Source organism: Branchiostoma belcheri, unplaced genomic scaffold (genome assembly GCF_001625305.1).
Source record: "Branchiostoma belcheri isolate BF01 breed outbred unplaced genomic scaffold, Haploidv18h27 scaffold11, whole genome shotgun sequence".
NCBI classification, from domain to species: Eukaryota; Metazoa; Chordata; class Leptocardii; order Amphioxiformes; family Branchiostomatidae; genus Branchiostoma; species Branchiostoma belcheri.
In genome coordinates, this window is record NW_017802491.1 from 5109771 (window position 1) to 5176818 (window position 67048).

The 67048-nt window shown below is 41.3% G+C and overlaps 4 protein-coding genes and 1 pseudogene across 4 annotated transcripts; 2 read left to right on the forward strand and 3 right to left on the reverse strand.

Moving 5' to 3' along the window:
• The first annotated feature begins 8990 nt into the window (after positions 1-8990).
• On the forward strand, positions 8991-22891 carry LOC109482318. The gene is made up of 15 exons (XM_019785004.1): positions 8991-9968; positions 10286-10333; positions 10705-10794; positions 11071-11142; positions 11255-11343; positions 13087-13192; positions 13642-13735; positions 15619-15668; positions 17875-17983; positions 18743-18787; positions 19170-19292; positions 19939-20091; positions 21027-21065; positions 21964-22023; positions 22332-22891. Exons 1-15 carry the CDS (start codon positions 8991-8993, stop codon positions 22703-22705), a joined length of 2430 nt encoding a protein of 809 aa, XP_019640563.1. The 3' UTR covers positions 22706-22891.
• A 452-nt stretch (positions 22892-23343) lies between these two features.
• LOC109482328 lies at positions 23344-32104 on the reverse strand (annotated as a pseudogene).
• Positions 32105-40204: 8100 nt separating this feature from the next.
• LOC109482446 lies at positions 40205-43890 on the forward strand. Its single transcript, XM_019785155.1, has 4 exons — positions 40205-40333; positions 41199-41551; positions 41771-42073; positions 42254-43890. The coding sequence occupies exons 2-4, from the start codon at positions 41200-41202 to the stop codon at positions 43888-43890; spliced, it is 2292 nt and encodes a 763-aa protein (XP_019640714.1). The 5' UTR covers positions 40205-40333; position 41199.
• Positions 43891-50581: 6691 nt separating this feature from the next.
• Positions 50582-55466, reverse strand: LOC109482338. The gene is made up of 2 exons (XM_019785024.1): positions 53948-55466; positions 50582-51390 (listed from the first exon to the last, which is right to left on the reverse strand). Exons 1-2 carry the CDS (start codon positions 55464-55466, stop codon positions 50582-50584), a joined length of 2328 nt encoding a protein of 775 aa, XP_019640583.1.
• A 7267-nt stretch (positions 55467-62733) lies between these two features.
• On the reverse strand, positions 62734-64707 carry LOC109483289. Its single transcript, XM_019786286.1, has 2 exons — positions 64092-64707; positions 62734-62932 (listed from the first exon to the last, which is right to left on the reverse strand). The coding sequence occupies exons 1-2, from the start codon at positions 64523-64525 to the stop codon at positions 62806-62808; spliced, it is 561 nt and encodes a 186-aa protein (XP_019641845.1). The 5' UTR covers positions 64526-64707; the 3' UTR covers positions 62734-62805.
• Positions 64708-67048: the final 2341 nt, after the last annotated feature.

Sequence of the window (67048 nt, forward strand, 5' to 3'; positions counted from 1 at the left end):
TCTTGGATACTAGGGGGGGACCGATTATTTCAGCCGGACCAATTATTTCAGAACGCCTGAAATAAACGGTCCGACCTCCTAAAAATCGCAATGTTGGCCTATAATGTCTTTTGAAACTGCTTGTTCTACTATATCATGGTCGAGGTAAACATGTCTCGTACAATCAACGTCGTTGTTCTTGACACTGAGCCTAAGTCTCTTAGATACTAGGGGCGGACCGTTTATTTCAGCCGGACCAATTATTTCAGAACGCCTGAAATAAACGGTCCGCCCTTCTGAAAATCGCAATGTTGCCATATCATATCTTATGAAACGTCTTCTGCTATATCATGGCCCACGTTTGTATTTTGGAAGTACTGTGTTCTCAACGGAAATTTCGGCGTTTGATTTCATTGCGAAGATGTCAGCATGATTTATTGGACCCCAAAAGCCGACGTTGTAAAACTAGGGGTGTGTGAAAATCTTGCAGACGAGCGAGCAAAAACTCCAGTTGTTAGTTGTGTGGTCCCGACACCACCTGGTCAGACTGCTGTCTCTCTTATGAGCTTGTGGCCAACGTTTCTGTACCTCTGTACCGTTTGTTTCTGAAACCTTCTGAAAGTTTCCGGGACTTGTGTGAGCTCATCTTGTACCTGCGGGCCGCCTATGGTACCCAGGCAGTGCCGTACAAAATGGAGCAAGAGGAATACGAAACCCTCGTCCATTTTCTTGGTACAAGGACATACCCGGCGTCTGTGAAAACAGATTACCAGAAAAGGACTTTCAGGAGAAAAACATCGAACTACAAGCTCAATGGTAAGTGTCAAGTTTTTAACCTACACACAACCATGACAACGAAGCCGGAGATCGATAGTTTAGAGCCATAGGCAAACTTTTGCAACATCATGCCTGTATGCTCTAAACTTTGCATCTCGCAACGATAACTTTGTTTACTCCGCGTTTCCATGAATTGTTACCTTCGCCACAAACCGAACATGTAACGGAAAACTTTGCGTCCGTGATTCAAATCGTTGTGCCGCACAGCCTTGTTTTTTTCCCTCTGAATCTTGGTCTCTTTAGTATCGAAGCCGCGTTCCCTCGTGGCCTCGGCAATTTCTTTGAAAACTTCCTGGATTCGATGCATGTCGTACACGGATCTCCTGATCATGAATTCCCCAAATCGATATGATCTGAGAGTCTCTGCCGTTTCCTCATTCGACCAGTTTAATAGAACTCGAGTTGGGGGGGGATTTTACGATTCAAAAACGCAACGAATAACAACGTCGACTTTACATAATGCCGAAGCTTTTACTTTCCCGCGGTAAAAAATGCCACGCCGCAAATATGACCCCAGATAGATACCCCGGTGTGCGACGACACAAAACTCTCTCGCGGCCAGACTCCCCTGGCGTCTTATCTCTCATTTTGGCCAATTTCTACTCTTGAATTCCAGCCGCCTCCCGAAGCCTGTAGAGGCTAGTGGAAAGGATCTAACCGTCTCCAGACGTTTTTTTCTGGGCCGTGCGACTGAGAGCGCCGTTTAAACGGATGGCACCTAGCCTGTGTATACACAAGCTCTCGGCTGGAGGTTAATGACCCCCACCCCAAGGGGGGCGGCAACCTAGGGCGGCGGCCGCCAGGAGCGCGATTTAGTCAGGCTAGGATGGCACCTGGGCTACACATTTTTTGGAAGGCTTGAAATAAACGGTCCGACGTTCTGAAAATCGCATTGTTGATCTATAAATAACTTCTAAACCCGCTTCTTTTACTATGCAATGCAAAGTTGAACTTGTTCTAATCAAGAGACCATTTTTCATAACTCTACAAGATACAAGATTTCAGGCGGACCAAATTTTTTGGATCAGGCCTGAAATAATCGGTCCGCCCTTCTGAAAATCGCAAAGTTGCCCTATCATATTGTTGTTGTTATTGATGATGTCCTTGTTCTTCTTCTACTTCTAAAAGCCTTTCTTGGGGGGGGGGGGATTTTGTTGAATTTTTGGCCTTTTTATGGTGGATTTACAGTGTATGATTCTGGGTTATCTGTTGCCCTACACCCCTCCTGCCTACCCCTTGGTATCGACCTGAAATATAAGGTCAAAGTGCACCAGTGTTTAGAAACACGGCTGTTTAACTCTAGACTCGCCGATCAGAATTTCCCGAAAAGGCTTGTAGGTACATATTAATGAATTGGCTAACGCATGAAGGTGAGTTTGTGTGACCAAAACTTCAGAAAGATGAGATATGGTGCCCCTTTTTTTGTCAGTTTTTGCATACGAGTCCAACTGTTGGAGCCCAACCGTGGCGTGTCTCCTATACCGTTTGTGCCCTTTTCTCCCTTATAGCTGAATTGGATTTGATAAAATCATGTTTCAATATTATCTACAAGTACATTTTGTTACATGATGACCTAATTTGGGGTATGTGGGTGCATTTTTTTTTGCCTCACAAAAGTGTGATATTAGTGCAGTGTATTATAAATGTAATGAGCTCAGCCAGGCAGTGTGTAGATGATAAAAGCTGCCAGAAATACCTGCAAGAGCTTGAATGACTGCAAAAGTGGTATAGATTCATTGAAAATGATGTACTAAGTAATTTCTTAAGGTTTACACAATAGTATTTTTTACCAATTAAGAACTGTCAATCAAAATGTGCCCATCCCAGTAGCCCCCCAACCCCCCACCCCCCAAGCAGACAGAAATAGTCATTTTCAGACTTCACAGGAACCAAATAAAGAATAGATATTGCTAGATTTGCTCTGAATGTGTGGCTGGACAATGTCAAAGAAAGAGGATTTGGTGTATGGGGGGACATTTTAGCTCTTTATTCTCAGCTGTATTGTGTACATGTTGGGGTTTTCATTGGTAAGGTATGGTGGGGTGCGTGGTAGAAAAGTTGTCGAAAGTAGTAGGGAATTTCCTATTGAAAAGTTGACATTTCACATCAGAGTAGTATAACAGACTATGTTTATTACTGATTGACAGTTGTCGAGAAACAGACCCCTGTTTACATTTGAAAAAGGTCATGTGATATTGGCAGGTATGCTGTACAGGCCTCCAGTTCAGGCCCAAAGTGTGGGGATGAAACGTCCCCTCAATTCCCATGGGGGCTATCAATGAATTTCATATTTGGGGAACATGATCACACACCCCCAGTGTATCAGCCAGAAGGGGTGTTTTTCCACAACTCACTTGTTCATTTCCCTAGAATGAGAAAATTCTATAAATCTGTGGCATTCCATGAGCAGTACAATAGACGGTACATCTTTATTTGCATTCTGCCACCAATGCCCGGGCGCCAACACAACATGAAGACAATGTCAGTTCAAAACAGAATATAACACTATTATGCACATGCATATTGCCGTTCATTTCCTTCCTCCTTCCAAAATGGTCTGTTCCATATCAAAGCTCCCATAGTGCTTTTCAGTGTTAGGTGTTTTGGGGTAAGACTTAAACAATGGGGCTCAACTGACCACAGCTTTATATATAGCATAGTAGATATTAGTTGAGCAAATTTGTTGGTTGTGACATGGAAATGCTTTTAATCATAGGTGAATGTATGAGAATAACAATGTCATAGCTGTAGTTGGGGTCAGAAACACACAGGGCCTTGGCAAAGAAACTGTGTTTCTCAACTTTGTTCTTTTTCTTGTCTTGCTTTCTTTTTATAAACTTTTTGCCTCTACTTCTTTTTAGATCCAGATCTAAATTCACAAAGTGAAACTTCCCTAAGACTTACTTACTACAATAGACTTACCTTATATAAATGAGATTTAATCATTTCAAATTTTTGCAATTTTTGCAAGTGTTTGCAATCAACATACAATCATATTGATAACATCCCGTGTAGCTTCCTTGAAAAAGGAGGGAAAACATTTAACAAAGAGATCCCCTTGAATTACTATGTGAGGCAGTAATAGGATAGGAGATTGAGATGTTGATTGGTCATGCAGGTGACACTCAGGGTAGCCTGTTTATCCTATGGTGACATGGTCCAGGGTCTCAGACTCTCAGAGTATGTATACAATGTACATCGTGTACATTGGTTAATACAGATACAACACAGCAACAAACTGACAAACCAAAAGCACTTTCTTCTCTTTGTAAAAATGATAATTGATAAAGAAACATCACAGAAATTAAAACATTAAATAATAGTGCCATGATCATAGTATTGAATCAGATTTCAAAACTATGCTTACACTTCTACTTCTACTTTGATCCAGGTGACACACTGATGAGGTTGAAGGGGTCTGAAGAGAGTGTGGAGGTTGTCCTGAAGGACAGGGTAGAGGAAATCCTCAAGGAGTTTCATGGCGGGGAGTTAGGAGGCCATACGGGCATCACGAAGACACTATATGCCATCAACTCCCGATTCTTCTGGCCAAACATGGCTAATGACATCAAGTCATGGGTAAGCATCCTGTTATGTTATATATACTAGCTATTCAAGTTAACTGCTATATATATAAGCTGTCTTATATGTCATGTGTGTCAGTCATAACATGTGGTTCATATACCTAATATATAGGTCAACTTCTATTAAAGGTAAAAGGAATACAAGAGTTCAGAAATCTCATAACTCCATGAATATAGGAGCTTCATATTTTGAACAATTTTGTTGTTTTATTTTGTGATGGGCCACATCAATTTGATTATTTGCTTCCCTGTCATGGCATTTTTTGTCTGATTTGCAAAAAAAAGAAAAGATTTCAGGTTCTGGCTCAACTCCAAAACTCTCAATATATATTTTGGCCGCAATGGTTGAGAAGTCCTTGTCTTTTGACTTGTTACAGTTCTTCCATCTATAAATGCAGTGGTTGCTTAAAGTTGCTTAAATCATAAACCAGCCTGGTATGTTGACTTCATGGCTTATTGTAGCATTTGCCTAAGCCTGCTGACCTTGAACACACAGTTTGGTGGGGCAGTGGCTTAAATGGACCTACAAACCTTCAAAGACAAATCTCCTATCTTTCCATCACAAGAGATCAGACCCGAAACTTCCTCCGGTCCATATGAGTTCCATATGAGTGGGACCGTACTGAACGAAGCTCCATGCTTCGAACACATTTTGGGCCTTAAATTCACTCTGGACCTCATGTGGAATTGCTAACAGTCCTCTCCAATCTAATCTAATCTAATCTAATCTAATCTAATCTAATCTAATTTAACCCGTTGCCAAGGAAGCCGGGAAAATGGTGGGTTCTTTGTACCAAAATGCAAGCAAAAAAAGTACCCTCAGCTATCTTATACTTTATGATACAAGAGCCAGATTAGATGAAAATGGAATATTGTTGTCACATCTGGGCTGGAGCTGCCCAGAGCTGACCCTTACCTGCCTCAACCGAGTCCAAAACCGCTTACAAAATCTTGTAGGGAGAGACTTGTTTGCCAACCACTCTCACATAGGCGTAACGTTGCACGCCTGGTGTTATGTTATCGTTATTTCCACGGTATTGCCTCCACTTCAAACATTCTCAGCAAGGACATGTTTTGCCACTTCCACTGAAGCAAATCACCCTTTCTTCCTCTATACACCACCTCTTAGGAGGAAGTTCCACGCTGATAGCTTCTTTCAGAGAATAACATCACTATGGAACAAGCTACCACGTGATTGCTACCCATAATTGGGTATAACCTTAAACTTTTCAAGTCTAAGGTCAACAAACATCTGTCCTCACTGTCTGTACAGTAACCCCAAACATTTGAGTGGCTCCCATGAGCCTTGTTTTGTGGTGAACACGAAGTAAATAGAAAAAAATAGAAAAAATCAAAACAATACCTCCATTTAACATTATCATAAGGCATAAAAAGTAAAAAAAAGAACAGATCGTATGGCATTGAAATTTACTCTTGGACGACTTTGTTCTCAGGTCAAGGGCTGTCCCAGGTGCCAGACCATGGAGAAAATCCCCAAAGGGATGAAGAGACTACACCCTATCAAGGTATTTACAAAGATTTTTGTGGCCTCTACAACACTTTATTAAAAAATTGATAAATGTAAGCTATTCTGCACTCAGTTTGCAGATAGTTATACAGCCATGATGTACATATGCAAAATTGAAGCGAAATAAGGAAAAAAAGAGGTTTAAACTGGGTTGAAGTCTTCCCATGATTCACTTTCATCTTGCCTTCTTGCTAAAATAATTTGCATTTACTGGTGAACTTGATGCCCAATGCCCAAGGATTCGGGCATTGGGTGAACTTGATGAAGATTATAAACTAGATTCCCCTCTGAGAGGGAAACTTGCAAAGGCTTAATACACCTGCTTTGCCCTCCATGTACTTTAAACTTTTTTTTGGTTAATCCAGGTGCATGGATCCCCAATGGAAATGGTGGGGATGGACTTGACATCCCTACCAGAAACACCAAGGGGCAACAAGTACCTGTTTACGGCCACGGATTATTACACAAAGTGGGTGGAGGCCTTCCCCATGAAATCGAAGTCTGCCGAAGAAGTTGCAGCCTGCATACTGAAAATGTTCTATCGGCATGGAGCAGCGGGGGTCATTCTGTCTGACCAGGGCAGAGAATTCAACAATAAGGTAATGATTTAAGAAATTGTTTCAATTTGTAGTTATATATTATTTTTCTAACCTTGTACTCTTTTCCAAATTTAAGAGCATCTTGTCTGTTAATTCCATCAGGTGGGTATTAACTTGGGGAGAAGAATGTTCTAATACATTGAGGTGAACTGCCACACACATGTAACCCAACTACATTATGCACAATAGTGGCACGGATGGGTGTACCCTATTTAGTTCATCCTGGCAAGAATCTGCTCTCAATCCCTCAAAACATTGAGTAATGAGGAAGGCACCCATGCTAGCTAATATCCAAAGCAGCTACTGGGTACATTCCATGGGTTGTTAATCAATTCTGACACATATTATGAGCTGTGAGGAGTTTACCTCCAGAGAAACAGTGCTGTACAGTAAGAGGCACTCACTTTTCCTCTCAGTACTCTAGATCCCAATAGGATTAGTGGACAACTCTTAAGAGCATGTATACATGTACACTGAACTTACAGAAGCCATATCAGTCAATAAAACTGAGAGGGTAATATTTATGTCTCATATGTCTAATGTTCATCAATAAATGTGATCCATGTATCACATTGCAACCAGCATTGCACTCTTGATATTTCAACAGGTGAATGACGTGATATGTGACGCCCTGGGCACGAAGAGGAAAATGACAACTCCCTACCACCCACAGACAAATGGTCTTGATGAGAAAACCAATGCTAACATCAAAAGGCATGTTTATTAATTACAAATAAATTTTGATTGAAAATTCACCATAGAGTTCTAACTTGATTGTGAAATTTGTCCATCTCTAGCACATACATGTATGAGGCAATGACATTATGTGCATGATACCTGTTTCGTCTCAATTATGCCCCATAGCCCGCTCATTCCATTTTATCTGAAGCAAATTCGAGGTATATCAAGTGATGTTGTGAAGGTCACTGAAATAAGAAACAAATTACTTTGTTACATTTTGTAAATTGAGAATAATCTTGTGTGATCTAACAAAGTGACTGCTTTTTTAATGAAAATCAAAAATCAAAAGTTAACATATTCACCATTTGTACAAACCTATCCAATAAACATCAATCTGTACATTTTGGTTCAGTAAATCCACTTGAAACAAAATATTTGATTTGTGGTGAAGCTGCAATGACATGCCGACTTCCTATATATAGGCATCCCAAAATTGATAACTTAAAGGTTTATCATTATCTCTAAATCACACAAGCCTGAACACCATTCCACCCTATGTTAAATATAGTGGGCTCATCAAGACACTCAGCCAGGACAACATTACTGACTGGGACCTCAAGCTGGATGGGGTTTTGTTCTCGCTCAGGACAAAGAAACACTCGACCACAAAGTACAGTCCGTTCTATCTTATGTATGGGAGGGAATGCAGGTATCCTGCACAGATACCTGACTGGCCGGAAGTAATAGAGGTATGTCACCATGACATTACTTTTCTGTACATCAAATTAAATAACATGATAAAAAAGGACCTTTCCTAATTAAACATGTCGAACACTCTTATTGTTCTATTTCGAACACCTCGGTCAAAATTAGCACGGGAAGGGCTGAAGTGTTACCAACCAAAAATGAAAGACTCACTCGGTCTTGGGCCATTTTGAAAGTCTAGTATGAAATGAGGATCTTATTTGCAAAGCTAGAGTTCCACGATCTCATACCTTCGCCAAATGAGGTTACCATTATGACTGATGAATTATAGATTTGAGGTCTAATCAAGACCTACCCACCTACCAAATATAAAGATAATCCATCTTTGCCTTCTCAAGTTATGCTGTTGACAGACAGACAGACAGACAGACACACACACACACACACACGGCCACGAAAACATAACCTTCTTGGCGAAGGTAATTAGGGGGAAAGTCTACAATTTGTCAGTCAAAAGGGTAACCTCATTTGGCGAAGGTATGAGGTCGTGGAACTCTAGTTCAGAATATATCGAGTTTTACCGACCTGTAATTGCATTGTATGCCTTTAAGTTTAACTGTGTTACAAGCAACTTTGAAACTTTACTTGACAAGAAAATAATTAAGTCAAAATAATTCATGACATATCATAGTATCTAGGATCTGTGACCTGTCACAATGATAGAAGTAGAACTGTCAACCTGATACAATATTATTACTAGGTTTTCATCAAAGTCAGAAAGAATTGAGATAATAGAACTATTCTTAATTTCATCTCGTATCGGAGCCTGCATATCAACATTATGTATCATCACATCATCTTTTCATTTTTTAATTTAAGTTGACATTTCAAACTGATTCATTCACAGTTGAGTTCTGAACCAGTTTCACTCATGGGAATAACGTAAAAGTCACTTAAAGTTACTGTGGACATTTTTTGGAACATTTTTGGTTTGATGGTTTGAGTTAAAGTCAGAGAGGCCTCTGAATGGAAAGTGTAGTTTTGAGTTTTTATTTTATGTTATACTTTTAGGAAAACATGCTATCAGTGGAGCCTCCAACTAGCCAGGCAGTCTCAAAAATGCTGCGTGAAAGGGAGGAAACAAAAGAGGAAGTCCTTCTCAACATCAAGAAGGTGCAAAACATATACAAGAGGAAAGCAGAGAAACCCCTTGAAAAAAGGATTTCTTCCTTCAAAGTCAATGACCTGGTCATGGTACAGAATAGAAGGAAGATGGGGAGGAAAGGCGGGCCCCTCGAACCCAAATGGAGAGGACCATATGTATTGGAGGAGATTGACACAGAGAGAAAGACAGCATCAGTGAGGAACAAAACAAGAAAGGAGACAATAAACATTGACTACATCAAACATTATGTACAGCAGACCAAATGTGAGGAGGGGCAGCAAGAGGAGGAGAGCGACAAGGAGACAGCGGAGAATGGAGAGATGGAGAAAGTGGAGGCGTGCGACCTGGAGACAGCAGAGAATGGAGAGATGAAGAAAGTGGCGGCATGCAACCTGGAGACAGCAGAGAATGGAGAGATGAAGAAAATGGAGGAGAGCGACCTGGAGACAGCAGAGATTGGAGAGATGAAGAAAGTGGAGGAGAGCGACCTGGAGACAGCAGAGATTGGAGAGATGAAGAAAGTGGAGGAGAGCGACCTGGAGACAGCAGAGAATGGAGAGATGAAGAAAGTGGAGGAGAGCGACCTGGAGACAGCAGAGATTGGAGAGATGAAGAAAGTGGAGGAGAGCGACCTGGAGACAGCAGAGATTGGAGAGATGAAGAAAGTGGAGGAGAGCGACCTGGAGACAGAGGAGAATGGAGAGATGAAGAAAGTGGAGGAGAGCGACACTGAGCGAAAAGAGGACAGCATTGCAGCGATGCTTGAAAAATTGAAAAAAAAGAAAACACTTGAGACTGAAGGACTTTACATGGGAAAGATAGGACCATACAAAATCATGCTCATGGATGTGTACTGCCTAGTGAAGCCAAGAGCATGGCTGTTGGACCAGGTAAGGACAGTCAGTTGTGTTCTATGGTAGCAATGTTAGCAATGCAGACCTCTTAACTCAAGCTGTTTTTTTATGATCTAATGACTAAAGCTAGAGGCTCTCCTTGCAGACACCATGGGGTAACAGTGTAACAGTTGTATTCAATTTTATAGTTGCATTAATGTACATGTAGCAAATTGTAATATACAGTCACATAATGTAGATGGGACTGGTGAGGTGAGGTGAATGTAGATGTGATCATTCAAACATAATGTTGCTTTTAACATTGTTTCACAAGGACAGAGCACTTACCTACCTTATATATTGCTATGTTGCAGACAGTAAATGCCCTGCTGCATATTGTGGTAGAAAAGGCAAGGTTAGAGGTAAGTTGAAGTAAGACAGTTTGATACATTTAATCATTGCTTTTGACTACTATAACCACTAACACAGATGGACGTCCATCCTAAATGAAGGTTTGTCTGCGGTAGATTTGAACAGCATGTGTTTGGGAGTAACAAATAAATAATTGCTCAGTTACATGGAGGCCCTACATAGTTGTAATAATTCATATCTAGCAACGTGATCATTGCTTAGTAATCCACATCTCAAGAATGAAATTCTCACAATTCAGAGCAACTGTGATATAAATTTAAATTTAGTTCCTCCAGTGGCTGGTGATTGTAAAATGACTTCATTAATGGAAATTAAACAGCATGGGATCCTAGTAAGAATATTATTTCTTTATTTTACACAGACAGGACGCAACATTCTACATATTGACTCTCACACAATGAACAACATCGTGAATCCAAATAGGACCCATTCGAAAGGAACTGTCAACAAGGTATGCAATAATCATGTTCATCATAGCAGTATTTTGATAAATAAAATGCTTTCAATTGTTTTCTGTATAATCATTCAAATAGCACACAACCAAAGAGGATTTCTCAGCATCTCCATGACTTGTTGATGACCTCATGAGCTTTTATAAAGAAACCACCTCTTTTTTCTTAATGGTTTTGGTCCAAGTTCAGCTAAGTTCAGTACTAATATAATACGTTTAGATAATTCATTGCAACCTCCAACTAGCTGCCTTTATCTCCTCTCTTTTTACATATAGATTGGAAATGCAGTGGCACAACATGACATTGTCATCGGTGCAGTACATGAGCCATCTCACTGGACAATTGTTGTAAGTTTACTTAACAACCTTATTGACTTTCCTGTAACAAACAATTGTTATGAAATTTTATACGTTTTTGAAAAAATATTATACTCATCTGATTTATCCATGTCCCTGACAGGCTGTATATCCTGAGCGTGGCGAGGTCATTTACATGAACAGTTTTGGAGAACAAAAGCATGTCATGGCAAGAGTACTGGATGGATGGAGGTAATGAAACATACTCCTTTGCCCTAGATGGCAATTATCTTTTGTTGCTTAAGGTTTTGCAGTTGAGTGTTTTAACAGCATACTTGGATGTCTAGATGTAAAACATGAATAGCACTAAATCGCAAATTTTACTGGTTTCTCTGTCCTCTCTTGTGAGCAAATGTTCTGATGCTTAAGTGAATGTAAGATACTCGGATCCCTGCAGTCATTTGGTCCTGTGTGTTGACAGCCACTCCTTGGAGTAGGCCGAGTCCACTAGGTGTTAAGTCAGTCCTTTTGTTGATGCCACTTTTAGCTAGGATTTTTGTTGGGTGTCCATTTTTTATTGTATGCTATAAGGTACAAGCTTTTAAGGAGGGATTTTTTAATTTTTTTGAAATTCGTAATGCTCTCAAACACTACTTCCTGTAGTTTGAGGTGGAAATTTTAAGGAATACAGCCAGGTTTTTTCCTTCGTTACTTCATTTTTGTATTTATAGTAAGGCTGAAGGTAGACATGAGGGCATGGCAGAGGTTGGGAGTGACAAAAATAGCTAAGGGTGTCTTTAGGGTATCCTACCAAAAAGTAGGGTGTCCAATTATTACTGGTTGACGCTTCTTCTTGGCCTTTCTTTTGGCAGTGGCTACTCTCTCAGCTTCAAAGGTTGAGGCACCGTTGTAGGTCAGCTGTCGCCATGCACTGCGATCATGGCAGAGAACTTGGAAATTTGAAGGGTCAATTTGACCTTTCTTTGAGTAGTAATTGAGTGTATCTTTGCACCGTTTTTCCCCACCCCTTAGACGAGTTCCTTGTAAGTTGTAATTGACCAAAAAAGAACTAGGTATTTAGGAAGCCGATTGTCTGGCTTTCGGACACAGTGGCCAGTCCATCGTAGTTGATTGTGCACAATGAGGGCTTCTATACTACTGTAAGGAACCATCTTTAGCTAGCACGCTGGTGTTGGTGCGGTAGTCTGTCCAGGGAATATTCAGAATACGCTGCAACGAGCATTGGGGAAATGGTTCCAAAGCCTTAAGATGACGTCGATAGGTGACTCAGGCCTCGCAACCTAAAGCTTAAGTAGGGTTGGAAGATCTAGAACTTGACGGCTTTATACACCTGCAGCTTTGTTGCCGTCTTAAGACTTGTATTGTCAAAGTTAGCAAAGGCTGGACAGGCACTTTGTGGTTGAGAGTGCTGCCAAGATAACTGAAATGTTTGACACACTCAAGGCGTACTCCATCCAGGTAGAAACTTACTGCTGGTGGGTGTTGTGGTCCTGTATTACGTCATTGAATATATCCTCTGTCAATGTGCCTTGCACTGGAGGTTATTGCGGACTCTGGATATTCAGGTGCAAATTGCATGTGTCACAACATGGCATAGGCAAATTACATGTATGCCACCTTAGATCTTAATTTCTGAGCAAAACTTTACTTTCCCATTATTGTGATTAAAGGGTACTCTCCAAGCAGAAGTGTGGAGGGAAGATTGTTACCTTTTTAATATGGCTTTTTTTTCTGTCGCTTAAAAAAACGGTGCACATTACAAAGATAACATTCTTCCCCCTATACCTCTGCTTGGAGAAGAATGGAATGGGTAAAACTTGCACACACCATGAGCAGATAAATTACATAATAGGGAAAGGAGGGTAAATGCTGGAGAAAACCATTGACAAACCATTTGACATGAAGAACAAATTTGACATTTGGACTGTAAATTATTAATTATTAATACATTATCACATTTTATAATCTATGTAGGAACTTTATGCAAAATGTGACGGAGAACAAAAAAAAATGGAAAGTCAAGCAACTGCCCCATCCAATGCAGCATGACTCGCACTCCTGTGGACTTTTTGTAGTGAAGGTAAGATAACAATAATGATTCCTAAACTGCCAAGAAGCACAGTTTATTATGTGGCTCAAAAGTCCTGTCCCTTTATCCCATATTGTGAGCCTATATAGAAAATTATCATAAATGTAACCATTTTGATGACATCATTGAGAATGTATGAGTTTAGGACAAAGCAAAGTGAAATCCACATTAGACAAGGTTGCTATATGTATTAGTATTGTTTTTAGGACTAATTAACATACCTGTGATAAAACTATTAAAATTTTGTTGTGCTTCTGTGGAAATGTTAAAGTTGAAGTGCTCTCATCTTATACAACCATACTCTTGTAGCTGAAAAACTGACTGAAAAACACCTGTGAGTGTTCCCCTTTATTTCCTTGTATAACTTTCAATAGGCAGGTAACACTTCTTCCATACCCAGAACCATAATCTTGCAATTGTGATTGTTCTTTCTTCCTCAGTTTGCTGAACATCTTCTCCTGGGCTCAGACATGCACCTGGGGGATGTTGAAAGCACCAGGCTGACTATGGGGAGGGCTCTTCTCGCAAGTTCAGGTAATAGAATCATCAAAAGCTGAATTTCATATAGTGGTCCTCCTGATTTCAAATGTGGACTCAAAATGCTATACAATGTAGTACACAACATCAAACTAAGTAGAGTATCACCCAAACCTGAATACTTACATGACAAATGTTACAATCAAAGCTGAACTTTAGTTTACGGACCCTGTGTAGAGCTTAATTGAATAGAAGATTAATCCCTGCAGTTATTTGGTCTTGTATGGTGTCATTGTCAATGTACCTGTCATGGTTCTTGCAGAATCTGGAAACTACAAATCGCATGAGGCACTGTACACTGAGAATCTTACATAGTTTCGTTGGGTTTTGTTGCGGCACCGCTGTAAGAAAGGTCCACTCAAATTTCAAACATTAGTGATACGACTAGCAGCTTTTTTTCTCAATCTATCAATACTAAAATGGTATTGTGCAATGTATATTACCTTTCTGCACAAGAATCTTAGATGTAAGCCTACCTCAGGAAGTATTATAAACCTACTACAAGATAGTGTTCCCTGGGAACAGCAATAAAGCGACGGTCACAACTCGCATTGCGTGCTTTTTGTCCGTACGTTTTTGTCGTGGCTACGTCTGCTACGTTTTTTCTGCAAACGTAGGGTGGCCGGCCGAGGGAGTACGTCACTCGCACGGTTGCGCAAGGTGTACGTACGTGGTCTGCACGACACGCCTGGCCGTCAGCGGTTGCGTGCATCGTACGTTGCGCAAGTGGTAAGTGAGTTGTACGTGCTTACAACGCACGATCTCTGTGCGATTGCTACGTTGCCGCGTACAGGCCGTACCTACACGTGCGGCGTACGCACGGTTTCCTTACTCACTCGCATGTTGTAAGTGTGTGCACCTCCTGTTAACTTCATTATTACTAGCCGCCCTGGTGTCTTCCGTGGCCCGTTTCTTTGGGTCTTGTCTGGTAGTCTTCTTCTGAGCCTTCCTGGGCATCTTGGAGACGAGTTGGCAGTCGCCGTCTTTATATACTGTAGAAATCAGGTGCGTTGCACGAGCGTTGCACGTGCGGAGCACCTGGTATGGTGCACGTGTGTTCTGCGTGGTCATTGAGCAGGTCAACTGGGAAGTGAGGAGTAAGCACGGATGACGCAAGCACCGTGCGTGGCACGCACGTGCTTCGTGCGCTGTCCGTACAGCAATTGCACGTGAGAATAGTGAAGTTAGACTCACGGAGTCCGTACGTTGCACGCTCATAGGCTGTACGGGGCACGCGCGTCGCACGTACTCGCACGCACGGGTGGTAAATCCGCAGACCGCACGTAGAAAAAGTATTACATGCACTTAAAGTTCTATGGCGTGTCTGCGTGCTCCCAAATCCGTAGGATTCCGTACGGAGGTGGTACTCACCACGCACGGATGCCGTACAATTGCCCGCGTTTTTGCACGTAGACAGCACGCAGAAGCACGTACGGCGAGTTGTGACCGTCGCTTATGGAAGAAGTCAGACTCCACTGTGGCTTCTCCAGCAGCTTGAATAGTGAATTGAGCCCCATAACTACATTAAACTCATAAACATCCCAGACTGTCCAGCCACCAGAAACAGGCAGGGACTGTGTTGCCATTGTACATACATTCTGGACTCGTGACTCCGACTATCTTCTTACAATCATACTTCAATTCTTTATCTGTTGTCAATTCATTCCTAAATGTCTTGGGTACTAGTACTGTCGACTTATTAGCCAGGCCTGTAACCCATGTTACCACGACCACAGTGGTCAGAGCAAAGAGGTTCAATCTTGATTGAACCTCCTTGTTCAGAGGTAGACTGAGGTTTGGTAGTTTACATTAGCAGAATTTCTTGGGTGATTTTATAGTACAAGCATGCTCTTTTTTAAAGCACTTTTAATTTTTTTCAGAGGATATCAGCAGACGCTGTGCCATATGCACGCTGCAGTGTGATGGACGGGTAAGTTCATTTCAAATCATTCTGTGAATTACCCTAATCAAGTTGCTAAGACACCAAGAACCAAAAAAGGTATACATGTATTTTATGGCTGAACTCAGGATCACAGTAGAATAGTTTTCTCTTGTCATGACCTAGAATTGTCTCTTAAACATTCACATGCATTTGGGGTATTATGTTGAATTATGCTGATTGAAAGATAGGTGCTGATTACGCTTTTCCTGAGAGTGCAAGAAAAGCACACCACGATGAAATACTGAACAAAGACTGTCGTTAAATTTAGTCGGTGAAAAAGTGAGAGCAAGATATTTTCTCAAAATACAAGGGACACACGCGGTATTTATTATTATTTATTATCTCCATGAAAAATGGAGATATTGTTTTGGGTCTGTCTGTCTGTCCGTCTGTCTGACAGGTGTGTGTGTCTGTGTGTGTTTCTACCAATTACTGGTGAGCATAACTTAAGAACGCCTTTATGGATGGTGATGACATTTGGTATGTAGGTAGGTCTTAGGAAGACAAAGGTCAAGGCCAAATCTGGCCTTCTGGTGGCTGACCTTGGTACTGCAGCAGAACTTCCGGTTTTTGTATCTTTTGTTTTGAACATGCTATGTCTTGATTTTTCGGTGGCAGATAGCTTTTCCTGTCAGGAATAAGTGGTGTGGGTTTTGTGAGCACGTCGGCAGAACGTACTGCGCCTGCGCGAAACCCGTAATGTATTGTGCATAGAACTTTGGCAGAACGTCTCATATAAGATCGTGTTAGAGCATATAAGGTTGACAGCCTGCGTGTAGTTGTCAGATGTTGTATAGGAAAATATATTGACCAAACATCCAACGAAAAACGTGATCACGAGTTTTGCGCAGGTGCAGTACGTTCTGTCGACGTGCTGGTTTTGTCCCCCTAGCAGCTTGTGCTGCAACTGCAGGGGGGTTTTGGAGAAATCTTTAAGAGCAGATAAGAAAGGCGCAACGTATTATGATAAAAAAATCATGGTTTTCAGTATGTAGGTAGCTTACACAGACATTTACATAATTAGAAGCAAATCATGCAAATGAGGACTTCAATTGCATAATTAATGAGGAAATTCTGTGATTCTTGTGTTTTACATTATGGTTCCAGAGTTCAAATCTGACTAGGGTTTCAAATAGTGCGTCAGTAAGTCGCCGGATCCAGGTGGTTGTCACGCTTAGTTTGGCTCCTCCTTGCTCGGTGATCGTTTTAAATAATCAAATAGTTTTCATATTTACCGAAAAACCCGTGGTTTGTAGTATTTTAGGGCGTGGTAAAGTCGGACGGCCAGCAAAGCGTTTTTGGTATTAGTCCGCAAGCAAGGGTGATGCGGTTTTGTCGCCTGATGACCCAAATAGCTGTGTTCTATTATTATGCATTTTCAAGGGATTTGCGCCACTGGAGATTGCGGAAAACTTATCACAACAACCTATATTTTTTTGTCCGTTTTTCAGAAACAGGAAGTAGTGAGCTTTTTTGTCATATATAAGCCGTTACCCAGGGAAAATTCGTTTTTTCTCAGCAGCTCCACTGAAAAAAGTGTTAAAAAACGGTATGTCTTGGGTCCAAAATTTACATTTCACAACAATTTCTACCCAAAATGAAAAGTCAGTAGACGATCCCCAAATACCTATCGGAAGCCGGCAGGAAACCTCTGTTCACTGGTATAATACGATTTTCCAGCCTACTTTTATTGGCGGAATTGTAGCCCTTCGGCCTGGGGGTGTCCGCCGGAAACAAAAATAATAAAAAACTCCGGTCCGAGACCTTATAGGACTTTCATACATGTAAATGTAAATGTGTACAACATGTATATTAATCTATCACAGGTAGAATATCAACAGATACGAATTACCCAAATATGGACCTCATTTGCACGATTAATTTTGAAAATTCTATTATTCTGTTACAGTAGTGGTAAATGATGGGCATTTCATACTTGTGACATGTGTAAGTTAGTTAAAAGTTTACAACACCATGCATATATTATGTTAATGTACAGGTCATTTGCATGATTTATGATAACGTGTTGAAATGAAACATTGCCAAAGGATTTGACTTTCACCCAAAATATATGTTATTTGTGTTGAGGAAACCATATTTCATGGAGATATGAGGTCTCCAAATTCTTGTTATTATTATTTCCAATTTAATGGCATATATCTTAAAGTTTGTATTAATGTTTATTTCTCCTCAGGTCCAATGCAACTGCCCACTGCCAAGGGCCTTCCATGCGAAATGCCTAGAGAAAGGCATTGGAATCTTCTGCGACCTCTGCAGCATAAGGGGAGATCATCTACTGAGAAGTAATTTTTGTTTCTTCTGATAATTTTCAATTCATGTTCACTCAGTGTTTTTATTCAATGTCATTTGTATAAGGTATCAGTTGCTGTTTTTTATAGCAGCAAATGATTTGAAAAGTAAACAATAGTAAGATAATTGTAAATCACTTGGAAATTTCTAAGTTTTTGTTTTTGTGGAGGACATCAGCGCGCATTAACTAAGTTTGTTGCCCTCTGATGGTGGTCAACATGCCAAAATGGGTGAATACCCAACGAAATGGAGGCACAATTGCTTGCGTTTGATGGGAAGTTTTGGCAGTTTAAGATCCACTGCATATAAATATCCAGTATAGTAGCTGCCCACAACAGTACAACAAGCTCTTTTTTACAATTCTAGTTAATCGAGGTTACACATGTACAAGGACAGGCAATGCTGTTGAATACAGGAAGAAAGGACCTGTTAACGTTGGTTGTGATATCATGTTTTGTTAACCTCAATTTCTTGTTTAACATTAGGTGTATGATCTTGAAATATGAAAATGTGGAATCTTTTTTTTTTGCCCATCTTGTTTTTTGCAAAAAAGCCCAAACACATTAAGTTCGGAGTATGTGGAGGATGTCATCCATAAAATTTACTTGCTGTCGCCTTTGTAAGTAAATTTGTAAAATGGCCTTTGACAGCCAGGCCAGGGACCAATTAAGGATACTGCCAGGAAATGGAAAAATATGAAAAAAACTGCAATGGTATTTAATACATGCAACATATGTTGCCTTACATTTCAGAGAGAAGGTCAGCAGTGTTCGACTTGGACAAGCCATCAGAAACAGGTGTGGTAAATATAGACTTAAGGATTATTAGTTGCTGTAATAGTCATAGCAATCAGTCTTAATTTCACTAGGCAGATTGTTTCTTCTTTGAATAGATTTCTAGCCCTTGATCAAACATTCACTTAAAAAGTATTAAACTTAAGGCAGTAAAAGGCTCCTTTTACAATGTCAAATAAACTGAAAATGGAGGTGCTGTCATATCTTGCAATCATGGAATTCTAAGTTTAAAACCTGAGATATGCCTCAAGTATTGTTAATTTATTATCAAGGGCAATCAGACAATTATTCACAATTGGTATTTTAGTTTTTTGTGAATGATGAAATGGTAAAAAAACAATTACATGCAAATACTACATCTACCATTCCCAATCTTATATTTCAGAGTCAGATGACTTATCATTGCCTGACCTGACACCTTACACAGACGTCTTATCATTGCCTGACCTGACACCTAACACAGATGACTTATCATTGCCTGACCTGACACCTAACACAGATAATGAAGGTAAGCCAATTAAAACCAACAACTTCAAATTTAGGGTTTGGGTGCTATTTTGCATAAGGAATTAAAGGAAGGTGTTGGCAAATAAGCAAATTAGCTTCTTGTATAGCATCAATTGATTTTGTAATGCATTTTAGCCACAAATGGTATTTTTTTGCTGCTATACCCTGCTATGAAAGGCCAGAAATTTAGCAGCTCAGCTAAATCTGGCAGGTTTGAGGGTCAGGTCTTGGGAAGATTCATTTTCCTCTTAGACTTTTTTTGTGTACCCGTGCAAGGGACATAATTTTTTTCTTCGATTTAAATAAAAAACTGTTCTGACTAATGATGGATGTGTATCAAGAGATACCATCATGCACAAAATTAACCTTTGACATTGAAAGTATAAGTGTCCTCATTCAAGTTTACTTACTATATAGTGTTAAACTGTTATGTATAAATTGGATAAAGTCTAACAAAATTTTAAAAAAAGATAATCCTACCTACCGACCCTAATTTTTTCAGGTCAGGAATTTTGAGTAACATTATTATTACACATTATTTGAAAGAAAACGTGGCTCCTTGATAGTAAGCACAAAAGTACAATTTAGGTACTTCAAATGATAAACAAAAACTAAATCAATACATGTTAATTCTGTTTATGTCTTAGAAGCAGACAACCTGATTCCCACGCTAGTGGAGATGGGGTTTAGGCCCAGTGATGCGGCTGAGGCTGCAAAGAAGTCCAAAGAAATCGGGGCCGCTATTGATTTTATAGAGGACAGGTCAAGGAAAAGGACCACATGTATGTCTAACAAAAGAGGTATTTCTTTTTACATTCTGTCAAATATTGAGTCATATTTTGTGGTGCATTGTTAGTTGGTCTATTTGTGTGTGTGTATGCGTTTGTGTGTGTATGTGTGTGTGTGTGTGTGTGTGTGTGTGTGTGCATGTGTTTGTGTGTTGGAGGAGTATGATCATTAGGCCACACAAATTTAATTTGTTGGTTCTCAGATTTGCCTCTTAATTTTGTTTCTGATTTGCAAAAAAAAAAAGGAATTTAGGTTCTGAATCAACTCCATATTTTGGCCATCATGCCATCATTTCAGGCTATCATGGTGTTAATTTTTTCTCCATGTCGCTCCTGACAAATCAGAGAACCAACAAATTCAATTGTGTGGCCTTATGATCGAAAGAATGAATGATTAGATTTTAGTTTTAAGCAATGTCTAGAGTTAGACGTTCAAAGGTTAGGTGTAACAGGTCATTCGGTGTAATGTAGCCAGGTGCTGCCGCGTCACGTGCCTGCAAAGCTGGTGTGTTACGCCGAAGGGTGGTTATACCGGCTATACAGATACAGATACAGATACTGAGACCTCTTAGCTAGATGGGAAACTTTCAGTGTTCGTATTTGGACATTTTTGGCAATGATTTTGAGACACGCTGGAAATTACCCATAAGCATGAACTATACATTTGTACATGAGACATGAAAACAAAACAAAAAAATAAGTCTGTTATGCTTGTCAAGACATCTTTTTTTTTTCAAAGTCAGGAATAAAATGTACAATGTCATGCATCTGCATCAGTCAACATCCTCAGAACCGATGACGATCAAATTAATCTCATCATTCTGAAAAAAGGGTGTTATTGTGTAAGGAAAATTCACAATTTTACGTTAACAAGTAGTCAAATGATACACTCAATGTTACAAGTGACATACAGAGAAATAATAATACTCCTGATACTTTGTCTGCAGCTGCAGCCAACAGAAAAAGAGCAAGATCCTGTTCTTCAGGTATGTTATTTTTTATATCCTACAAAGTATGTATAGCAGGCCATTTGAAAATTTATCACTGCCTGATTTTCTTCTTTTTTTTTACAAAAAACAACTGTTAATACTGTCAATACTATAAAAGTTCAGGCAGGAATTTTATGCAAGTGAACCATGCAGTATCTAGAAGAGGGTTTCAGTCTTGTTGAAAAAATGACTTTAGAAATTGATGTTCCATTTAGTATTTCATCTTAGGCCACACCAATGTAATTTGTTGGTTCTCTGATTTGCCTTTTCATTTTTGTCTGCAAAAAACATTCTGGTTCCGAATCACTAAAAAATGCTCATATTTTGCCCCCAACGATTGAAGAAAGTCCTTCTCTTTCCTTCTCTTTCCTTCTCTTTCCTTCTCTTCCTACTCTCATCTCCAACTCTAGAGTAGTTTTTCCATCTATCGATGCAGTGGTTTTATTAAAAGTTCAAAATCCATTGTTTGAAATCCAGACTTTTGTGTTTACTTCATGGCTACTATTGTAGCGTTTGGGGCTATACATTGTAATAGGATGCCAAGGCCTGTTTTTTTTTCGCCCTGTCACTTCATATTCCCGGAAAAATCAGAGAAGCAACAAATTAAATTGGTGTGGCCTTAGGTTATGTAAACCAATAATTCTGCGTAGGAATCAAAGATGCTGATTTAGAAACATTCCAATTGTTACGTGATAATTCCATGTATTATTTCCAAACGTTTCGTGATTGATACAGCACGGAAGAACATGAATTTAAGAGTCACATAAAGCAGGAAATACAGTAATTACAATTTTTTTATTGTAATTGTTCATCATTCCAAAGAAATTGAAACAGACAGGATTCAGCAATATTTCTAAAGTCTGATCTTATAGATTTTTCTATTTTTCTTTTGCAGATACGTCATCAGTTCAGGAATCCCAGACACATTCAACCCAGACACAACACATGAAGATGGGTAAGTTGATTTCTGAAATGTTCTGAGACTGACATCAGTGATCTTAAGTATTTTTATGCCAAGAGAATAATTGGAAGAAGAGAAGCTCATCACTCCTTCCATTGACCCCAACAGATATATATACACCTGGGTGGAGTAAGGAGAGTTTAAAGCTAAAGTTACTGTAGCACTTTGTCTAGCCTTGAGCCAAACCCATAATTTCTTGATCTTGTGTCTGCAAAGATAGTCCCACCATTTGACAGACTGTCTTTTTACTAATTTTGTTTGGATGCTTTGTAAGACTAGTATATATTATTCTCTCATTACAGAGCCTAAAGATACTAGCCAACCCGAGATGAAGAAGTTGCGGCAAGAGCCTTTTGTACTACAGATAAAACAAAAAAGGGTCAAAGTGTGCAAGGGGTGTAAACAACAGTTTGGGGAACCCAGGGCCCCAGCTAATGTTGTCATTCAGCACAAGGACAACTACCCCTTCTTCGACAAAAAACAGGGGTCATGGAGGGACAGCTGGGCGAATGGGTACTTTCATGCGAATGTGGCATGCATCAAACCACGTTTCTCGGACTTCGATCCACAGGGAGTTGCTGTGCCACCAGAAACATTGAAGGACCTCACTGCAGCCCATGTTAAGTATTGCAGACAACATGGAATACTGTTGCCCTTGGGGGTCCTTCATTGTTGATCGTGGTCCAGTTTCTCCCTTTGGAATGAAATCTGAGAATCATGGTTTGAGCCACATTTTCATGGAAGAAATGTTTGGCTTAGTGTACATGACCCTTTTTTATTTTAATCTTGCAGCACAAACAGATGCATTGTGGGTGTAGTTGCCAATTTACATTTTGCACCACAGAAGTTATACACTACCAAAAATGCCAATTTTGTTTTTCTCAAGAGAAGAATAATTTTCTTCCACTGAGAAAATTATTCTTCACCCAAGAAAAAAATCTTGTCCATGAGACAGCAATTTCAAGAAACTGCATTTAGCATATTTTTCTTGTGGTAAGATTTCTTTTCTTATGTATTTTCTTGCCTCATTCAATAATATTTTTCTTGGAGCAAGCTTTACTTTCTCACAGTTATTGAACTTTCTTCTGAAGATATTTTTTCTTGGGGAAAGATTTTTTCTGTGGATCATGTTCTTTTAGCAAGAAAACTGTTTTCTGTCCCCAAGAATAGATTTCTTCTATGATTTATCTTGTGTTAAGATTAAGATTCTTTGTTCTGTTGTCTTTTAATCACACTTTTACATCTTGCATCATATTCCAATAAAATATCCATGAAATAAAGGATCACACAAATCAAATTTCGGTTGCTCAGTGATCACCGTCTAGTGAAAAGGGGGCCTAAGCATTAGAAGATAAAATCTTCTGTTTTAGAAGACCTTTGGTTCTCAATGCTGACTTAGCCATAATTTACACTGCGAGTTAGGGGAATTAAGTAAGATTTGTCCTCACAATGTGTTTTGTATTGTACTAGATAATGTTGGATAAAAAGACCAACACTTGGCTGCAGGCACTTACTGTTTGTTAAAGCTAGTTTATACATCAGAAGCTGGTTACGTTGTTAGAGATGTATACACCACATGCTCAGTACCTACAATGTAGCTATCTCACTATTGTAGGCTCATTTACACATTACATTATTACAAATGTAGTGCCTACAGAGTATTTTACCAGTGAGATGGATATTGATATGGATCTTGAATTTTTGGTGGCAGATTCCAACTTGACAACATTCCTTGTTAATTCTACCAATCAGTTTTTTCTTGTATCAAGAAACCGTTCTTTCAAACACATGGCACGAAAAATTGATGTGGCTTAACCACTTTAACCAGTGGAGGAATGGACAAGATACAGGTCAATGATTTTGCTATATGGTTGTGGTGCATTTTATTACTAGTATGCAAAATGAAAAGAAAGAAGTGTTTCTTTTACAATCTGACAATGTTATCTTTTCTTCTATAGGCATTATGGTAATGACATAGCCACAGTATTTCCCTTCTAATTAAAGCTTATTTAAAAAGATATTTATGATGTACACTTGCTTTATTACACAACATATAAAAGCAATGCTGTAGCTGTGCTGCTACTTTACATACTGACATTTGGCTTCTGCATTTTTCTTCTTACATGTCACATGTATTGCTTGTTACTACTGAAACAGTATCAGTATAATATATGATGTAATCATGGACATCTCTCAAAATACTAGTCATGCTATAAGATCTGATTTTGGAACTGATCATTGATGAATTAGACTGCACATCCTGATGTACCAACAACAAAAAAAAGATTAAGATTCTTGCCATAGGGAAACCTAGAATTATAGATTTTCCCCCTAATTATGCAAATAAGTTCCTCCTTTGCATGAATTACATCAGTTGATCATATTCTCCTCCCAATGACAGTGTTATCTTAACAAAGAAGGTAATTCTAGCATTTCCTCATAAATTATGCAAATGAGGTGCTGATTTGTATAACTTATGTTGAATGATGTTCACCTCCAGTTAACTTCGAAATCCGCAAGTATGAAATTGCCAACATCAACCACTATGGAATTATAGTATTTTCTCATTAATTATGCAAATAAGGTCTTCATTTACATAATTAATATATGGCGATGTTCCTCTCATTCTTAATTACACATGTCACGAGGTATAATAGTCCTATCATGGAAGGTAGCTGAATTATAGAATTCCCTAATTAAATAATGCAAATTAGATCCTAATAATTGTCATCTAATTATGTCAAGCATCACTTAAGCTACCTACATACCAAATCTCAAGACGATCCGTCGACCGGTTATTGAGTTATCCTACTTTTCCAACATTTTCATACTAATGCTCCTGCAGTTCCAGTGCAAGCCGCTAGGGGGCCCAAACTTATGTCACTTCTTCCCGAGCACAAGAGCTACCTACAATCAAAAAATCCTCACCCTAGCATGTCCAGATCACGAGATATCAAAACCGGAAGTTCCGCTGCAGTACCATAACAAGCCGCCAGATGACCAGAAATTCTAATCGTTTCGAGGTCTCAGCAAGACCTATCCACCTACCAAATATCAATATAATCCATCTAAGCCTTCTCGAGTTATGCTGTTCACACACACACTCACACACACACAAACACACACAAACAGATACACGGCCACGAAAACATAACCTTGGCGAAGGTAAAAACAGTTTCATAAGATATTATAGGGCAACATTGCGATTTTCAGGAGGGCGGACCGTTTATTTCAGGCGTTCTGAAATAATTGGTCCGGCTGAAATAAACGGTCCGCCCCTAGTATCTAAGAGATTAAGGCTCAGTGTCAAGAACAACGACGTTGATTGTACGAGACAAGTTTACCTCGACCATGATATAGTAGAACAAGCAGTTTCATAAGATATTATAGGGCAACATTGCGATTTTCAGGAGGGCGGACCGTTTATTTCAGGCGTTCTGAAATAATTGGTCCGGCTGAAATAAACGGTCCGCCCCTAGTATCTAAGAGATTAGGGGTCAATGTTGAGACCAACGACGTTGGTTACACGTGACAAGTTTACCTCGACCATGATATAGTAGAAAAAACAGTTTCATAAGATATTATAGGGCAACATTGCGGTTTTCAGGAGGGCGGACCGTTTATTTCAGGCGTTCTGAAGAAGTTTTATAAGATAGGGCAACAGAAGGGCGGACCAATTATGTCAGGCTTAATCATTTAATCATTTCTTGTTCTGATTTGTTTTGAAAAGTGGGAACAGTCTGCCACATCTAGAATTGTTTTAGAACTGTTTTAATTTTAGCGGACCAAAGAGCTCGAGGGTCATTGCAGAGACTTACTGTTTTGTAAGCTTAGAAATCAGAGGGGGTTAACATTCTAGTTGCAAAGGAATGGTCTCTTTCATGCTTACGCTACGGTTTTTATAAGTTAAGTTATGTGCGATATTGTACAATCTTACGTTAATGCTTACTTTACAGAACCCTGTTTATCGTTACATGTACTGAACTGCGTTACAATCGCGCGATCGCCTTGATTGAGATATGTGCGTGTGGGCCTTCGTACATTTTAGGCCACGCCCCGGACCGATTATTTCAGCCGGACCATATATTTCAGAACACCGGCAGTAGTTTTCAGACAGATCTGCATCCGGGTATATTGAGGGAGTGGTGCAGTGACGCTGAGGATCATGGGAGTTCCATTTCTGACATGGCCTACCGCTCATCGTAACGTTCTGCTTGCCTCTGTAGTTCAGACCTCGTCCCACGATGCACTCGGGTTCTGCGCACATCGCCTGGTGATGATAATAAAACTGAACAGTCTTTCCAACTATGTTTGTTGACATTGTACAGCTAGACGACCGACACCCGACCAGTTCGAGACGCAGTCCTCCCTTCCGTCCCCATAACAGCGGATACAGCCGTACGTATCGAGTCCCGACTGCGCGAGAGAAGTACACATGGTTTGGGTGTCGCCATCTTTGTTTCCGACAAACACTGTTGGCAACGGTGTCGTTTCGTTCTCCCTGTAAGTCAGCCACTGATTTCCGCGGATACTAAACGATAAAGAGAAGGATTTGACGAAGCCACCAGCCTTACCCCCTCCCTGTGTGATCACCCCGGCTAGGATATGTGAGTCTAGTAGGTCCACCTGTATCCAAGGCTCGTTGTCATTTTCCTCCATCTTCCACGAAGACCTACCGTTGAGCCTGGCATGGTTGGGTGTACGCTGGTGAAGGGAAGAGGAAGCAGTGATTTGATCTGGTACAATAACGCCACTCTCCAAACCTAGCGGGTTGTTGCAGTCATTAAAGTGATTTGTCTCATCAGCTTTCCGTGGCATGGATTGATTTTGTGGCTCAGGATTGCAACAGTAGACATGAAAGGCCGTGTCGTTGGGTGAAATGTTGTCTTTGTATATTACGCCACCTTTACAGTTATGATCTGAAGTGTTGCACTGATTTTGAAGACTAGCCACAGCGTTTGGGTGGACAAACCATGAAAAGTACTTCGTTTCTAACTCCGTCATTATACAAGTCATTAAGTTGAAGACGTGAACATGGCTGCTTTGCTTCCTTGGCGCACACTGTAAAGGCCTCCGGCTGATGAGAAAACTTGTCTTCACTCTGAAAGAAGCTTTCCTCACAGCATAATGCTTTGTATACTTTTGATCGATCGATTTCGAATAAAGGAATCTTATTATTGAGACATCTTTCGCCAACAAGGCATCCGCAGGTGTCGTTAAGTAGTGTGACTTTGTCGGCCATGTTGATCCACGCAATGTCTTCTGGGTAACTGTCACGCCTGATGGAAGCCTCATGGACGGCCGTCAGTTGTGAAGGGAGACAAAGCTGCATGCCCCGGTCACGGCAGCCTTTCTCAGCACTGCTGTGGTTGCGGTGTTTTTGCTCAGTGAGTTTAAACAAAGAGTCGTCACAGCAATAGGCTACATTGCTTACGGCGACTGAAACTCGATATCGATACATGTTCTTGAAACAAAATTCAGAGGTTGAATTTGTACAGTCTTCCTCAAACATGGCTTCCATACTATGATTCCTGATCCAGCCCCAGACAATTGCCTGGACATCTTTGAATGTGTTTAACAGGACCAGCTGCTCTAGAGAACACAGTTGTTTCCCTCGTTCTTCACAATACTGGGCGGCGTAGGTTTGCTGGTAAAACTTGTGCCTTGTTGGGAATACCGGTTCGTCTTCATTCTCGCTGATGGGACATCTTGCGATGGACTGACAGGGCTCAGAAGTCAGGTTCCCTTGTCGAGAATCGGAAGGGCAGACTAGATCTGTGCTAGCTCCATCCGGTGCAAATCGGCAGAAGTTCTCCTCCAGGCAGAAGTCGAAGTGACGGTTTGGGCAGGTCCAGTCTTGGCAGACGGCGTTACCAGCAGACCGAACGGTCCCGCGGTACGTGGTGACATTTGACACACAGTCATTACTGCTGCAGATGATGGAGCTGGGATCTATGGTGATCCTACGCGAGGAATTGGCATGCGTAGCGCTGAGGAGGCAGTCACTCTCTTCACATCCAAGAAATTCAGCACGAAGATTAAAAATCGCTCCGTACGGAGGATAACGCCTGAAACGAGGCAGAATGGCGACGTGTCGGGCTATGACGGGACGCGGCAGATGTTGGAAGTTGTAGCCATTGCCGTCGACATGGCCGCAGAAAAGAACTTCTTCGCCATACTCGTCTACATAACCAACCCAATCACTTGTTGTCATCCTGTACTTTATACGATACGATTGAACTCTTTCTCCTTGAATTATCAACCCTGTCAGAAGAACCGTTCTGCCAAAGTCTACCTCGAAACGGGGATTGTTACCATAATAGGGAAACAGCCACGGCACCTTGGAATTCAAGCGGCCGTACTCGGGAGGGCGGCCGTACACAGATGACGACGCGGTAATTTGGTGGTCGTAAATTTTTCCGCTTTCCATTCCAAGTGGATTGCTGCATCCGGGAACTTTGGTCGTGCATCCCGACTGTACGCACAATTGAGGAGAGCAACAGAACACACCGGCTTTTTCAGGGTTTTCATTCGTTGGGAGTACCCCGCGGTAGCATGTCGATGCGGTGCTGTTTGAACAGTCGTCCTTTAACTTTATCTGGAGGTTTTCCCTCGTCCGAAACCACCCCCAACCGTCCAACACCCAGCCATCTTTGTAGGCTGCAGCCAGCTGACTAGCGGTGCACGGTTGTCCCTGTACTCTGCCAACTAAGTTCGCGCATGCGCGTGAACCCAAAGCCTCCATTTGAGTTTCAAACATTTGATTGGTCAGTTTGATGTAACTGTCAGGACGGCAGCAGAACGTTGAGTTGATTTTATCGGGGATGTCTTCTATGCGCCGCAGAAGAATCCTGCAAATGACAGGTCAGGTATAATTTAAAAAATGTACTTGTCATAAAAGTAAATAGTGCTTCCAGGAGCCCTTACACTGGTTAGACTCTGGCGAGGAGGAGATGTTTTGAAATATTGTCAATAAGAGTATGTGTTAGAAGGAATATGAAGTACTTTTCTAGATTATATTGTAAATTACCCACAACGTTTGTTAGTCCGAAGATTTCCTACATAAGTCTAAAGGTGAATTCCACAATTGCAAACCTGGTTCAACATACAGAAAGTCTCATGATCATTATAAGATCGACAAACAGTTAATGTTTCGTACCTGTCATTATAGCACACGTCACAAGTGTCTTGTTGATCGGCTGCGGTGCATTGACTCGACAACATTGCTGCCCAGCCGTCTCTGTTGTAGTAGCTCCATCCTGACATGATGTCATTATCTTTCGATTGTCTCAGGATCTGAGCCAGGGTGCACAGTTGTTTCGACTTGACCCTATAATGAACGAAAATAACAAATGTAGCGATTGTTATACTGTTATAACGATATATATTGTTAAAGCGAAAGAAAATGTGGCGCCAATTAGGCCGCTGTAGGACGACTCTGACAGCAACAATTCAGTGTGCGAACCGAGCACAGTTTAATCAGGAGCTGACACAACTTGAGAACAAAGATGGCAAACAACATGGCCGCCCCACGAGGCGGGTGACCTCCAGGGGTCATGACCTACACATGTAAGATCAACCTTAATAACATAGTGGTGTGGAATAACTTTGATTGACGTCCAAATATTTGACAACCATGTTTCGAGGAAGGTTTCGCTACTTTTTGAATTGTAAATGACAAACATCTAAACAATAGCAGACATCGTTGAGAAACTGAGAAACTCTGCATGCTTAAGTTTAGTGTTTATTCGAATGTTACTAAGTTGCAAATTAAATTGAGAATCATTTAGTATCTATTTTTTTATATTGTGTAGAAAAGGAAACTTCAACCTTGCTCACGTTTATGAGTTTGACATCGATACCATTGATTTTTTTATCGAAGGTATTTGATCATTGTTTCTGAAATAAACAAGGTGTGGTCCGACAAATGTACTACACACTAGGACTTACCTACACACCGACGAAGCATCGCTGTTTTCGTCGGAGAGATCGGCTACCTCAAAATCCCAAGTACTACCGGGACGGGGGGGAAAGGGGGAAGGCCCAAAACCTCCTGGTAGCCGCAAGTAGTCTCTGACTTCTCGCTCAGTTCTCTCATCCAGTTCAAGTAAAGAGCTATGTCGGGAGCCGCTCAACTTGGATTTTCGCAGCCTGGAATAAAACGTCATAAAGTTCTATCTCATTCCGAAAGTTCATTACAAAATTCCCCTTTCCTTTCAGAGACTCAATAGGGAGTAAATTTGCTGACCTATCCCCATATCCTGATGCAAAGGTGGACACTAGACAAGTAAAGGTTTGACTGTATGTATAAATTGTTTATTTTAACTTAGTTTATTGAGTCCCATTTAGACCCTTTCGTGGCTAATCTTTCAGGGCTCAAAACAGATAGACAATAGTCAGACATAAAAAATACTATGACAAACGTCAAATTACTCACCGGTTGTTGTTGCAGACAGTGACAGAGGGAAAGGTGAGTTTCTTGTTGTCCACCACCTTGATGTCGACGTTAACCGGATACTCAAAGTACGACTTGATCAGGATGGCGGCCTGGTAGACGAACAGGGTGATGCAGGTGATAAGTATGAGTGTCCAGATGATCCTGAAAAGAAAAATAAATCAGAATTGCAGACACTTTTTTGGCACATGTTCCGTGTAAGACATCGCGAATTTAGCGGAGCGCGCATCTAGGCGCGCGGAGTTCTTAGCGCTCACTTTTCGATCGCATTCGCCATGCCTGCCCGGTACCACTGCGCTCAGTGCGTACCAGTGCGCCCCGTGCGTACCAGTTAGTCTCTACCAGACTCCTTTGCAGGCTGAATAAATAGTAGAAATCGGCAAAGGGGGAAATCATTGGCCAGAGGAGTTGGCCGGCCATAGAGGGTCCAGTTTGCCTGTGCGACTACGTACCAGTGGCATCGAATGTGAAATATCGCAAGAACACTCGTCACCCAAATCACGAAATCGCCAGGACACGTAATCAAAGTTTCGGGGCCTTGTGAGCTCACAACCCGATCGTGTGCGATATTCCTGTCTGGTACATGTGTGCCTACTCCGGCAGTGTGATGTCTTACACGTAACATCCGACTACCGCATCACGAAATCGTCTTAGTCAGTTCATGACATTGTACGTAGTAAACCCTTCCCACGAAAAGGCTATCTGGCAGATCAGTGCTCATCCACGGGCCAACGTGGCTGAGTGCTGGGTCACGCAGGCCGAGTCGGCACGGAGATTCCACCGCCGTGGGTGAATAGTGCACATGTATACGGGAGAACCACACCTAAAGCACGTTTACGAATCTACCACTGTCACTAGTCAATGATAGTGTGGGTAAGCCCTAGTGTGAGTGGTTTAAGACAATGCAAAGTGTGCATAACGTTAGTTATTATTTGCACCACTCAACAATTAACTCAAGTGAAAATGAGTGTTCTCTGTCCTGTATTTGTTTCTATGTGTGGGACACGACACCAGCAACAGTTCCCACGTGTTAATGTACTGTTGCAATTTCAATAAAATCAAATTAAACCACTTAGAGACCTAAGTGACCAAAGCTAATTTTGGAAATGTCTGCAGATACAAATCAAAATACCTTGATTTTGTTGTTTGAGCCTCTGCCACTCGGCTAATTCCATGAGCAGTAGTGGTGGTGCAGAACTCCTTTGTCATCGTCTGTTGACATGGGAAATATGAAAAATACAGCCATATGTTGTCAATGCTTTCTGAGGAACCATATTCATAATGAAGTATGATTTAAAAAATAAGGCTGTATTTTGTCTTTTTCCTCTATTCTTCCATGAAAGATACAGCCAAACTTTGCCAATGCTTTCAGAAGAACCGCGTTCAGAATGAAGTACATGAAGATATTGATACCGAACCTTGATGTCTTTTTTCCTCTGTTCCTTTATCTTCTCGTCGCGTTCCTTGAGATGTTTTTCCACTATTTTCTGTGCACGCTCCTCGGCCGTTTCCTCAATGACTTCTAGGAGCCTCGAATCAACTAGTACCATTTCGAGAAGATTCTGGTATTCGCAGTTGGTGGTCGTCATCTTGCCAAGCAGTTGTTAGGGTCCCCTGTATGCAGCAAACTGTCAGTGATTCAACTTCTTATGTGGTATCTTCTGTTTGTAACTGGCCAAAATATCCATTATTCTAAAAGGAAGGTTACTAAGCGCTATGGCCTTTGCTACAGTAGAAACACACCCCATAACCTTAGAACAAGTAGTATTAGTTGACCCATCTATTGTTCTCTACGTAGGATATTTTTGTTGTACCCATGTATGTTTGTTCGTATATCTACATGTCTTAGACCTTACGAAAGTCACTGTACTTTGGTTGTGTCAATAAAGTTCTCTCTATATCAGGTTACGTCACTTGACATCGATAAAAATCCTATCAGAGAGAGGGCCATCAAAATTTGCCTGGAAGTCACTTAATGACAGAGTTAAATTCGTATGCATCTACTCTCTTAATTCATTTAAAAGTATATAGCTAATTGCATCAAACCCTATTATTCATAAAGTCAAGGGACAAGCGTAAGAAGGCTAAATTAGATTACTAGGCATAGATCCAAATTTGTGGGTCTGAAATCCATCATTATCTGTCATACTTGTTTCTGATGAAACGAGGGTACTATTTTAAACAGTACCTTGCCGAACGGGGCCCGAAGTGATTTTAAGTTTGAGTTAAAATCAATTCGGCGACCGCGCGGGGCTAAAAATAGGCCGGCAGCCGTCGGGAAGCCCGCCGGTCTCCGTCCAGGTCCCGTTCGGTAGTGCAAAAAAACAGACCGAACACGCGCCGAGCGGGCCCCTTTCTTGAATTGTGACCTAGGCTTAAGGTCCCCACACCACTTTGCAGGTCATTCCTGGTGTGCATGACATGTCCCCTGTGACACGCACTTTTCTACCGAAACTCTAATGCTTCTGCTAATGATTCCACATTGCGTCTGGTCATCAATATGAATTGTATCCCTATAAGTACAACATTTTCCCTGAAATACGTGTTAGACATGTTCTGCTGTACTTGGCAAAGAACATTATGGTTTTGTGGCGTTCGAAGGGCAAGTTTCAGAGAAGCTGTGGAATAGCAGAACTGTCTTCTTCATTATAATAGTATCGATGTCTGATAAAGTACCAGACCACTAAGGTTGTGGATTTTACCATGTTCCAAGTCCATATCACTGTTAACGTGCCCCAGTTGATAGCACTTGAAACGCATTTTAATACTAAAAAACTACTGGAAACATTAGGATATATTGATTTCGGACTTTACTCCAAAAATTGGCAACTCGAAGGCAAGGCTTTTGATGTTTGCTTGTTCATACGTTTTCTCGCTTGAAAAGTGGATGCGGGTCAAGTACTAACTAAAGCTTCTTATTCTAGATTTTGGTCTGACTTTGTTATTTGGAATCTACGTTGGTCTACGCTCTTTAAAAACATCGTTTTCTACAAAGCCCCCCCCCCTCATACATACACACACACACACACACACACATACACACACACACACACACACAAACCCCGCTTATAAAACGAACTATCATTGCAGCCATGCATCGTCAAACAAATCTGTCAATTAACAAAGTCACTTGGACTCAAGAAGATTATTACCTAGCGATACATACTGGACTTAATATCAAGATATTCGACCATTCCCTGATGAAATTAAGAACATCAGTGTTTTTCTGTTCTAAAAACTCTTGCGAAGAATGCCAAACGACTTAAATACATGTTTGGACTGTGCAAGAAGGTTACACCGAAGAATGCAACAAATACTCGTCATTTAAGCCGCTTCATTTACGTGTAAGCTTAGAATGTTACCGGACAGGTTTTGTCGAGGTTGGGACTCAGAGATCATTTATTTAGATAACGTCTACAAAATCTGTATCTGTATCGGTATAGCCGGTATAACTGACTTTCGGCGTAACACTACAGCTTTGCAGGCGCTAGGCACGCGGCGCAGCTAGCTATATTACACCGAACGACTTGTTACACTCAATCTTTGCACATTTGATTGCAGGAGTTGTTTAAAGTTTCTAGTGATGATGCCCCAAATGCGCTTGGTGGCAACGAGTTCCAGTCGACGATACTTCTAGGGGAATACTATGATCTCTCTTTATTCATTTAAAAGTATATAGCTAATTGCATCAAACCCTATTGTCAAGATTGAGAGGCAAGCGTAAGAGGCCTCAATTAGATTACTAGGAATAGAATCCAAATTTGTTGGCCTGAAATCCATCATTTCCTGTCATACTTGTTTCCGATGAAACGAGAGTACTATTCTAAACAGAAAGAAATGTTCGTAAAAAAGACAGGCCCAAAAATTGACGGTTCTTTTCATTTTTTTGCAGTAGCTAATGATAAGATTTCTATACGTAAGCCACACATCTTTGTTTAAAAACATGTAAGAAATCAACATTTTGATTGCAATATTAGATGAATATCCACGCTGGTCATGATAGAACACACCTAAAGCTGGAGTCACATTTGAAACGGGGCCCGTTCGACATGTTCTCGGTGAAGTTTCGCCGGGCAGCTGTCAGGTCCCTGTCGGGGTCCAGGAGGGATCCTGGCGCGTCCCTGGCGGGATCCCGACGGGCTCCTGTCGTGTTTTTGAGCCGGTATATATATAAGCGCCGCACTGCCTGCCACCGTTCACTTGTTGGCAGGCACTTTCTCCATCACCCTCGAACTTTCTTTTTCCACTACATTTCTCTTATAGCTTAGTGGACTTTCTAGACAGCCGTGCCGGCTGTTTTACTTTGTCCTTCAGCATTTTGACACACAAGTACACGGTGTAACACACATGGAGTTTATATGCTCCCTTTTCCTGACCACCTAATGCACTGATCAGCAGATGTGACGTCATAATCTTAGGCAGGTGCCTATTCGGCCACCCGACGGGTCCCGGGGAGTGAGGTTACGGCGTCGCTTCGGCGTACCTTGCCAAACGGGGCCCGAAGTGATTTTAAGTTTGAGTTAAAATCAATTCGGCGACCGTGCGGGGCCAAAATAGGCCGGCAGCCGTCTAGAAGCCCGCCGGTCTCCGTCCAGGTCCCGTTCGGTAGTGCAAAAAAAAACAGACCGAACACGCGCCGAGCGGGCCCCTTTCTTGAATTGTGACCTAGGCTTAAGGTCCCCACACCACTTTGCAGGTCATTCCTGGTGTGCATGACATGTCCCCTGTGACACGCACTTTTCTACCGAAACCCTAATGCTTCTGCTAATGATTCCACATTGCGTCTGGTCATCAATAAGAATTGTATCCCTATAAGTACAACATTTGCCCTGAAATACGTATTAGACATGTTCTGCTGTACTTCGCAAAGATGGTTATGGTTTTGTGGCGTTCGAAGGGCAAGTTTCAGAGAAGCTGTGGAATAGCAGAACTGTCTTCTTCATTATAATAGTATGGATGTCCGATAAAGTACCAGACCACTAAGGTTGTGAATTTTACCATATTCCAAGTCCATATCACTGTTAACGTGCCCCAGTTGATAGCACTTGAAACGCATTTTAATACTAAAAAACAACTGGAAACATTAGGATATATTGATTTCGGACTTTACTCCAAAAATTGGCAACTCGAAGGCAAGGCTTTTGATGTTTGCTTGTTCATACGTTTTCTCGCTTGAAAAGTGGATGCGGGTCAAGTACTAACTAAAGCTTCTTATTCTAGATTTTCGTCTGACTTTGTTATTCGGAATCTACGTTGGTCTACGCTCTTTAAAAAACATCGTTTTCTACAAAGCCCCCCCTCACACACACACACACACACACACACACACACACACACACACACACATACACACACACAAACCCCGCTTATAAAACGAACTATCACTGCAGCCATGCATCGTCAAACAAATCTGTCAATTAACAAAGTCACTTGGACTCAAGAAGATTATTACCTAGTGATACATACTGGACTTAATATCAAAATATTCGACCATTCCCTGATGAAATTAAGAACATCAGTGTTTTTCTGTTCTAAAAACTCTTGCGAAGAATGCCAAACGACTTAAATACATGTTTGGACTGTGCAAGAAGGTTACACCGAAGAATGCAACAAATACTCGTCATTTAAGCCGCTTCATTTACGTGTAAGCTTAGAATGTTACCGGACAGGTTTTGTCGAGGTTGGGACTCAGAGATCATTTATTTAGATAACGTCTACAAAATCTGTATCTGTATCGGTATAGCCGGTACAACCGCCCTTCGGTGTAACACATCAGCTTCACAGGCACGCGGCGCGGCGACAGCTAGCTATATCACACCGAACGACTTGTTACACTCAATCTTTGCACATTTGATTACAGGAGTTTTTCAAAGTTTCTAGTGATGATGCCCCAACTATGCTTGGTGGCAACGAGTTCCAGTCTACGATAGTTCTGGGGAAATACGAGTTTTTTAATACCTCAATTCTTGGTTGATAACTCTGATATTTGAAGGCATGACTGTTTCTTGTTCATTTCTGGGCTGGTATCAGATACTTAGTGGTTGGTACATCCACAAGTTTATTAGTCATTTTGTACATCATGCACAGTCTGGACATTCTACGTCTGTCTTTCAGCGACCCCCACCGTAGGTTTCTTTTCATTTTCTTTTATTCGCCCGCGCGCACTAGTTTGGAGGAATTCAGAGGATGTCATCCATAAAATTAAGTCGGTGTGGCCTAACAGGGGGATCGCAGTCATCATCATCATATATTTTCGGCCCACTGCTCCAGCCAATCAAGGTCTACCTAAAGTTTACCGCTTAAGTGATAATTGAGGTGTATGTGGGACAAGGACGGAATCTTTAAAGAATTTGTAGAATTCCTTTTGGAAGCGATTTGACTTTTTCTAGTTACGTTGTGATAATGAATAATGTATCCTGGCCACATTGTATCGGGCAGAAAAAAAAACACAGGTTCACACTACAGTCACAAGCATATTGCAATAATCTCAACCAAGTATTTTTTATCAATGTTCAAAGACGCAATGTTGCGAAACATGTTTGCCTAAGCCGATTTGTTGAGGGATAATCAACTTTTGAACTGTTTTGCCTCTACAAGATACATTAAAAGTACCCAACATTTCTGTAACGGTTACGACAGGAATGGTAGAAGCAGTCATTTTTAGTCTTTTGTTGAGTATATATCGTTCTTTTACATAAAAAAACATACCATGAACAAGATTCTTTTGTAGCTCATCACCAATACAAGTGTTGAGTCAAAAGGGAAGGGTTTATATCAAACACTGTGCGTTTAATATGAGACATCAACTCCCTCATAGGAAAGGCTCTGGTTAATTCTTCAGTTGGCTACTTCAAAACGGCCATAACCTTCTCACCTCTCACCTTCTCACCCTGACGCCTTTAGGCCTTAGGCCTGTAAGTTGTCAGCCTCTTGGTCAGTCTTTCCCTCTCTGTTCTATCTTCAGCTATTTCTTTAACCATCTTTTTCTTGGCCAGCCAGCTGGTCTTTTCTTTTTAGGTTTCCAGTTAAAGATTCTCTTCACATCCCTATCTTCCGGCATCCTGTGTAGGTGTTCAAACCATCTCAGTTGGTTTCTTTCCACAATGGAGAGTACTGACTCAACTGAAAGTGCTCCGCGGATGATGTCATTCCTGATTTTGTCTCTTTTTGTGACACCATAGATGAGTCGTAACACTCGCATTTCAGTAGCTTGTATCCTACTCTTTAGTTTTTGAGTTAGAGTCCAGATTTCGCTTCCGTATAACAATACAGGTTTCAATATTGTAGAATAAATACAGGTTTTAACGTCTCTGGGTATGCATTTTTCTTTCAATAGAGGATAAAGGTCACATATTAAGTTCTTAGTGAATTCTTAGTGATATCTCTTTAAATTCTTAGAAAAAACGGTAAAACCATAGCAGGTAATATCGATCCATATTCAGCGTTAGATAGACAAGCTTCCGTTAGAAAGGGTTTGTTTCCTGCCTTACTTCATAAAGGGTTTCCTCTCTGTCTAGCTGTTTTATCAAAATATTATCAAAAAGCAGTAAAATCACAATTTTATATCTACATGTCGCATGGCAATTAACATGCGCAGAAAGATGGTTAAATGGTATATAAAACGCCGGACCTTTCTTACCTTGAAGAAGAAAGTCGTGTGTCCCTCGGTCTCTGGGACCGTTGCTTGTGTGGGCAACCTGTGTGGCTTCTTCATATATACTGTCCTGGGCGGGACAGGCATTGCGTCATCACCGGAAGGACTGTGTCACGTACACCGGAAATGCGTCATGAAATAGACCCCCCTCCCCAAGGTTATAACAATTGTTCATTGCAAATTCATGCCCGAGGTCTAATTGCAGGAACAGAAGAACCATATGGTATATAAACCAGACAATTAGTACACATAGAACTACTGATAACTACTAAGAAACTACTAGTAAAAACTACTGGGTTTGACTTCTTTTTTGAAGACAGAGGAAGACAAAGGATCCCACTTTTTCTGTAATTTGTGGGTTTTCTGATGTTAAGAGTAGGAGAGTAGTTTTCTTTTCATTTGTATATGTATGGAAGTTTGGGTAGAATTTGGAGGCTACATCAAAGAGTTCATTTCAATTTGAGATAAAAATTTGCTATGCGTGGGCAGGGCAACGGAGAATCCAACAGGTAGTGTCTTGTGTGATAATTCGGTTTAGATTGATGATCTGATAGTTCATACTGCCACTTTGTTTCAATGCACATTACAGAATCTATGCTCTGTCAAAATATATGATATTATAGTCTATGCCTATTTGAATGAGTGAATGAATGAGTGAATGAATGAATGAATGAATGAATGAATGAATTCAGAATAAGGATCTCTCTATTGACTGAATTGCAAGTTCCTTACAAATATTTAATTATACGCAATATCTACTTAATTATAGCAAGGACATTATTATACCTAATGTCTACTTATTGTACCTTGGATACATATATTACAAAAGATATAACAATTCCCTAGACATTCGGAAAAAAATCAAAAACACAAAGTGAACCTTACCACAAGTTACAACTTGAGAAACCTTGAGATAGCCTAGCATAATTTTGCCTCCATAATGACAATATTTGATATTCACTACTTGAATAATAAATCTTAAGAACACTTGAAGCATTCATGTATTCGGGAAGTACTAGTTTGATATCAGCTGAGCAGCATTGCCTTGTGGGTATTTTTTGTTGTTGACATTGGCAACAAAATTCTTAGCAGAGGGAAATATTCTATCATACTGCCATATTTTGTAAAATCATTGCGTCTAACATGGCAAAATGACACCAAAGATAGACAAGCAAAAATTACATCAGTCCTCAATAACGACGGGTGGTCATGCGATTAAACAACCACTTACTATCCCTTAAAACTACCGTTATCGCCTCTTATACCACAAAAAGGCCAGTCTGAGTAAAGTGCATAGAAAGAACAAACACGGAAGTTGGACCCGTTCTATATGTGGCATGAATAAAGAGGACTTTGAGCTTATTTGGAGTCATTGTGCTCAACAGCGCTCCTTACTGGTACACATGGAACAGCACCATATTCAGTCTCCAAAGACGTGTCCTAAACCGCAACAAACAACTACAAAGGACATGCATACAACAAACATAGTATATGTAACATTTGCAAAGCAAATGCATGAAGATTACATTTACACGTCTACTGCTATATTTGTTCTTACTCAAACACATACAAATACATGTGTATGGTGACCAGCCTCTCTAACTTACCACATGTACATAATGTAATTCAACAACACAGGGTGTCTGCTACATCACCAGTTACCATGGTGACAGCCGTTAGGCGAAGGTACTTGTAATTGACCTTACTTATTTGTAGAAAAATAGGCAAAGAACCAGGACAAAAATAATACGTTTCCCTTATGCGAAAGTACATGTAAATGTAATAACTACATTGAAACGTATCAATACTACACTTTTCTATATAAAACCATGATGCGTAGGAATAAAAATGAACCTTATTAATTCTTTTATACTCAATACATGTACTTTCAGACTAAATACCCCGTATGAAATATCATTAGTATTTGGAGGATCATAATAACCATATGAGCAGCGTTGAGCGAAAACAAACTGCATCACGCCACCAGTCTAACGGTCAGCAGTGATCAAAGTTCAACAACCAACAGACAGACAGGCATTGTTCCCCAGCCGCCATATTGCCTGACGTCTGATACCACAATCGTCAGATCGCAAACCAGCGACAACTGAGGGAGTCAATTTTGGATATTCTGGCTTTTTAGTTCCGTGTACCATCTTAAGGTGTGAGTGTCCCGGTTGCTTCGAAAAATCATACAGGTGAGTTTTCCAACACGTTTCACTGCTGTTAGAGTTTACACTATAGGTGAGGAATGTTGTAAACGTGGCACAGCCAGACCGCCATTTTTGTTTGCTCAAACTACGTATACTCTTAAAAAATGTCTGCAGCTTCACGGCTTAATATAACTAGAGATAGCACGTTTTATGACAGAGAAATGTTGATAATATTCGACAAGTAAATTTTCTTGATTGGTTAGGATGGTTACGGTTGTAGTACTGCTTTTAAAGTTAGCAAAATAGTAAGAGTAATCTTATGGCCTCTGATGAACATAGAGACTCGCAGAGAACTTTTTGCACGAAAAAACTGAACTGCATAGTTCCTTGATCCTAAACCCTATGTTTATGAATATGTAATAAGCTTTAAAATTACCATCTTTTTACTGATTCCGATCGATATAAATTATTTGTAGAAGGCGTCTCATGATATAACGCCACACCCCCTCGTAGCAGGCACCCATCAGTGTCATGATATAACGCAACACCCCCTCGTAGCAGGCACCCATCAGTGTCATGATATAACGCCACACCCCCTCGTAGCAGGCACCCATCAGTGTTATGATGCAAGGCCACACACACACCCGTAGCAGGCACCTATCAGTGTAATGATCTAACGCCACACCCCCTCGGCTCGTCCGCATGACTTGTTAATCATTGTTGGTTTGAACAAACGGACAGAAGCTGTAGTAGTGTATTGAAAATTGTACGTACCATATTGACCTAAAATATTTCAGAATTTCAAGCTCAGCTTAGTTTTATGTTGCAACAACACTGGTCCAGAAAACGACGTCATGTAAAATGAATAAAATTTCACAAACCATATTGACGTTAAAGTTTTTCGTTTCAGCATGTCAGGTCCAACAGATGAAGACAGAAGCCATTTTGATTTTATGGACGTTTTACTTAAGATATCTAAGGCCCTTACAGACGTGGAGACAAAAGAGGTGAGGTTGTATTGTATGCACCTGATTCCAAATAGAGACCTCCACCAAATGCAAGCAGTTGATGTATTTGTGGAGCTACAAAAGCGGCGAAGAATAGACCGAGAGAACTTAGTCTTTGTTGAAGAGATCTTGGAAAGAATCGGACGACAGGATCTGATCATGGATTTTCTACAACCGTTTCAACGGCCTGACAGAGAGATTCCGGAGACCCCCGAACTTCAACCGGGAACAAGCAGCGACTGTACCGATGAAGAGGGTAAGAAAATGTTTTTATAACACATTGGTACAACATGTATACAGGGGGATCATAGAATATGATCAGTATCTTGTGTCATTTTGAAACTGCCTTTCGTATTATGATTTTAACAATTTCCCAGGTAAAACTTACAGACATTTATCTTGTCTGCAAGTATCTTTATATGTTTGTGTTTTCTTAATTAGTCGTTGGCATAAACATTACTTTTGAAACTTACAGGACGTTCAACCTCAAACGCCTACGTGGTCCTGCACGGCCGGGTACGTTTGGTCCAGGAAAGTCTAGATCGTCTTAGACACGACCTGGCAAGATTAGCTGGCACCAGGAGGTCACAGGTCAAGTTCAGAGGATACAAGAAACACAAAAGCATCCTGGTGCACTTCACCATACCGCGGGAGAGCACAGCGGTGCTAAGGCTCATGGCGAGTTACTCCGACCCAAGACTTGTATTCATGGGCGTCACGTCACTGCAGATCGACGCTGAAGCACCAATCGAAGTCGCACAGGGGGCGGTTGTCAACAGTATGTAAACCTGGACATTTAGTACATATTCACACATTTATTCCACATACTTACAAAAGACAACGACAGACTTTGCTTTCTACAAGTAACAACTATTTAGGCTTCCATTTAGAATACGATCTGGTTTGAGTCCCATGTGAAATAACGATAATAATATACATGTACAATTTTATTTGACAGATATTACAAAACAGCATACAGTTGATGACATCGAGGTTGGCTGCATTCCCCGCACCAAGCGGCAGAGGGCGCCCAGCAACTGGACCCGCCTGTCCGCTCTGAACCTGTTCTCGGATGCCCTGCCCCTCCATCTGCAGGTAGCCGCGAGTCTGGAGTACCAGGGCTTCTCCTATAGTCTGGTCCAGGCTCTGGTGCAGAAGGATCAGATCAGAGAACAAGAGATGAAGAAGAAGGATCAGCTCAGAGAACAAGAGATGGAGAAGAAGGATCAGCTCAGAGAACAAGAGATGAAGAAGAAGGATCAGCTCAGAGAACAAGAGATGGAGAAGAAGGGTCAGCTCAGAGAACAAGAGATGAAGAAGGATCAGCTCAGAGAACAAGAGATGAAGCAGCTCATTCAAAAGGCAGAAGTAGATTCCAACACGTTCATGACCTTGCGCTCCAAACTGACCATTTCACAGAACAGGTTGACGGAAGCCCTTGAGGTGAACGCAGTTCTTGAAAAGAAGCTCCAGCAGGCCTGTGAATTCGCGGAGAAAGCCGCCAAGCAAGTTACCTCTCACGTGACGGAGTACATGGAAGAGAAGCCACCTGGCGGCTGGTCACAGGAGTACAGGGGAGAGAAGCCACCTGGCGGCTGGTCACAGGAGTACAGGGGAGAGAAGCCACCTGGCGGCTGGTCACAGGAGTACAGGGGAGAGAAGCAGCCTGGTGGCTGGCCACAGGTCGAGAAGGCAGATGTAGCTACACAGACACACTCACCGTTAATAGGGACAGAGGGAGGCGCATCTCGTACTACTGGAGACTTCAGCCAGCGTGAGATCACTTACGGCAGGCAGGGATCAGGACCCGGTAAATTTCAGTACCCACGCGGCGTTGTGGTATCGCCTAGCAACGAAATATTTGTTGCTGATAAAAACAATGGGCGAGTTCAAGTCCACACCACAGAGGGGGTTTACCTCCGCCACTTCCCAACAGTCGTACCGGGTACAGAGGACAAGAACATGGAGCCACATGATGTTTCTATGGACAGCAATGGCACACTGTGGGTAGTGGGGGAAGGTGAATCAGCCCATCATGTTGTACAATACAGCACGGACGGGACCGCCATGACACAGTTTCACCTTCAGAGGAGCAGGCTTCGTTATAACCGCGGGATTAATATTGCTGTGGACATGCGCAATAACCACATCCTGGTGACTGATGCAGACCGTGAGGAAGTTGAGGTGTTCCGTCCGGACGGCTCTCTGGTGCGGAGGTTCGGACATCCACAGGGTGAGATGAGAGACCCGCGGTACATCACTGTGGACGGGGAAGGGAACATTCTTGTGTCGGACTGGGACTCTCACTTTGTCTACATGTATGACGAGTCCGGGAGGTTTCTGCTGAAGTTTGCAGGTAAGGGAATAGGTGAGGGTCAGCTACGGTCCCCATGTGGCATCTGTACAGACAGCTCGGGTCACATCATCGTGGCGGACCGTGGGAGAAAGAGGGTACAAGTTTTCACACGTCACGGCGAGTATGTCCGGACCGTTAAAACTGAGTTCCGGGTAGAAGGCGTGGCCGTGGGACCGGAAGGGCAGCTGGTAGTGACTAATAGTGGTCATTCAGTTTCAATTTTTCCTAGTTATCTGTAATTTTAATACTTATCTTTTCGTAGCATGCTACTGAAAAATTTCAACAGAAATGTTTTACCGTCTATAGCTTTTACAAACAATTAGCTATAAGCATGTTTGATGGCATAAACCATGTTACATTTAGTCGATACAGGCAACATTACATTGTTTTTTTCCTCCAGCTTTTTTTCCTTCCTTCACTTTTTAAAAGTAAGTACCAACTCGACGTTAGCTTGCTGATGTATAGATCCCATTATTACTTATTGCTGTTTTATTGGATCAACGACCTTCTAGTATGTACAGTACAATTATTTGTAAAGCAAATACATAATGTTGACCTTAACATGGTCTAAAAAATGCAAAATACTGGCCTGTTTATTCTTACTCAAAACACATACCTATATGTGGTGAAAATGTAGCCCCTGTACATGTACATAATGTAATCCAATGCCATACATTGTCTTTTTAGGTGCCAGTTACCATAGTGACAGACGTCTTGTCTAGGTAACTGACCTTATTTGTTTGGAGAAGAAAGAGAGACTAAGCATGTTTTCCTTCTCCTAGGTAAAACCTAATGACTATAAATCAACACATAAGTAATGAAACTACAAGGCCACAACAATGCCTAATTCTGCTCTTATTGTTCAAAATGATGTAGTGTTTAAAGATCACCAGGCAAACAATAAAGGATGGCTGTTGTTCTATCTTCGTTAGGTTCATCATGGCACTTTACTAGCCAGACCTGTGACAACTGAATTTGTCCTCCACAAGATGTTAGTTCGAATTCAATTTGAAGTAGCATAGGTGATTGAAAGCACAGGGCTGTAGCAGCCTCAATCATCCAAATTCCAATATGTGGAAATTTTTCAACGAATTCTTTTCCCGTCATTAGATATAAAATGATAAAAACAAAAACAAATGTTTATTATATGCCCAGAACATCGCCTACCTAGTTCTGTGGTATTGCTATTTGTGCCTCAATGGGTCATTGCCCGGATCAGGCATGCTTCTGGACGCCCATCGGGTAAGAAAAGGTAGATTTGTCCTACTCTTCAAGCAGCTGCAAAAGTTTGGGTTTAATTTTTGGCGTGTTTTTAGGCTTTTTTGCGGGGTTTCTCTTTTACACTGGAATTTTTTTTTCACCCAACCCAACCGGCCCGAGGTGAGTGCCGGAAGAGGTTGGGTTGGTGAAAAAAAAATTAGGTGCAAAGAGAAGCCCCGATAAAAAAAGCCTAAAAACACGCCAAAAACAAGAATTCCGAGATCTCATACCTCCATGAAATATGGGCTTCATATGTTAATGTAAATTTCCTCTTTAATTATGCAAATTACCTCCGCATTAACATGATATATGCATCGTGATGTGTGTTAACTTTTGATTAACTTACAGATGTCCCAAGTATGACATTCCCATTATTCACCATTAAGAAATCATAGAATTTTTGCATAAATTATGCAAATTAGGTCGTCATTTGCATAATTAGTATCTGTTGATGTTCTGCCTGCCATAGGTTACATACATTACATGTATGAAAGTAGTATAATGTAAAACACTGTAATTATAGAATTTCCTCATTAATTATGCAAATAAAGTCCTCATTTGCATAATTTGCATTTAATCATGTACATCTCTCTCTAAGCTACCTACACACCAAATATCATGAAAATACGTTGTTCCTATATGGACTTATTGGCTTTTAAAGGTTTCGCCAGAAAGTCCCCTGCAGTTCCAGAACAAGCTGCTAGGGGGACCAAACTCACACCACTTATTGCTGACAGGATAAGCTATCTATCACCAAAAAGTCAAGACCATAGCTTGTTCAGGACAAAAGATACAAAAACCGGAAGTTCTGCTGCAGTACCAAGGTCATCCACCAGGAGGCCCATATTTGACCTTGACCTTTGTCTTTCCAAGACTTACCAGCACACCAAATATCATCGCAATCCATAAAAGCGTTCTGAAGTTATGCTGACCACAAAGTTGCGGAAACACACACAGACAGACACACACACAGACACACACACAGACAGACATACAGACAGACACGCCAAAAACAATACCTCCATTTTTCAAGGAGGTAATAACCCCAAACCCAAAACCTCTGCTTGGAAAGTAGATTTGCCCCAGGCACGGTTCTGAATACGCGTAGACCTTGCCTGAGCATGGTTCTAGATAAAGTTCATTTTCTTAAAACAACAATGTCTGCCATTGACACAAAAACATGCATATTTAGTTATAATTGAAAGACTCTACTATCATACATGTACAAACAACCAGCAAGGCGGATGTGACGTCACGCGCAGACGACCTGGGGCGTTTGAAACAAGAAAAACCACTACGTCATGGCAAGGTCGGCAGGGCGCCGACGTTCCGATTACAGGGACTACATAGGCTGGCCGCATCACATGAAACCACAAGATATCCTTCCGTCACCTACTGGCAGTTACAACATACTTTGTGATCACGTGGTTTATGATGACAGGATATTGCGCACATTGATGCCTGACGACACTGTTTCTATCGCCATCTCGAGAGAACCCATAAGGTACAAAATCTTTAATCAATACAGGTTAAAAACACGTGTCAGATTGTAAGTTTAACAGATTGAGAAACACGAATCTAGGTATACAGGCCCATCGATAGTACTAAAAGTGATAGGCTGATAAAATATATGAATCTTTTGTTGCATGTTCATGCCCAGATGGGCTAAATGCACAAGAGGATATGCAGTATGCAAAACATGAGTATCAAGTGTTTAAACATGTCCTGCTTTGACATTTTCTTACATATCTTGTCTAATTTCAAGTTTATATTCAAGTTTATTTTTCAAAGAAACACTGTGAGTGTATATAGAGTCCACTAACGTTAATGTTTGAACGGACTTGAAAGTAGACACGTTTTATGATAGAACGTACATGTACATGTACATGTAGGAAACAGTAACTTTTTATGGGTTATCAAATATTGAGTCATTTAATACATGTAGCCATAAAATATTATTTTCGCCCATTTCTCTCTAGCCATCTCAAGTCGGTCTTCCATTGGTGGCATTTGGAACAAAAATACAACATTATCTCGCGCCCCGGAAGTGACGTCATTTCTAGATTCCTGGACAGCCCCATGTCCTATGAGACGAGATTTTCATCCGACGTCGACAGCCTCCGTCCTTTCATGTACACCCGGAACTTTCAGTCCTACGACTTCGGATTCCCCGTCCATCTGTCAGATCAGGAAAACGTCGTTTAAGAGTTCCTAGAGACCGTCAGGACTCAGTTTGACTTTGTGATGATCGTGGAATATTTTGACGAATCGTTGATTTTACTAAAGCGATTGCTTTGTTGGGATCTTGTGGACATTTTGTATTTAGGACTGAGACGATCCAGATCATATTCGTACAAAAACGCACAGGTTTCAACAGAAACTGTAGGAAAGCACCGTCAATGGAGCAAAGTGGACTACAATATGTACAATATGTACAGAACTCCGTCATTTTCAAATTTTAGTAGAAGAAGTTAAACAGTATTAGTCAATCTTACATGAGGGATACATACAGAGTTTAAAGACCATTCCAAAGAAAATCATTCCAGCGTCTCAATGGAATGAAGTAATACCTTTGAACGAACTTTTCTGTCTGGAATTGAGACTGGGTTGGGATGACTGGGAGTACGTTATAAAGAGCTCACATCTCGGACAGTTGAGACAACACAATTCGTCTGGTTTTGATGTAAGCTTTCTTCAAGTTCCACGACCGACTAACATCATGTCAAGAATATTACGCAAGGTATTTCAAGTTAAGGGTCCGAAGTTTACATGTATCAACCGCTCTTTCCCATTTTCCCGTCATCTATTGGTCAATGTACAAGTCAGTGTTCGAAGCGTATTTTATAACCTTGTTTTCATCATCATCGTCCTTTCCAACCTTGTTCTGTTAATTGAATAACTATATGTATATAATGTGCATTTAAATACGGTTAATCTATAGATAGCCAAACATAGGACAATACTTGTCAGTTGCATTTGACGTTACCCAAATATAAGTGCAAATTTAGTATCTAACGCTAAGAACACTAATATAAGTAAAACATCCCCATAACCTCCTTGGTTTAATGGTTTCACCCACAGGTCAACCTAAAACTGAGTGAGTGACCATACCTACGATGATTACACTTCTGGCATTTCACATTTGTGTCTGTGTGTGAGGTTTTTCTTCTGTGTGTGTCTTATATGTTGAGACAAGTTAGACTTTTGAGCTGTCCTGTATCCGCACTCTCCACACATGCAGGGTTTCTCATCACCAGAGTGTTTTGATTGCTAGATGTTTGTCCAGGGTAGATTTCTGTACAGTAGAAAAGTCACACTGGTCACATTTGTGAGGTTTTTCTCCTGTGTGCGTTTTAATATGTCGGGACAAGTGAGACCTTTGAGTTGCCCTGTATCTCCACACATGTAGGGTTTCTCACCAGTATGTTTTGCTAGATGTCTGTCCAAGGTACATTTCTGTGCATTTGTGTGTTTTAATATGTCGGGACAAGGTAGATTTATCAGTTGCCCTGTATCAGCACTCTCCACACATGTGGGGTTTGTCACCAGTGTGTTTCGCCAGATGCTTGACCAAGGTACAGCGGAATAGCCACACTGGTAGATAAGAGGCACTTTTGGGTTGCTCTGTATCTACACACCTCACACATGTAGGGTTTCTCACCAGCGTGTTTCGCTAGATGTTTATCCAAATCCGATTTCCGTGCAGCAGAATAGTCACACTGGTCACACTTGTAGGGTTTTTCTACTGTATGAGTTTTCATATGTCGATATACGTGGCACTTATGAGTTGCTCTATATCCACGCTCCTCACACATGTAGGGTTTCTAACCAGCGTGTTTTGCTAGATGTTGATCCAAGTTACTTTTTTGTGCAGCAGAATAGTCACACTGGTCACACTTGTAGGGTTTTTCTCCTGTATGGATTCTCATATGTACGGATAAGTGAGACTTGCAAGTTGTTCTGTATCCACATTTCCCACACATGTAAGGCTTCATGTCAGCTTGTGCTGCCATCTGGTCTTCAGTATTGCCTATTTTGCTGTCATAGGCTACCTGGGAAACTCCGGTTGGAGACTCATCAAAACCGTTCTTAACTACTCCGGTGGGAGACCTGTGTCCTGTTGTTGCCATGTTTAGCTTGCAGGAAAAAGAAAAATAAGGTGGTCTACAAACAAACTACTCCGTTTATTCTTAGTCAACCACATCCATATATGATGACCGGCCTCTTAACTCTGTCCTACTTCGTAATGTAACCCAACACCACTAATCTACCACAACACCAGTTACTGTGGTGACAGACTTCCAGTCCAGGTTATTGACCTTATTTTTTTTTAGTTAAAGAAGCGCAAAAAAGCAATTATGATCAATAATGTGAAGATTTCAAAAGCGTTATTGGCAAATTTTTCGAATATCAGGAACCGTGGACAATCCAGAATTGCGCAATTATCTGAAAAACTAGAGCGGAATGATTTTTGATTACGCTAGGGAAAAGATAACGTGTCGTAGCCCCCAGGTTTTATTCACATTCCACATCAGATTATTTTTGCGTTGGTAGAAGTTAAAGAAAATTTTCAGGTTCTTTTGTGTTGGTAGAAGTCATGACTATGTTAAACACTCTGGGGATGCTGGAGACACTACTAGCTGCTGCACAGAGCACAAGCTCCAGCTAACAAATCACACATTTTGAAAGTTCATCTGTGTTGGTAGAAGCCAAGATAAAGCAAGTTTGCGCTGTAATTTCCAACATAAAAATATAAAAATCGGGGATCTGGGGGTAATATACGTAACCAGGTTTGAACGATGTTTGCCTAAAAACGTGATATGACTTGTGCTCGGAAACCCGAAAATAATCGTCTTTCTGAGCGAAATTTAAAAAATCATTGATTTAACATAAAAAGCTAACATTTAAAGGATGTTAAGACGATAATTTCATTTTAATTTGACGAAATTTACCCCTAAATATTATTTGTGTATTTTCAAATATTTTACGGGTAGTCCAAAACAGGCCAAAATAGCGTCTTGTAACCCGATACCTTTTCGAACGCGCATAGCAATGGGAAAGAATGCCGTAGTGACAGACCGCCGTGTGATTACTGTGGCATGTTTTGTCTACAAACCAATTTTCGCCGATAATTATTGATGTTTGATATTTTTTCCCGGCCCTTTGGATTTAGTCCCAAGGCACGGGGTCCATTTTGATGACGTCATTTGGTCACGTGATTACACCAAGAAAGCTACTCACACAGACTTGCTATCTTACATCAAAATAAACTTTGGTAATTGCAGATTCAAAAAATCTATGGTAGCACTGGTCCGTCTTGGTGGTACAAAAAACGGTCTCGGCCCATGGACTACTACCTTTTGTTAATTTCACACTTTTTGGCGCATCTTATTAGCTGGATGTCTAACCTTCACTGACGTATTTAGGTGCAGGTCTGGACCTGACCATCTGCAGTACCATTTTGTGCACTAAAATTCGTAAATTTCATCTCAAAGACAACAATTTTGACAATGTACGCGTTACAATGAATGAGGCTTCCCGCGCCCAGCCCGTGTGGGCTTAAGTTATACGACACCATTTGATAATAAAATATGTATGGTACATAAACAAAAGAGAATCAGTCGTGCAGAGATAACAAAATCAACCATAAAGCGAACACAATTTCGGGCTTCAAGGAAGCACCATGTGCCGTGGGAAGATAGTTACAGTGTTTGTATTTGAACTAGTCACCACCAAATCTCCACATTGTCCCATAGCGACATCCCGTGGGCATTCAATGCTCGCGATGGTGTGGACAAACTCGCCCTGGCTTGTGAACATGTCTACCCGGTGGTTAAACAAGCTCGCCACAATGACGCGACCAGAGGTGTCCAGACAAATGCCTCTGAGAGAGTCTCCCCGGGTGCCAAATTCAAATATCTTTACTCCGGAGGGATTGTACTTGTAGACCTTTTTATGCCAATCCGTCAGCAGGACATTTCCCTCATTGTCCGATGTGACTCCTATGATCGCCTCTTCCGTAGGCACTTCTGAACTCCAAATGCGAGATCCGTTTGGATCAAACGTCATAATGGTTGTTTTGTCTCCCACGATAACTTTATTGTTGCGCACGTCCATCGCGATGACGGGATAGAAGCTCTTGAGGCTTAGGTCAAACTTTTTGATGGGCTGTCCGTTCTTACTGTACTGTACAACATGTCCATTGGAGCGCGAGCTCTTCCCCAGTACCCACAGGTAGCCAGACTCCACGTCGCTAGCAACACCATAAGGGCGCATTCTCGTACTTTCACCTGGCACGACTGTTGGAAAGAGGCGGAGAAAGGCCCCCTTTATACTGAAGACCTGGACTCGTTTGGTTGACTGATCAGTCACAAATATCTCATTGTCAGCAGACACGGCTGTTCCCTTGATCCCCAGGAATTTTCCAGGTTCTTTTCCCATCCCACCAAACGTGATCTTCTTCTGCTTTACGTCACCACCTTTTGCCGTGAGTGATAAAGAAGTATTTTTCAAACTAAAATATAAACCATTTACATTTACACACGCCACGCACGCTCAAACATTCACACAAACACGCACAGGCACACACACACATGGGCCCTGATGCATATCCTATAGCTTCTTTTACTCACCATAAGAAGTAATCTTGTTCATTGTCCAATCCAATATCCTAGCATTGCCTCATGACACAGAGAGATCAGGTCTAAGGCATTGTCTAATGACACAGAGGGAACAAGTTTAAGACATTGTCTAATGACATAGAGGGACCAAGTTTAAGACATTGTGTAATGACACAGAGGGACCAAGTTTAAGACATTGTCTCTTGAATATTCATGTTAGACTCACCTTTGTAATATGGGGTGTTGCAGACTGCCGGGAGCTTGGGGATTGAGCATGAGCATCCAGTAGTAGTAGTAGCAGCAGCAGCAGTAGTAGTAGTAGTAGTAGCAGCAGCAGTAGTAGTAGTAGTAGTAGTAGCAGCAGCAGCAGTAGTAGTAGTAGTAGTAGTAGCAGTAGCAGTAGTAGTAGTTGCATTAGCTGTCTGCTGCTGATAGAGGATTATATTGTCATTATAGGCTATCGCAATTGGTTTATGGAGATCATGGTAAATTATCTGAAACATGTCTGAATTTGATAGCTGCGGGCCGATGTCAACGAATTTTTTCACCAAATTATATTAATATTGGAATAAGTACAATATAATAAGGAATAACTGCCTATTCTAAAAGTATCCTGGAATTGATACCTCACCGACAAAGCAACAATACGAAAAGGTTAAACCTTGTGTGTATAGAGCAGCTGTTTGTTGTTGTTTTTTGGCGACGCCTAAGGGGGGATCCTAATGGTACAGTATTGTGTGCAGTTTGCAAGAATTCTAGGAATTGACAGAAATTTTTTCTACAGGCTTGTCTGGAATTTTGCTGACACACATCTATGACGACAGTCCTACACAGTCCAAATTCCTGAAAACCCTTGGGAAAACCTTGCTGGGTGATGATATACATTCCTGGGCTCGTTCACTATACACTCAGAGGAGGGTAGGAGTGATCTACTGAACTGTACTTCATCTGCCTAGACTTAACCCCATCTAGACCGGGCTTTTTTGAGCTTGGTGGGACGGGGGAAGGGGCTCATTTGACCCCTCCCCCCCTTAGAACTCGAGAACGGTATGTCGTATGACCACAAAATTTTCAGAGGATCGTGTACTAGTAAACATTTATTATATCTACAATTTGAATGTCGTTAAAACGTTATATGACGTCATTATGACGTCATAAATGTGATTTTATTGGCCAAAACCGTCTAAATAGGTTATTCCAGAAAACTAAATGGTATATAACATAACTTTACCAAAAGTGCTTATGACAGAATATCAGGGTGTACTAAGTCTTACGTTGCCCATAGCAACACCGGTGACGTCATAAAATGACGTCATACATATTTAAGCTATCCGCCATTTTGGACCATCAATCTTGAATTTTCAAAAATAGTTTTTTTCAGGATAAAGCCTATTATACATTGTAAACAGACTAAAGACGTTCATATGAACCTTTTTTGTAAAAGGAAATGGAAGTTTTTATGAAATTTTAAGGAAAATGACCTGTATATACCTGTTCTAATGATATGGTCCGCCATCTTGGATTTTGGCCAATGACGTCATCAAATTGGCATAAATTATGCATTTTAATTATGAAATTTACATAAAATTATATGGGATTATTAATATTAGAAACCATGTGTAACATGACATAAAACCCATAAAATTCTGTTGTTGAAACTAGAATTACTAAATGCCTGCCAGAAACCCGTTGCCATGGCAATACAAAAAATTATTATCTCATTCCAATGATACAGAATTGTTGCCAAACAATATTTTAGGAAAAGTCACCAAGTTTGGTCGTTCTAGCGCTAGCCGTTCAGACGCTACGTGACATCAATGTTGGCGCGGGCACTTTTAGCCCCCCCCCCCCCCTGTCTAGATAGGGTTAAGTTACAAGGTACATGTACAAAATGTATACTGCCAGTGATGCCAATTACCAGCATAAAGTATACGGGTAAAGTAAACGGATGGTTATCTCAGGAAATGATGAAAAAATTGACAAGGCTATAATAAGACAGAAGCGTACCTGTGACAGCCTGGCGCTTAAGAATAACCAGAGAAAGACAACCGTGACGATGAACAACCCAACAACGACAGTCGCTTCAACTGCAAGGATCACTCGGCAACGCGTACAGCCTGAAATATCATGTTGGTAGTAATCATAGTGAAATGCTGGAACTTTGTTCCAACAACAATTAGTACATAGAGATCACATTTTCAACTGTCGCCTTCATCAGGATAATTACTAATCACCTGAAATATTGCAGATAACAGCAGATCTGTTGAAATACATGTAAATGGTTTTAGGGCGTTGTGTCAACAAGGGAAATGGACTCAGCAGGCGTGTAAAACAGGAAAGAGACATTACCAATGACAATAAAGAATTCCAAGATTTCTCTCCAGCAAGAGGTTTATGAAGTTGATAAAGTTCTTACCGTGTGCTGCAGGCTGCTGGACGTTTGGCACATACATCGGATTTGGATTGAGTGCGTGCAGGACATCGTTGGCGTCATTGATGTTGTTTGAAGCCGCCGCTGGTAGATTCTGGGAGGACAGGCTTGCTGTGTTCCACCCCACGTCACCCTGGCACATGTCTTCGGCAGCGTACATCGGATTCGGATCGAGTGAATGCAGGACATCATTGCTCGAAGGGCTGGTCGAGACATCATTGATGCTGTTTGAAGCCGCCGCTGGTAGATTCTGGGAGGACAGGCTTGCTTGAGTGTCTTCTGAAGCTGTGTGCCACCCCACGTCACCCCGTACCATGTCTGCGGCCGCGTACATCGGATTTGGATCTAGTGCATGGAGAACATCATTGCTCGACGGGCTGGTCGAGACATCATTGATGCTATTTGAAGCAGCCGTTGGTTGATTCTGATTCTGGGTGTCCAGGCTTGCTTGAGTGTCTCCTGAAGTTGTGTTCCACCCCACGTCACCCTGGCACATGTATGCGGCAGCGTGTGGTTGAATGACCTCATCTTCAGATGCGATACTGGATGTATGTCTGTTTTTAGACGCAGCACTGCCACTAGTACTATCGTCATCTTGGTGGTATTTCCCAGCGTAAGGCTGGCCGTCATCACAGTTGAGTGAGGGCTCCTGGTCTTCTTGTTGGGTAACTGCATATGGTTGGATGCAGGGATTGACATCATTGTTTGCTGACTCACCGAATGTTTCATCTTCTTCGTATTGAACGGTATACGGCTGGACGACACCACAGTTACCTGATTCTATGGCAATTTTATCATCTTCATGATGTGTAACTGCATCTGGTTGAATGCATGGATGGCCCTCATTGTCTCCTGGCATTTTCAAAGATGATGCCTCATCATCGTCCTGGTAACGTGCTACAGCATATGGTTGAAGGCAATGGTTGTCATCGTTGTTAGCCTCTGGCCTGGAGAAGGCTTGCTGATGTGTATCAGCTGATGTCTGGGTGCAGGGATTGTCATCACTCTTATTTGACTTGAAGGTGGGTCCAGGGCTGCTTTGCAGGTACATCGGATTGGGGTTAACGTCGTTTTCGGTGTCCATCGGTTGAGGGTTCATATTTTGTGTGTACATCGGATTCGGATCCCTGGCTTGTGTGTGCATGTTGCTGTCATTTGCCTTGAAAGTTTCAGTATTGTTTTTAGTCTCTTCCACGGCTTTCTTCATGCGAATAGCCTTCTCTTTGCATATGTATGCAATGGCGTAGGTATCAAACTCACCATGGCCGATATCGATTGTCTGACTGTTCTCAGCAGCAGCATCGCTGGTGTCGGACAGATTTTCATTGTCATTGTCTTTATTTCCCTCACATCGACGAGAGATGCGGTGACTGTCACCTTCGGCAGCTTGCCTGAACGTGGGTGGCACAGTTCCTGTGTCTGGTTTTGCCATACCTTCGCCGAAGGACTCGTTTTTAACGACCATTGCTTTTGGTACGGTGTTGGATGGCATATTTTTAGCCATGGCTCCAAGATTTCCTTTGCTTAGTTCTAAATATAGTAAGTAATAAGACGAAAACAAAGTAATCCTGCATTCAAATAGTAAAACTTACTTCAACAGCGTTGAATATGTGAATATGTATAATTACGAACATTATAACAATGCTACAGTCTGCCTTGATGTTCTACGTTGAAATGCAGCGATGGTGATGATCATGTTTAGTCTTTGCTTATTGCTATAGTTTGATTATCAGAACACACATTTAAACAGTTTCTATCCTCATACCTGCAGCTGTATCGCTATGTGCACTGTAAAGACCACTGGAAAAAAAGTCAGACAGAATCCAAACATCTTTATGTAGATGAAGCAGCCCACGCGAGTCATCTTCTGATACCAGACAATTCATGTCAGTGCTGAGATCATGAGTTTGAACTACGTGTTGTCCTGACTGTTTTTTTTTTTAAGTTTTGCTTTTACTTGAAGTTGTTAAGCGGTTCCTCATATAGTAGTATATTACATGTTTCTTTGCTAACTTGATGTCTCAAATGTTCAGTTATTTCTTTATGGTGGAAATATAGGGTTGTCTAAACAGTAACTCATTATCAGTGCGTGGAGCACGTGTTGTTCCAGCTGAGGTTGTAGCTGACATGTTGGATTCACTGAAAATTATTTTAGTGGTTCCTCGCATAAATGCTTACCGATATGCAACATGATACTCGATGAACTTGAGGTTCATCTTCATAGATTTCAATTCTTTCTTTGTGGGGAAATTATAGATGCGCCTTAACAGTTACATTACCATGTTGAGTAGTGTCGTGTTCAAATTACAACACACTACATAACAGCTGGAGTCCTCATAAGAATTACAAACAAATTACATTACATTACCTTACCTTACCAAACATAACACATTAACATTACCTACACATTGGAGTGCTACTGTAAGGTGATATGGAGATATGGAGAAGAAAAATTCAGACATTCTGTACTTACAGTGAGGCTTCGACGAGCGACTTGTCTTCAGAGAGAACCGACCACAATAGCGAAATAGAGACTCAGTGCCGGGAGATGATATAAATATTGAATAGACATGTCCACAGACGTCATAAATTCCCTCGCAAAAGTGTCTTGTCTGGTATTGTATAGAAAAAACAGGGTGTTGAACACTGAAGTCCAAAAAAATGGCCTCATTACATTGTTCATAAGATAAAACGAAAAATCGGTTACAGCAGTGAAATGCAAGATGTGTGAAAAAAAAGTCGTTTCGTAAAGAATTTTTTTCAGAAATGTGTTGATGAATTTAGAATTTTAGACGTAAAGTTGTCCCTCCCTTGGGAGGAGTTAAAGTGGACTGATCCAACTTCTTCGTTTATGGACGTGGGTGGACGGTACGTGTATGATGAACCTCGTCGTAATTAAGATTTGGGAGCTGGTAGACTATTCATGTATGATGAACTTTTCTTTCTACACCCACGTACTTCTCATCAACGAAGCAGGCAAGGTAGTCTTGTCATTAGGGTTGTTAACTTAGAATAAAGGGGTTAGGAAAGGCACTAGTTTAGATTTCCGAGCAGACCAAACTTTTTTTTTACAACAAATAGGTTATGGCAGTGAAATAAAAGATGTGTGAAAAAAGTGGTTTCGTAAAGAACTTTTTTTAGAAAAGTGTTCATTAATTTAGAATTTTAGACCTCAATCTGTTCCTCCCTTGGGAGGAGTTAAAGTGGACTGATCCAACTTCTTCGTCTGTGGACGTGGGTGGAGGTTTGAAAGCCAGTAGACAATGCGTGTATGATTAACCTAGTAATAATTAAGGTTTGGGAGCTGGTAGGATATTCATGTATGATGAACCTTTCTTTCTACACCCACGTACTTCTCATCAACGAAGATGGTCTCAAGCTTTTGGTGTTGTACCCTTGAGAAAGGATCTTTACACGTATTTCGATTGTTAGCTCAGCTGAATATGAGTGCCTAGCTTTGGTCAGGGACTCTCAAGCAAATCTGATTTTAATGGGATTGGCTAATTGCTGTAGAAGGTATACTAACATCTAATTATTTTATAGAAAAGTGAAACACCAATATTTTTAAAGGAAGGTAGCACAGACTCTGTTTTTCTTCTCTTTTTCGTGAATTACGTGAAGTCTTTATTCATATTAACACATATCCACACATGAAAAGCTCCACATTGGTAACACATCCAGTTACCAAAGACATGCCAAAGTATATATTTAATGAAACAATACATGCACAACAGTAAGAGAAAGATCCCACAGAATATGTGTATCCAATATAACTTAGCAGAGTATTACTGTCTTAGTGCTTGGGAGTCCAGATGATTTTATTATACAGATTGATTCATATAATATCAATTCTTATATTCCTTTTTACAGAATAATAATAATTGTTTATTGATTGATCGATGAGTAAAATCTCTAGCATGTGGCAGCGCAACTAAAAAAGTAGTGCTGAATTGTACAGAGAAACAAATATTGCACAGTTAACAAATAGACAACTAAACAAGTGAGTATTTCACAGTTAACATATAGAAAACTAAATAAGTCAGTAAAATGAGCTTAACAATATTTACAATATCAAGCAATAAGTTATCAATATCATCAGTGTAAAAAATAATAATTTTATAGTATGTTACATGAGAACTGATCTTGATAGGGCTGATCATGGGAGATTTACTATGTGCCATATTTGTTTAAAAGACTCGTAAGCTAGGGTATCGGGCTATTTCTGTATCGGTACTCTGTACATGTACTGTAATATATCAGCATTATTGCAGCGAAGTAACTGTTTAGTAGTAAGGTATACATCAAAATGTGAGGAATAAAGCCACATCAGAGGAATCAACTTCTATGTCATCAGAGATCATATCATTAAAACCTTAACAATCTGAAGAGACATGTCACATTTCTGTCGGGGCCGAAAGAGCTCTGTCCCGCCCGCCTCGCATAGGTTTCCCGGTGTATATTTCACGAGAGATTGATTCGCCCTCCAAATCCCCAAGCATACTGTCTCTTTAGCGTGTTTATAGCGTAACACTCCTACCGGGACGGTCTGTTGCACTGGGCGGGGGAAGCTATTAGAGCCCCCGGAGGCACAACCTGCCCGAAAACCCGAACACCCCCAATCACGTAAGACTGGAAACATGTACCAGGTTACCTTAGAAATTGAATTATGATGTTTGTTCGGCAGGGGTCGATTCGTGCCTGCGTCGGCTGCGGTTTACATGACCCCCGCAAATTGCAAATAAAAGTGACTTTTTTTATGTGCGAAAACGGGCCGACAATCTTGAGAATATTTTGTAGGGTGTACCCTCAACATATTGAATTTTTGTAACTTGCTTATACACCCTACTGTAAATTTTGCAGCGTCGAATCTTCTCAATTTGGGCTCCTTAACTATTGAAATCCCCATAGAACGAAAACTGTGTACTGCTACTTTATACCTCTGGTACTGATCCCCTCGTGCAACCCACCACCCCCCTTATGAGTCAAGACCCGTCATATTTTCCACACCATCCAGAACATAATATTAAAACTGGGATCCGTACGCGTGACCGCGTCATTCTGGCCGTTCACCCACAGAAATGAGCCCCAAACTCTTACGTTTTATAGCATCACAATACCTAACTGTTCGTTTAAACCCTTACCTGCTTCCTTTGATGTTTTTTTCTCTTCGCGTAAACAGGGATCGTGGCACTCGGTATGTAGCCTGTTTGTGCACCTGATACCCGAGTAATCTACCCGAGTAATCTGAGGCCATGTTGATTTGATTATATGGATGACATCCTCCAGGAGCCCCAAAACTGATGCGCGCATGCGAATAAAAAAAAAGTTTTGCAAAAAAAAAAAGTTCTTTTCATTACGAAATCTACGTGGTCATGAGGGTTGATCAAATGGCACAGAATATGGTTTGGCGAGTCTTCAAGTTCATTTCTTTACAATTTCGTCTTTTTTCGTTTGATTTTGGCCTTCTACGACATTGGTATAGTTTTTATTAATTTTTTTTGTAACTTATGGTATATTTTTGCTCATTTTGCAACTGTTTTGTACGATTTACAGTATGGTTGAAAACTTTTTTTTTTTGGAAACGGCCGAAAATTCATGCGCGCGCGGATGTCATCCATATAATCAAATCAACATGGCCTGAGTAATATAATAATGGAAGTCATCGGACGGGCCAGTTGTTTTAGTCACTAGGGGCTCTGCAGCTTTGTCCAACCGTCTTAGGAGGTCAGAGGTGAACGTACGCTTTATCAACAATGGCAATGTGGCTTGCTTGGTTGGTTCTAATAGATTTAGGCCTTGTTCATATGAAACCACCCGAACCGCGATTCAGGTAACTCGCATTCCTCACATCTGGTCCACGTGCCATACATTAATTTCAAACCGTGCCTGATCACGATTCTACGAAACTGCATTCATTGTTGTTTGATGAAAACACGCAAAGTAGCGTGTTATTAATGTCAGAAGTCAACGACCTGCTTGCTGGTGCCCCCCTCCCAGCGTATCTCGGCCGAATGCCGACGTGGTCCCAACAGAGGCGGTGGAGCTCGTCCTAGGACGGATATATTATGCTAGGAACATATAACATTTAGCTAGCTTTGAATGTAGATTCAAGGTACTTTCCGTTGGAAGTAACAGATGTTCACAGTCGTCCCGGGGAGTGGGGATGGCAACAAATGTTTATAAGGTGGTTGACTTCTGTCTCAGGACATATAATATATGCCCTGAGACAGAAGTCAACAACCTTAATTAAATATATATACATGTGTGTTCCCGAAGAGCAGCATAAAAACAGTAGACCACGGCTCAACGTTCTGCCCTAATTAAATAAGGACAGCTACTTTTTCCAGTAGCATGGAAGTCAATAAAACCACCAACATGAAAACCCCACAGCACTCCAAACCCGAAATATACACCCAGTAGGGACGATAATGACGTCAAGTATTATTGTGTATCTTGTGGCGCAACGGCAGAGTGCTCGACTCGGAACCAAGAGGTCCCGGGTTCGAGTCCTGACATGCCACCGATCTTCTGCCCTTGGGAAAGGCACTTTACACGACTTTCCCCACTTAACTCAAGTAAAATTGAGTATTGTCTGACCTGTATTTGTTTCTATGTGCGGGACACAACACCAGCAACAGCTGCCTGTGTCCCACGTGTATTGCACTGTTGCAATTTCAATAAATCAAATCAAATCAAATCAAGCATTCTGACTGTTGGAAAATTTTCTTACTCGTGTAACGTGTTTATATGTACTCCAACTTACGTACCACACACATCCTTTGGTTCACAAACCAGCAAAATAAAAGTCAAACTATATATACAGCAGTGTGTCCTTGAACTTGGTCAGACTGCCAACTTTGACCTGAGGTCATGGAGAGGGGAAATGAGGTCACGGAGAACAGAACAAAGAGAGAATTCTCCATTCAGTGCCACTGACCTCTCAGACATCTATTACATAATTGTTTTATTGGCTAACTGTATAATGTAATATTATTAATTGATAACTGTATAATGTAATATTATTAATAGATAACTGTATAATGTAATATTATTAATTGATGTAATAATTGATGCTTAATGTGTAATTTACTATTTTGATAAGTTTTCCTGTAGTATAATGTCCTTGAATAGCAGTTAAATGTGTTTGTAAATAATAGTTGTATTTTATGTTAAGGACTCCAGGAAGAATAGTGATGTATATATTATCACTAATGGGAGATTCCTAAATAAACAAACAAACAAACAAACTGGGTTTTCTAGTGCAGCACTGTTTAACAAGACGGGAAGACGAAGAGATCGTTAAATGTCTAGTATTTAATTGTTCAGCTTTACATTGCACTATACCTTAGTCCCGTTTTTATCTGATTTTCATATTTATGATTTTTCTAGTTTTTCTGGACTGTGTACCGCTAAGGATACACGCATATATTTCCATAACTGTATACACCAATCCTTCACAAAGAAGGGACAAGCATTGTACAAGTGATGATATAAGAAAGGGTACAGAGCAATGGCCGTATAAAAGACATGGATGCCTCATTTCGAAGCGAAGAGAACATTTAAGATTTGATAAATTTGGTAAAATGACGTGACAAAATCATTTCAAACTAGAAAGGCCAATATTTGCTTTGGAGCAAATACAGCGATGGGTTTACCACATTTTACCACATGGCAGGGAAAGAATGAGAAACACAAGGGAAAACAATGATTTACATTGATATAACTATAATATGAAGTAAAATACAACTAAAACAACAGTTGGATAGCTATTCCCTACTTTATTGGTTAGGATTTTTAATTGCATAATGCAAACTGTTGATTTTCAAAATAAAAAAAAAAACGTCCATGCCCGGCATTCCAATGCTGGAGCAGGAAAGCTTGAAATACCTACCAAAACACTTGAATACAGACATACTGTCAGTATGGAAATGCTTCTGTGCAGGTGTTAATCAAGTTAAATCCCAACAGCCAATCAGCAAGAAGTATAGAGGAAAGCTGCATGCCTATTGGTTGATGCCCTGCATTCCATTGTGATGACTCATGCCCAAACGTGGTAAACAAGGCAAACTAACACAGTAATACATTTGCTATAACACAGCCAAAAAAACTCAAATAAAACCATTCTAAAAGCCTGTATCACAATAATTTAAAAAACGCCTAAGGGTATTTGCCCACTGTACCTCCATACCAAATTTCAGGACCTTAGGCCCTAAAATGAAGAAGCTGAATCCATTTAAAAAATGGCAGGAGAAGGAGGAGAAGAAGGAGAAGAAACATCAGAAAAAGCAATATGGTTTCACCACACCACTTCGTGGTGTGGTGAACCCATAAATATTAATTTTGGAGGTTTGCTTCCGTATTTATGCTGTCCAAATTTGTTGTTTCCCGGATTGTTGTTGTTGTTGTTGTTGTTTTGTAGTTGTATGTTGTCCTTCATTTCATGTGATTGTTTGTTTTCCTTGCTAGCTCTGGTTGTGTCTTTGATTTTGGAAGCTATTGTCAGGGATAAAGCCTCGGTCACAACCCGCCGTACGTGCTTTTTGTCCGTACGTTTTTTTTGGAGGCCACGTCTGCTACGTTTTTCTGAAAACGTGCGTTGTACGCTCATAGGCTGTACAGGGCACGCACGTTGCACGTACGGGTGGTGAATCCGTAGACCGCACGCATGAAAAGTACATGCACTTAAAGTTGCACGGCGCGTCTGCGTGCTCCCAAATCCGTAGGATTCCGTACGGAGGTGGTACTCGCCACGCACGGATCCCCTACGTTTGCCCACGTTTTTGCACGTAGACAGCACGCAGAAGCACGTACGGTGGGTTGTGACCGAGGCTTAAGTAAGTCCATTATGGCTTTCCACCGGTGGCTTCATGGTAAGAAGGCGGCGGAGCAATACCGATGTGCGACGGTTGGTAGGCGTGGTCCGACGACTGGTGATCGGTTGTCCCTGAGGCCGTGGTCAGGTGCCCGCCGCTAGGAGTGGCAAAGAACATAGAGATAATATACATATGTGACATTGATGCCAGTAAATTTCGGTTAAGATGAATTTAGGTCTAAGTAAGTCTCCTCTAAAGCTTTGATCCCAAGTGGAGAAAGGGGCCCTGCCGGGTAGTCCCCGAGCTGTTTTTTTTTTGCACTTTCGGGCGTGACCGCTACGTGGCCTGGTGGGACACCCCGCGGCGACTGGGCTATTTTTTTTAAATTTAATTCTGACTTAAATTCTACCCGGGCCCCGCTGACAAAAAGACGCCGTGACCTCATCGTGAGAACACCGACAGGTATCCCTCCGGTTACCGGCAGTCCACCGGGACTAATTTTGATACGTCACAGACCAGATACACACAATAAGGGTGTGTACTTCGTACGACCGTGTCAAATTGTGACGTCACAGATCAGATGATCACAACAAAAGCGTGAACTCTGTATTAAGTGGGTCAGTACAAGACATCGTCAGAGAAGCTGCCGGGTACCTGCCGGGTGCCTGTCGGAGACCGACCAATAAGGGTGACAAAATGCCACTGAAGGAAAAATTTAATTGTGACTACAACAACCGGTGCCCGCCAGGCTCCAGAGCCCGACCGAGACTGACCGGGGCTACATCCCCGACGGGCATCGGCGCAATTGGGACCGAAGCTTTAGCAGAAGTTGACTCGGAAGATTATGATTGCCTCCTTGATTTGCCCCGCTTTCTGTTGTGCCCGCTGTGGAAAGACAGAGAAATCGGAACCGGTCACAATCTTCCCAACTTGAAGAGTAAAGCCTTGGCCACAACCCGCCGTACGTGCTTCTGCGTGCTGTCTACGTGCAAAAACGTGGGAAAACGTAGGGCATCCGTGCGTGGTGAGTACCACCTCCGTACGGAAGCCTACGGATTCGGGAGCACGCAGACACGCCGTAGAACTTTAAGTGCATGCAAAACTTTTCATGCGTTCGGTCTGCGGATTCACCACCCGTACGTGCGACGTGCGTGCCCTGTACAGCCAATGAGTGTACAACGCACGTTTTCAGAAAAACGTAGCAGACGTGTCCTCCAAAAAAACGTACGGACAAAAAGCACGTACGGCGGGTTGTGACCATGGCTTAACAGACGACTACAAACAATAGTCAGTCACGGCTAGAATATTAGGGTTACCTTGCGGGATATGGTCCGGGGTACTGTTCTGGAGATGTCCCCGACGTCACAGTGGGAGCGGCATGACCTACATGTACGCCGGGCGCGCCGGTCACCACGGTCTGTCCCGGCGCCTGGGGGGCTGTGGAGGAAGTCACCACCTGTACCGAGTGCCCGCCCTGCTGGTTGAAGGCGTCCCGGGCCTTTTTACAACAGAAGCACGCCAAGAGGAGGAGTACAATACCCAGGCACAGAAACGTGGGTCCGATCACCTTGAACGGCGGTAGTTTATCACCAAGACTGAACCCCACAATGGTAAAGACACAGCCCTGAAGGAAGAAGACCGTGCCGACGATCATAGGAGCCAGACATTTTGCCAGAGCTCGACCTACCGGGTCACAGCAATTGTTAGAACGATATATAACACGGCCGCCGCCACCCACACCCGCAATCATAGTTGAATGGGAAAGAGTTTCGCGTAGCTCCTTCCTTCGCCGTGTTTTGGTAGTATTTCCACGCAGTACTCGAGTTAAACACAGTCTCTAACGTGTTCAGGTCAACCAGTTTACAACTTCAAACGATTATGGACTAATAAAAATCGGGAATCAAATACAACATGTCCTGTCCAGGCAGGTCTTCAAACATGTTCTGTCGAATGTAGGTCAATCTGTGACGCAGCTTCTCAGTTAGGTCGAGTCCACCTGAAATAGGGGGAGGTCTCTAGCTTAGATATTCTGCGTAGTATTTAATCGACTGTTGGTAACCCTTGGCCCGGTATATACGTAGAAGGTAAGGATAGGAAGACCAAACTAAGACAACTGGTGACGATAACGGAAGTAAAAGGACTAACAAAAAGGCGACGTTAGGAAGTCATCGTAACCTTCTTTTACCCGTGAAATATTTCATTCGCCCGGTTGTTAACAGGTTAGCTGACCCGTGCACGAGTGCGACCTCCAATTGTTGTGGGTGCGGATTAATGTTACTTAAAATAGGTCAACCGAAAGGCTGTTGATGGCTGTATACTCAGTATATAGAGAACAACCACAACAAAAGCAGAAACAACCTCAACCTTTCCCTATACATGCTGTGTATTAAAAGAACGAATGTATAGCAGACAAACTATGTAATTATGTTTCTAAGTGTTTCAAAAAGAGAGAAGAAAGGGCAACTAACAGTAGATGATAGGTAGTATATAGTATTGCTATAATGTATAGATTCCTAGCAATTAGCATTAGAATATAGCGTCCCAGTATGCAATACTCATGTTTTCTATACTGCATGTCCTCTTGTGCATTTAGCCAATCTGGGCAAGAACATGCAATAAAGATTCATATCATATCATATCATATCATATCATTAAAGTTATCACAATTTCCAAATGCAGGTAGACCTTTTTTGAACACAATAAAACAGGAATAGATGGTTATCTATTATTTAAGGGCGCCTTTTGTAGTCTCCGACTCACCGAATTACGCTATTTTAACACCCCACCCCCCCCTAAGTAAGCTTTCTGTCCCGGAAGGGGAAGATTCAGGTGTCAAACCCCTGTGGTGTAACGTCTCGGACCGGAGTTTTTTTTCACGATTTTGGATCCGGCGGACACCCTCAGACCGAAGGGCTACAACTCCGCAAAAAAAAATACGCCGGGAACTCTTATTACATCAGTCAACGGAAGTTTCCGGCCGGCTTCCGATACAATTTTGGTTATTGTCCGTCGACTCTGTAATTTGGGTAGAAACTGTAGTTAAACGTAAATTTTGGATACGAAAAATATAGTTTTTTTGCAGCCTATTTTTCAACGGACCTGCTTGGAAAAAAATAATTTTCCCAGGCTAACGGCTTATATGCTGAAATAGCTTACTACTTCCTGTTTCTGAAAAACGGAAAAAAAAACATGTTGCGATAAGGGACTGTACGATATTTACCGGGGAGAGGGGGCCGGTCGCCCGGGGGTAGCGTAAAAAAATTTTTCCTAGGCCCTCCCCCCAGGTCAAAAAAATTTTTCCTAGGCCCTCCCCCCGGCTCAAAAAAATTTTCCTAGGCCCTCCCCCCGACGTGAATCATAGAGAGTGAAATTTCGTATGGGGAGGACGAGATTTTGATTGAAAATTTTCGCCGCATGAAGCGCCGAAGGCGCGAGCCATCGCGCCGCAGGCGCCACTAGAACCCGAGTAGCCCGGCTTTTTTGGGGGGGGGGCGGCCCCCCCGGAAAAATTTTGAATTTCAACCCATGTTTTGAATGTTGAGGGGCAAATTTGGCAGCACAAATTTCGCTGGTACATCGAGTAACGTTAAGGTCACTGTCAGTGTAATCGAAATAATCCTCTATATAGCCTACCTTTCGTCCACGAACTTCTTCCGCGTCAATTTTATTACAAACAGGGAAACAATATTGTCAAGTTACGTGTTGTTTGCAATTAACTTTGGAGGGACATAGATATAAATGTTAAAATAGTCCTTGGTTTAAGAAAAATACCAAATTAATCCGTCGACATCCGACATCCACGCCGAGAAGTTCGAGCGAGTTGCGAGGCGGGACCAGCAGGACCTTTGCCGACGCACGCACGCACACCACTGGGAAGGGTGCGTTGAACGGCGAAAATTAATTTTCAAAATCTTCAGACAAGCCTTCCCTACATTTTTGATCGGTATCGTTTCGATTGACGCGATTTTAATCCGTGTAATTTGGCTGTGTAGTCCAGTTTCACCGATTCTGGCGAAAATGCAAGATTTTGAAGGGGACTGTGGGGTATTTGGGCGAATACATTATAATAATAGGGATGGATATTATTGGAACGTAAAATTCTGCCGATTCCAATGACTGGCAAATCGCTACGATATGTATGGGACAGACGTTTAATCATGTTTTGAAAGTGTATAAAAACGTTGTAGAGTTAAAGGGATCTTGGAAAAATTTTTTACCTAGGCCTCCCCAAATTAAAATATTTTTCTTAGGCCCTCCCCCCGGCTCAATTTTT

What these genes read in the sequence shown, in the direction of transcription:
- LOC109482318 (XM_019785004.1), top strand. Translation starts at nt 8,991, where the DNA reads ATGCTATCAGTGGAGCCTCCAACTAGCCAGGCAGTCTCAAAAATGCTG. An exon ending in CGAAAGGAACTGTCAACAAG is followed by an intron (nt 10,795 to 11,070) that starts GTATGCAATAAT and finishes TTTTACATATAG; the next exon opens with ATTGGAAATGCAGTGGCACA. An exon ending in CGCTGCAGTGTGATGGACGG is followed by an intron (nt 15,669 to 17,874) that starts GTAAGTTCATTT and finishes ATTTCTCCTCAG; the next exon opens with GTCCAATGCAACTGCCCACT.
- LOC109483289 (XM_019786286.1), bottom strand. Translation starts at nt 64,525, where the DNA reads ATGATTGCGGGTGTGGGTGGCGGCGGCCGTGTTATATATCGTTCTAAC. An exon ending in CCCGGACCATATCCCGCAAG is followed by an intron (nt 62,933 to 64,091) that starts GTAACCCTAATA and finishes TGCCACTCCTAG; the next exon opens with CGGCGGGCACCTGACCACGG.
- LOC109482446 (XM_019785155.1), top strand. Translation starts at nt 41,200, where the DNA reads ATGTCAGGTCCAACAGATGAAGACAGAAGCCATTTTGATTTTATGGAC. An exon ending in CGACTGTACCGATGAAGAGG is followed by an intron (nt 41,552 to 41,770) that starts GTAAGAAAATGT and finishes TGAAACTTACAG; the next exon opens with GACGTTCAACCTCAAACGCC. An exon ending in ACAGGGGGCGGTTGTCAACA is followed by an intron (nt 42,074 to 42,253) that starts GTATGTAAACCT and finishes TTTATTTGACAG; the next exon opens with ATATTACAAAACAGCATACA.
- LOC109482338 (XM_019785024.1), bottom strand. Translation starts at nt 55,466, where the DNA reads ATGGCTAAAAATATGCCATCCAACACCGTACCAAAAGCAATGGTCGTT. An exon ending in CCAGCAGCCTGCAGCACACG is followed by an intron (nt 51,391 to 53,947) that starts GTAAGAACTTTA and finishes TCACGGCAAAAG; the next exon opens with GTGGTGACGTAAAGCAGAAG.